This window comes from Nannobrachium achirus, assembly GCF_963921795.1.
Source record: "Nannobrachium achirus genome assembly, chromosome: 16".
In the NCBI taxonomy this organism is placed as follows: Eukaryota; Metazoa; Chordata; class Actinopteri; order Myctophiformes; family Myctophidae; genus Nannobrachium; species Nannobrachium achirus.
The window spans coordinates 59,642,875-59,714,963 of NC_137823.1; the positions used below are offsets into that span (position 1 = coordinate 59,642,875).

The 72,089-nt window shown below is 43.4% G+C and overlaps 1 protein-coding gene across 1 annotated transcript; it reads right to left on the reverse strand.

Annotated features, from left to right (window-relative positions):
* Nucleotides 1-4,272: 4,272 nt before the first annotated feature.
* On the reverse strand, nucleotides 4,273-23,074 carry LOC308300492 (kelch-like protein 23). The gene is made up of 11 exons (XM_080744339.1): nucleotides 22,983-23,074; nucleotides 21,611-21,802; nucleotides 18,649-18,792; nucleotides 17,148-17,289; nucleotides 13,252-13,389; nucleotides 11,256-11,384; nucleotides 10,901-11,125; nucleotides 10,647-10,769; nucleotides 10,363-10,552; nucleotides 7,381-7,501; nucleotides 4,273-4,804 (listed from the first exon to the last, which is right to left on the reverse strand). Exons 1-10 carry the CDS (start codon nucleotides 23,067-23,069, stop codon nucleotides 7,381-7,383), a joined length of 1,491 nt encoding a protein of 496 aa, XP_080600465.1. The 5' UTR covers nucleotides 23,070-23,074; the 3' UTR covers nucleotides 4,273-4,804.
* Between the last annotated feature and the right edge of the window lie 49,015 nt (nucleotides 23,075-72,089).

Genomic DNA, 72,089 nt, shown 5'->3' on the forward strand with positions numbered 1-72,089 from the left:
AATGAGTGGGGACCTCCCAGTCAAGTCAAGCAGAGAAAGTGGGTCAGACTGCAGCAGCCCCACAGAAAGCAGCAGCAGAAACGGCGGGTATGAAGTCAATTTCACACGACAGAAATAACTGATTTTTGAGCTAAAAAAAGGCAACACAGCCAACATACAGACCTGTCTTTCAGGGAACGTCGCTACATTTAGTGTCTCTTCATGACTGTATGTGTTGATTGTGTTCCATTGCAGCCTATACATCAGGCTGTAAAATATTATACCTTTAAATAGGTGTATTTATTATTATTCATCATACACAGACAAGAGTTTGCTGCATGCCACTGGCGGAACAATTCAGAACCGGGCCGGTATGCGAGCCACAATGCTCGGGCCCCGTCACCCGTTTATGCCCATATATGGAGTTCCTTGATTAAGCCCATACAGTATCTAACAGGACTTCATATGGGAATGCCCATATATGGAGGCCTCATCGGCCGCATACCACACTAATTCCGGGGAATGGGTATTCCCCAGAATCCTTTTTATGCCCATATAGGAAGATCCCTGATGTCATCGATATACATCACTGGCCAGATGGCCAAGACATGGCCCATATTTGTGTGGCTGGTTCAGATAGGGATCTCCATGTATGGGCATAAAAGGGATTGTATGTTGTGATGTCATGGGAACCACTCTAACAGAATCCCTTTATGCCCATATATGGAGATCCCTGATGTCATCAATATTAAGCCCATATCTAACCGCCAACTCAGCGTATGAGTAGCACGGCTTGGCAAGTCGTGCGGCAAGTACTGGGAGCTGATGGTAGGTGTGGCGCTCCACCTCAGCAGTCCATCTCCCAGGGATCTAGCGCATTATAACGGGGACAGACTCCCGCGTGTTACCGGCTGATACAGACAATAAGCCACTCCCGACCTACTTAACAGGAATTCATATGGGAACGCCCATATATGGAGGAAGACAGCCCATATCTGTGTGGCTGGTTCAGACGGGGATCTCCATTTATGGGCATGGGCATAAAAGGGATGTACCATATACAGTACATGGATCTCCATTATACAGTGTGGGTACCAGGGGTCTCCATATATGGGTAACTGGTCCGATATACATCACTGGCCAGATGGCTGGGAGAGGTCGCATGTCACCCTGAGGTGTCTTACTAGTATATGTATATATACTAGTCAAAGGAAAATAAAAAAAACATAAAACGTCCAACCCAAGCTACCAGAACACCTTCAATGCACCTTGGCATAGATTGTACAAGCCTCTGGAACTCTATTTGAGGGATGGAGCACATTTCTAACAAAACATATTCTCTCATTTGGTGTTTTGATGGTGATGGTGGTGAACATTGACCAAAATCAAGTTCATGATTTTGGTCAATCATGTTCAACTGCATGGGTTGACATCTGGTGATTGTGAAGGCCATAGCATAATCATTCACATAATGTTCATATTTATCAAACCATTCAGTGACACCTCATTCATTGCGGATGGGGGGCACATCATTATATAAATGTTTCATCATAGAAAGGTGATCACTCAGAATAAAATTGTATTGCTTTGCGGTGACCCTTCCCTTCTTTCTATAAGGGAGAGAAGGGAAAGCAAGCAAGTGTGGAAAGCGAGTACACCACTTAAAGTTTTTCACCATTGATAATGATAAGACACAAAAAGATAACATTTGGCACAATTTGCACACCCTTCACTTCATGTCCCTAATCGCTTGACCCAAGTTGCACTTCACACTCCCTGGTCTGCATTAGACTCTGACTTTCCTTCTTTACACTCTGATGTCTACACATCACCTTGTTGTTGACCTTGTTGTTTGACTATGAAAAAGGCCTTACTCTGAATCATTCCCCCCCGCCTCCCCCAAAGGGCAAGCTACAGTAGAGGCTCGTGCTTCCAATGTCTGTCGGAGGCCCAAGGGGAAAATGCCCCTTACAGCACAACAGAACACCCCACTCTAAGGGTCAAGCATTCAAGCCTATGCATTATCTTAGTGAAACACACATGATGCACTCGCACAAATTTTGGAGAATCACCTTTTTCCACATCTACTGTATGAGCCCAACGGTTTTTGCACCACTGAACTCTCGATGTGCATTTGTCTTTGTAATGAGGCGTTTATGCACTGCAACCCTACTATAAACTATCTTTACAGTAGGCCTACCCTACTACTGTTGGTAGTTTTCGACACACCGTTTCTTGCAGAGAGACTTTCTGCAGTCAGGAAGAGTTGCTCTTCTGTTTTTCCTTGTCACAGTAATGCATGAGCTTCACAGGCCTCAAATGTGAGCTTTCAACCACCATTTCCCACCCTACTTTTCCATAGATTGAAATGCCGATTTTCCTCACTGTTCCTATTAAAACACTGGCCGAGTTAAGCAATCTTCGTGACTGAAGCTGCCATCAAGAACCCTCTTTCACAGTCACTTTTTATCCTCTCATCTTGATTTATCCTCTCATCTTGATTCAAATCGAGGTAAACTGCATGGGCTTGTTCAGCCTTTTTATGCAGATTTGTGTGTGATAGGATGTCACATTTGTATTGTATCATGCAGTTGTGTATTGTATGTCAGGAAGCAGATGCTATAATGCATAAGGAAACTCGACATAGCCATGTATGTGTATTGTAAACACTAGTACTGTATATTGTCCTTAAAACAAAACGGCAAAGTATAATCCAACAGAATTTAGGCCTGCCGCCTGCTCTAGAAATCTGGAAACTTGTTCTTATTTGCAGAGATATTTGCAGTACAATGGTGTTTTAGAAGATATGATATTAATGTGGTGGGATTGACCCTCAATGAGACTTTAGTCAAATAAGTGCCCCTTTCTCTTCTACCGTTGAAAAGTTGGGGTTAATTTCAATAACTAAACATTGCATTATGTACATTAGCCATGTAGCCTACCACCCCTATGTCTAATGTCCTGTAAAATAGCATATCTACATCATCTACATTTAGCCTGATCTATTTAAGAGCTTGTAGTGAAACGGGCTAAATTCAGAGGAGCTTGCATTAGAGTTTTGCTCAGACAAGCCCGATTTCTACGCCATCGTATTCGTATGACGGTGTAACGCTGCTCAAGCACTGAAAAGGCAGATCTGCAAGCTCACAAGGAGCGTAGATCTGCTATTTTCGGTGCTCTGACTCCTTGGCAGAGCATAGGCCTACAGTATACGATACATTAGAGAGGACATCTTGGCTTTTGAATGGATTACGATCGTATTATGTACTTTCTAGACATGGCCCATGGTTGGTCTGGAAGGCTGAGGCTAGCAGATTTTTTGTTCTCGTTCGTGGTAGAGGGTCTTCTCTCTCCACATGATGTTTGAAATCTGTCTCCACTTACAGTATTACACAATTCCAGTCTGACATTCAGTCTCTCGGTGCCCCCTTGTGGATTATTTATGTACCATATATTACATCAGTTATTTATCTGCTCAGCAATTTCACAAAATACACTTTCATGAAAACCTTTTCCTGGTAAGCTTATATTGGCTTCTACAATATACCATTTGTGAGCGGTGCTAACTGCTCCTACTTCTGGCTTTGTGTGTATGTCCTGCAAAGAAAACTATTCAACCACAACAATTACATCAAACCGTAGTATTTATTCTCAAAGGCACCACTGACACCACTTTGATGCTTGAGACTCCACATGCCTCGATTGAGTTCGGAAAGTCAGCTTTCAAGTTCTGTGCCTCACATACATGGAATACCTTACAGGTTTCACTTAAGTATAAATCCCTTGTTCTACTAAGCCGCTTTAAATCAGACACATCAACTTTGGTCAATCTAAATTGTACCCGTTTTACTTGAGGTTGAAAATTTATGCCATGGAATTCTTTTGATCATGTTGTTTATTCAATTACATATTATGTATTCGTTGCATATTGTAGTGTTTTGTAAAACAGTTTTGTAAATTTGTTGTAATCTCGGCACCGCTGAAAAAGAGGGTACCAGCCCTCAGTGTGTTATTAAATAAAGGTTGAAATGAAATGAAAACTTCACACTGGGTGTGCTTTCTATGTAAGTAGGTGACACTTCCATAAACACTCAACAAAGTGGGGCGAAATGGCTGAAATCTAGGCCTATATTTTCTTTTAGGCACATGGAAGGTCCATTTCATAGATTTCCTACTTCCACATAAATTGAGAAATCACATCTTTCTTGCCCACAAACGTCACCCCGGGTTATGGCAAAAATAAGTCATTTTATACCCCTTAGCTATCAATACCATCACGTAGAAGAAAAAAAAAAAGTACAAAAGTATAAGTGGTCATTATGCAGAATGTCCCATCTCACAAGTTTTCAACTGTATAAAATGTATAAAAATATTTTGAAAATAGCAGACCTACAAGTTAATGTATGTTTTGCAAAAACCTACCAAGTAACTAGTAACAGTTAAGGACAAACTGGGGACAAACAGTTTGAGCTCTTGTTAAACACTCCAAATAATTCCAAGATATTCCAATCAAGGGTATTTAGACAGAAGAATGACGCTGCAAAATAAATGGAATGTCCAAACTAAGGTCTTCAGATGCAAAAACTAAGTAACAAATAAATTGAACATTCTCAAAGTTCGATATCGATACACACACTGTCTGTGTTCATCAAATGTCTATTAAACCGATCCCAACTGTATCATTCACCACTGACGTTGTCACGTCAGTGTGGTTGTATAGTGTGGACTCCGCACAATGTACAATATTAATTCCTTGTCATTCTCGGAGTGGATGATCCGTTCTAGTCTTCTAACCAATCCACAGGACTCAGGAACAGCCGGGTGTCTGTTGGTGTGAAAGGAAGCAGGGTCAAGACCAGCTTTGAGAAGGTAATACAAAAACAACATTACATAATCATATGCTCAGTGTTCATCTATGCATCTGCAGTGTACAAATGGAATCAAGGGCGTGCATTTGGTTCCATTTGTACACTGTCAGTCAAACCAGACACCCAGGGGACTTAATGAAGAACCTTTACTTAAAAGTTATACTGCGTAAGTTGCTCAACAACTGGTCAGTAGCGGTATTGCATGTATTTTACAGGTTAATTTAGTTAGATCAAATTTAAAATTTGTTTAATTGAAAAAGTTACACAGTATAATGTGATGCTTTAATCAAATTAATTCCAATTCTTGATTTTTTTCTTCTTTCTTTATAATTCTTGGCATTTGTAAAGCAAAACATTATCTGTGCTTTAAGCTTTTATATACGGAGGTGTTTTTGGGTGAATTGATGTGTATTAACTGTTGTATAAGCAGAATGACTGATGACATAACCCTTATTCAAATGGATCACCACCTGTTTGTTACGCCTCATCCCCATCAACGAGGGTTACTGTGATTGGTTGTTGTAGATCTCTGTGTATGTATTTATGGTGGTGCTACTCAGGGGCGTCACACCAAATTCTGGGCCCTGGGTACAAGGATTCACTGCGGGGCACCTCATGAATGTTAACTATTGAAAAATAGCAGATATTCAAGCTCACAGCGCGGCACCGAGTGCCGCGCAGCGAGCTTGTAGATCTGCTATTTTCGAAAAATCATGAAAATGTGTGCAAGAAACGTATGTTTCTATGTCAGTGGTGCTCAAACGTTTTCATGTGAAGGACACCCAAGATGATACGTATTTGGCCACAGCTAGGCCCCCATCTCAAAATATTTCGTTCCAGGGACCCCTCCCCGGAAGCAAAATTTGAGTTACAAATGTTCGCTTAAAAAAAATACATATTCAAAGATTTGCACACATTTTTACGACTTGGTGCCGCGCTGTGAGCTTGTATATCTGCTATTTTTCAATAGCTAAAGTTACTATAGGGCCCCTCCACCTTGGGCCCTGGTAACTCAGTCCCACTTTCCTACCCCTTGTGACGCCCCTGGTGCTACTAGCTGTCAGCAGACGCCTGAAGAAGGTCTATGTGACCGAAACGCAATTTGGGAACCCATCATCAAAGAAAGGGTGACGCCCACTCAGTCTGTCTCTCTTCCTTTTTGGCGAAGCCATCATTGACTCTGTCTCGAGAGATTGACCGAAACGTTGCTAAAAATAAAAGTGTTACTATTGTGCAAGTGCTGAAGGTGTGTGGGTCATCTTGTGTTATTCTGCGGCGCATTGTGAGCTTGTAGATCAGCTATTTTCAAATGGCCGACATACAGTACATGGGGCTGAAGTGGTTAATGCATGTTTTGTAATAATAATCCAAATCTAAGTATTATTATTATATATATTTTTATTTTTATATATCATTTTTATCCCACAATTTTGTAACCCATTTTTTCACCCAGTGCCAAATGCAATCCTGGGCTCTGCTCTCCCTCTGCCGCGCCTGGGGAGACAACGGACTGACCTCATGCTTCCTTCTATGCATGAGGAGTCCAAGTTGCTTCTTTTCACCTGACAGTGGGGATTTCCCTGGTTTGGACGTAGCGCGTGGAAGGAACACGTTATTCCAACCAGTTCCGTTCCCCTCCATCAGGCGCCCCGGCTGGCCAGGGGGAGGCATTATAGAGACCAGGATTACTGCATGTTTTTGTGAGGGCATCTACCCTAGGAGACACGGGGAGAACATGCAAACTCCACACAGAAAGGCCCTTTCACCAAACCCACCTAGGGTGTGGGCGCTGATGACGCGGAGGAGAGAACACGCCCCCCAGCGCCCACAGCGCCCCCCGGCGGGAATCGAACCCAGGACCTTCTAGCTGTGAGGTGAAAGCGCTAACCGTGCCCCTAAGTAATTAGTAACTAATGTTTTCAAATGTCATGTAGTGGAGTAAAAGTACAATATTGGATAAGGTGTAGTGGAGTAGAAGTAATCGTATTGGAATCTGGAAATACTCAAGTAATGTACAAAACTTTGTACTTAAAGGGGCACTCCACCACTTTTCAACCTGTCTTCATATAATAGGTCCTCACTATTGTTCATGATAAAATATCACAATTTTTTTCTACTCAGTTTGGGTCTCATAGGAGAGCTGTGGGTGGGTCAAATCCTTCTACCGGTGACATCATCAATGGGAAATGCAAGCTAATAGAAACTGCAGGCTTTCTATTCCTGAAAAAGTTGCAATGTTAAAGTGGAAGCCATTGTTCTCGTGATAATAAAAATCTAAATATTTTTTTTTTCAAAGATATTATTTATTTATTTTTTGTCTAAACGATGATGTCACAGCTCTCCTATGAGACCCAGACTGAATAGAAACAAATTGTGCTATTTTATTATGAACATTAGTGAGGACCCATTATATGAAGACAGGTTGAAAAGTGGTGAACTACTCCTTTAAGTACAGTACTTAATGTACTTAGTTACTTTACACAACTGATTAACACTCAGGATACTGTATGTATTGTGTAGTATTGTCCATTACCTATTCAGGAGGCATCCTGACGGACACACAGCTGAAAACCAAGCGACCAGTTTCCATCTCCCCCACGGCCTCCCATGAGTCCGTCTGGTCGCAGTACCTCTCCACGCAACGGAGATGTGTTCTACATGAAGAAAGAACAACATGAGTCAGTCTGGTCGCAGTACCTCTCCACGCAACGGAGATGCGTTCTACATGAAGAAAGAACAACATGAGTCAGTCTGGTCGCAGTACCTCTCCACGCAACGGAGATGCGGTCTACATGAAGAAAGAACAACATGAGTCAGACTGGTCGCAGTACCTCTCCACGCAACGGAGATGCGTTCTACATGAAGAAAGAACAACATGAGTCCGTCTGGTCGCAGTACCTCTCCACGCAACGGAGATGTGTTCTACATGAAGAAAGAACAACATGAGTCAGTCTGGTCGCAGTACCTCTCCACGCAACGGAGATGCGGTCTACATGAAGAAAGAACAACATGAGTCAGTCTGGTCGCAGTACCTCTCCACGCAACGGAGATGCGTTCTACATGAAGAAAGAACAACATGAGTCAGTCTGGTCGCAGTACCTCTCCACGCAACGGAGATGCGGTCTACATGAAGAAAGAACAACATGAGTCAGTCTGGTCGCAGTACCTCTCCACGCAACGGAGATGCGGTCTACATGAAGAAAGAACAACATGAGTCAGTCTGGTCGCAGTACCTCTCCACGCAACGGAGATGCGGTCTACATGAAGAAAGAACAACATGAGTCAGTCTGGTCGCAGTACCTCTCCACGCAACGGAGATGCGGTCTACATGAAGAAAGAACAACATGAGTCAGTCTGGTCGCAGTACCTCTCCACGCAACGGAGATGTGTTCTACATGAAGAAAGAACAACATGAGTCAGTCTGGTCGCAGTACCTCTCCACGCAACGGAGATGCGTTCTACATGAAGAAAGAACAACATGAGTCCGTCTGGTCGCAGTACCTCTCCACGCAACGGAGATGTGTTCTACATGAAGAAAGAACAACATGAGTCAGTCTGGTCGCAGTACCTCTCCACGCAACCGAGATGCGTTCTACATGAAGAAAGAACAACATGAGTCAGTCTGGTCGCAGTACCTCTCCACGCAACCGAGATGCGTTCTACATGAAGAAAGAACAACATGAGTCAGTCTGGTCGCAGTACCTCTCCACGCAACGGAGATGCGTTCTACATGAAGAAAGAACAACAGACATGAGATAAATGTCTAGCGTGATGAACTAGCCAGCTCTTATTTTCGTCTAGAGGGGGCAGATTCAAATTCCTGACTGAAAACAAGCCGGGAGATCCTATTGGTTCACCGATATGCACACCCGCCCCATGGCCTGCCCCCGCTGCCCATAGCACACAGCGTAGAGCAGGGGTCTGCAACGTTTTCAGGCCAAGGACCCCTTAGCTGAGAGAGAGATGAGGCAGGGACCCCCATAACCTTTTCGTAGATTCCATATAGTTTCATCGTTTGACAGCACAATAATCAGTGTATTTTGGATTCATGTCAATTTGTTTTCAGTTATTTAACCAATTGAACCGTCAATACTTAATAAACTTGACCTTTCACTCGGTACTTAGTCTGTTCTTTTTCCCCTCTACAACAAACCTCTTTGCCGAAAATAGTCTATCTACAAGCTCACAACGCCTCGCAGCGTGAGGCGTTGTGAGCTTGTAGATCTGCTATTTTTGGCTAAAATTATCATAATATGGACACTAGGGTTCAAGTGGTTCATATAAAAAAGGAGAAAACAAGTTTCTATCACACGATTTGGAGGACCCCATGTAGTAACTCTGGGGACCCCCTAGGGGTCCCGGACCCCCTGTTGAAGACCCCTGGCGTAGAGCCCTGACGCCACAACATTTGGAGCGACCCCCCCCCTGCATTCTGGTTGGTTGGGGGCTCCGTTGATGAAGAACTGAACATGTTCAGTCGTTTGCCATCCTTGCTAGCCGTCGGTAGAGATGAGGGGGGTGGGGGGGGTAAATACTCCACTGTAGAGGGGAGTATACTGTACAAGTACACAAGTGGATATACAGTACAAGCTCACAGCGCTGTGAGCTTGTAGTTAAAGCATACAATAATGGTTAAAGTGGTGAAAATCGAACATAACAAAGATGCGTTCCCGGTCTAAAGGTAGTTGCACACTGCTGCGTTTTTCGGGCCGAATATCGGAGTGTATTTCGGAGCGCGTAAATAAAAAAAATCAACCTCGCGTTATGTCAATCACGTTTACACGCTGCCGCCCGTTTCGTATTTGTTTTGGGTCCAGGGTTGATTTTTTTCAGATTTTCGCAACAGTCACCACTGGGTCCCTTCCCTCTTCTCTATCTCTCTCCTTGGCCTGAAAAATGCTTTCGAGGATTTCGGATTTCCAAAACGCAGTGCAGCGTGCAACCAGCTTTTTTTATTTTTATAATTTTTATCCCACGATTTTACAACCCCATTTTCACCCAGTGCCAATTGCCTATGTAATCCTGGGCTCTGCTCTCCCTCTGCCGCAACTGGGGAGACAACGGACTGACCTCATACTTCCTTCAATGCATGAGTTGTCCAAGTTGTTTCTTTTCACCTGACAGGGGGGGATTTCCCCGGGATGGACGTAGCGCGTGGAAGGAACACGTTATTCCAACCAGTTCCATTCCCCTCCATCAGGCGCCCCGGCTGGCCAGGGGGAGGCATTATTGAGACCAGGATTACTGCATGTTTTTGTGAGGGTATCAACCCTAGGAGACACGGGGAGAACATGCAAACTCCACACAGAAAGGCCCTATCGCCGACCCCACCTAGGGTGTGGGCGCTGATGACGCGGAGGGAGAAACACGCCCCCAGCACCCACAGCGTCCCCCAGCGGGAATCGAACCCAGGACCTTCTAGCTGTGAGGCGAAGTGCTAACCACTGCGCCACCATCCCCCCGTGCAACCAGCTTTAATGGGTTAATCAATCAATCAAAGCCATCAGTCTGTTACCTGTTCTTCCCCTCCGAGCCTCCTATAACGTAGATCTGTCCATGGACCACAGTCACGCCAGGCTGGAGGCGACGCTTGTTCATGGAGGAACACATGCTCCACCGATCGGTCTTAGGGTCGTAGCATTCCACCTGGTCCGAGTACACTGGTCCACCGCTCTCTGTGGCTGTGTGTGAATGCACCGCCCCTCCTATGAAAAGGAATTGACAAGATAGTGACCGTTCAATGGGCCCTATATGTGTACCCAAAATACAGTGAGGCTGAAGTAAGGACTGGTGTGGTACCTATAACATAGATCTTTCCTTTGAGCGCACAGGCGACTGAAAAAGACCGATGTAACAGCATGATAGCAGCTTGTGTCCAGGCAGATGTTTTAGGGTTGAAGTGGTACATGATCTGGTTCCGGCCTGTGATAGAACCATGAGAAGGATGTAATAATTACGTTTTCTTTTGACATTTTCATTCAATACTTTTTGTTTTACAATGTGTTACAACTTCATGAACTCCAGCAGGTATGAACTGTAGAACTGTTACATACCAATGACATAGATGAGTCCATCCAGTGCGACAACAGAAGAGCTGGCAAAAATGTCCGGCATTTGGTCAGACTCCATGAGCTGCCAGGTGTTGCTGTACAGGTCGTAGCGTTCAACCGACCTCACAAGAGGCGCGTCCCTCTTGTTGCTACGAGCCCCCACTGCAAACACACAGCTGTTGCTACGACCCCCCACTGCATACACACAGCCATCCAGCATCAGCAGGCCTGGTGACCATGTGGGTTGAACAAGGAAGAAAAACAAGAGCATTAGAACTGATGAACCTTGGCCATGCGTCTCATCTCATGAACTTCATCGAGTGAAGATGAATCGTATGCCATAGTTTGGCAGATTTACCGCAGTTACCGCGTCCCTCGTTCATGGGAGCCATCTTCAACCAGGAGTCACAGGAGGAGTCATAGCACCACATCTCTTTACTGGGTGTATAATCAGGTAACCATCCTCCAGCCAGATACACCGTGGAGCCTGTGGTAAGAGAATTATTGAATGCTTTAACCAGTGAAAAATAGCAGATATACAAGCTCACAGCGCGGCACCGAGTGCCGCGCTGCGAGCTTGTAGATCTGCTATTTTTGAAAAATCTGTGAAAATGTGTGCAAATCTTTGAATATATGTATTTTTAAAGCAAACATTTGTAACTCAAATTTTGCTTCTGGGGGATCCTTGGGAACTAGATATTTTGAGATGGGGGTCCGTGGCCAAATATTTATCATTCTGGGGGTCCTTCACATGAAAAAAATTGAGAACCACTGACATAGTAGTCTCTCAAGAACAGACTAACTGAGCTACAGATAAGTAAAAAGGACCTTTTCTTTGACAATGGCTGGCCAGATTGCTGACATAGAAAACATAGGTTTTTAAAAAAAAAACCTTAGAAGGATTCAAAAGACACTTATAGAATGGGATCAAAATTGGGTCAAAAATCAAATGTTCACGATTTTTCAAAAATAGCAGATCTACAAGCTCACAGCGCGGCACTCGGTGCCGCGCTGTGAGCTTGTATATCTGCTATTTTTGATATAATTCTAGGCCTAAATGGGTTAAAACAACTAGAAGTTCGGGCCGCTTTGTGGCCTCACATCTAGAGGTCGGTGCCGCTACACTGCCCTCTCAGTTACGCTGTACTGTAATTATGTACATGTAGAGAGTAAGGAAGGTGTTGGTTTGAGCAATGAGTATGAATGATACATGAGGACAATTGAGTATAAATGCATATGGGCAGTTGTTGATGGAAATGAGATAGCATTGTTGTTAGATGTCATTGTTTATTGTCATGTTGTAATATAGGACAGTATTTGTGGCAACATATTATATATATAAATGGTAAATGGTGCATTTATATGTAATGCACAATCTCTGTAAAGCGCCTTTATCCAAGGCGCTTTACAGAGATTGTGCATTACATTCACCGACACCCATTCACACACACATTCATTCTGGCAGAGGAAAGCGTGCAAGGCACCAACCTGCTAACTGGGAGCAACTAGGGGTTCAGTCTTGCTCAAAGAATCCTCGACACTACACTATCTCTTGGGAGCTTGTGGGAACCCTCCATGTTCTAATGCCGGTTTCTCTACCCCTGAGCCACTGCCACCCCAACCTATGATCACTGTTGCCAAGTACTGCCAAGCTGCCTACCGAAACTCACAAAAGATGGCTATAGTTTCAATGGCTTGATAAACAAACCGTCACAATAATACCCTTCAAAGAATTTAAACTGCCTTTCCAGCGCTATTGTTACGTCCTGGCCCTCACTTGGCACTGTGGCACCCTCTCGTGGCACAGTACGTCACAGCAGACCTCTGAGTTCCAGACATCTGCACAGCAGTCTCCCATTGGCAATCTCCTCACCTGGGCCGAGTCTGCAATCAGCTCCTGAGTCTACAAGATCCTGGCCAGCACACAGCTCTGCGTCAGATCCTCACCTTTCCACTCGTATGGTAAAGTACAACCTGCAGACTAGCTTTCCCAGTTTAGCAGAGCTTTAGACTGTTCTCTCTATTAGTGGCATTGCCCTTCAATTCTTGTGGATCTATTGCTGACCGTGCTTCTCCTCTCCTTCCAGTTCCTCAAGACCCCGGACCGAGTTGGAGCTGCAGCGGCGCCCACTACTCCCTTTTTGCCCCCCTCGTGCCTTTAACTCTGTGTTCCAGGCCCGTGGTGGGCTTTAACCTTCCTCTGCCTCCTCCTTGCTGTGCATTTGGGTCAAACACACACCAGTCGTAACAGCTATATTGTTAGAGCTCAATTCAGGAGCAAAACAGAGTAGGATCCATAACAGGTCTTAAATGTATTGTCCTCTCCTTCGATGGACTCAGATTGAACTCCTTACCTGAAACGACTAGACTAGGATCTTGTACAGCGAAGGGTGGATACGCCAGAGTCCTTGATCGTTTGCTCTGGGGATCAAAGGTCTCCACACAGTATTTTCTATTCACCGACTTTATATTGAAATCCACCATCAGGATCACTGCATAAAACACAGAGGAATAGAAGATGAACACAGACCTGTCTGTAGAGTAATGTGTGAGCACATGAAATGTTATGTTATGATAGCACAGGGGTCTTCCAACAGGGGGTCCGGGACCCCCAGGGGGTCCTCAGAGTTACTACAGGGGGTCCTCCTTTTTCTCTCTTTTTTTTATATTAAACACTAGCGTCCATTCTTAGAATTCTTTACTGCGAGGCGTTGTGAGCTTGTAGATCTGCTTGTAGATCGGCTATTTTTGGCAAAGAGCTTTGGTGTAGAGGGGGGAAAAAGCAGACTCAGTACAGAGTGAAAGAGTTTTAAGTATTGATGGTGAAAAACTAAAATAGCAAAGTCAATTGCAATATTATACAAGGTTAAAGATTATTTCAATAAAACTGCATTATATCTGTTATATTGTTCCTTTATACTACCATACATAACTTACTGTATGGAGGTGTGGGGAAACACATACATAACAAATACTTACTCAATATTTATACTTCAAAAAAGAGCTATACGAATTATAAATAAAACTAATTATAGAGAACCAACTAATAAACTCTTTATCCAATTAAAAACTCTAAAATTCAAAGATCTGGTTGACCTGAAAACAGCTCATATAATGTACAAAGCAGAAAATAAAACATTGCCGCACAACATCCAAAAGTTGTTCCAAGGGAGGGAGTGTCATTATGATTTGAGAGGTATATGTATGTTTGAACATCCATTTGTGAGGATCAATGCAAAACAACACTGTATATCTGCAAAAGGGGTTATTCTATGGAATAATCTTAGAGACGAACTGAAACAAAGTGTATCATGGAACAGGTTTAAGAAAATGTATAAAATGGACATAATAAATAGATATCAGTTAGAATAGCTATGTACAGCAGATCTGGTTCAGATCTGGATTGTTTTGAATAGTAAGCCTGATTGATTGTTTATTGCTTATTTTTGCTTTATTTTTTCTAATTCAAGTGTATAAACACTGGGGCGGAAAACCATAATACTAACAACTACGTAAGATATTTATGTTAGAAAATGCAGGGGTAGGACTAGATAAGTTGAGCAAACTTCTTCCTACTCCTTTTTCGAATATGGATTATAATTTAAGGATGATATAAAATTTTGGGCGTTATTCTTTTTTATTTTTTTTTTAAATCGAATTCTTTGTCTTTTTGAATATTTTAATTTGTTCGCAATAAATGAATAAATGAAATGAAAATGAAATGGTTCAAGTGGTTAAATATCTGTAAACAAATTGACATGAATCCAAAATACACTGATGATTGTGCTGTCAAACAATGAAAGTATGGAATCTATGAAAATGTGGGGGTCCCAGCTGGTCAAAAGCTGTTTTGACCAGCTTTCGGGAGTCTTTACTGACATTTTCAATATGTCCCTGTCATTGTGTGTGGTACCGTTGTGTTTCAAGGAAACCATAATTGTACCCATAGCAAAGAAAAAACCTGTCACCTGTCTTAATGATTATCGCCCTGTGGCTTTGACCTCTGTTCTTATGAAGTGTCTGGAAAAAATGGTTATATCACATATAACGCACATTATCCCTGCCAATACTGATCCATTACAGTTTGCATACTGTGCTAATAGATCAGTCGATGATGCTATTTCTCTCGCACTACACATTGCCTTGAAACATCTGGAGAATAAGAACTCTTATGTCAGACTACTCTTCATAGATTATAGCTCTGCCTTTAACACGATTGTACCATCTAAGCTTGTGTTGAAACTCAGGGGTCTTGGTCTGGGCAGTAGTATCTGCAACTGGCTGTTTGACTTTTTGACAGGCAGGCCACAATCTGTACGAATAGGGAACAAGCATTCATCTAAGATATTGACCAGGACTGGAGCGCCCCAGGGCTGTTGCCTCAGTCCCTTGTTGTATAGTCTGTTCACCTATGACTGTGTTGCCAGGTGTGGAAATAATTCTATTCTCAAATTTGCAGATGACACCACGGTTATAGGACTAATATCCAACGATGATGAGAGGGCCTATAGGAGGGAAATTGAAGAGCTAACCCTATGGTGCCAGAATAACAATCTCTCTCTAAATGTTAGTAAAACAAAAGAGATCATCGTTGACTTTAGGAAATCTGAAGTCAATCACAGTCCCGTAACCATAAATGGTTCACCTGTAGACATAGTGGACAGTTTCAAATTCCTGGGTGTTCACATAACAAACTCACTCACATGGTCTCAAAACAGCGAAGGTATCCTTAAGAAAGCGCAGCAGCGATTGTACTTTCTGCGGCGCCTCAGGAGATTTGGCCTAAGCACCAAGGCTCTTGTTAATTTCTATCGCTGTACCATAGAAAGTGTATTGACAGGATGCATAACAGTGTGGTTTGGTAACGTGACTGCTCAAGACAGTAAACAGTTACAGAGAATTGTGAAGAGAGCTGCCAAAATCATTGGCACAGAATTACCACAGCTACACACAATCTATAACACACGCTGTAAGAAAAAGACAGAGAACATCTTAAAGGACAGCTGTCATCCCGCCCATTCCCTGTTCTATCTCCTCCCTTCAAAAAAACGTTACCAGAGCATCAAATCTCACACCACCCGTTTCAGTAATAGTTTTTATGCTCAAGCAATCAGGTTGCTTAACGAAGAGATGGAAGCGAGACGTAGGTAGTCATGTGCAATATACGCAGTTTTTAAACTGTACACTGTCACACTGTATGGTTGTTTTGTTGTTTTTTGGGTTGTCCTGGGTGACCTGTTGTTGTCGTATTGTTTTGTGTGCAATAAGGCTGAGAGTGCTCTTGGCACAAGCATTTCATTGTTTGTCTGTACTTGTATGGATGTGCATTTGACTAATAAACCGAACCTGAACCTGAACCTTCATCTCTCTCTCAACTAAGGGGTCCTTGGCCTGAAAACATTGAAGACCCCTGTGATAGCACAATGTCGCAGTCATTTTAATTAATACAGGAGAACAAATGTGTTTGGTACACATGTGTACACCGCTTGAAAGTTATAAGTCCTAAAAGTATCGAAGTCACAGCTTGAAATGTAACATATAAAAAGAATGATACAATTACACCCTTTGTCAGCCTTCTGATTGGTCCCTGACTGGCCAACCAGACAAATCATTCACTTTTGCTACCGGGGGTGGAGTTACGCAGTGGGACAAAGTCCTTTCATTCTTTCACCGCGGTGCGGTGATGCGCGGCACGGCCGCGGCGCAGTACGGCGCTGCGCGGTCATAGCGATTTTGATCATTATAAAGAATAAGCTTCAACAAACTAGTTCACATGAACGATATCGATGTAACTAAGATATTCGATTGGGTACATAATATATTTAAAATGGGCAGAATTACAATTAAAATAAATTTTATGTTGAGAGCGAGGCTATAGTTCCTCAATTTCCTGGTCAGTGCGAGTCACCCAAGATGCACTGCTCTCTCTCTCTCTCTCTGTCCTCTGCCTGTTTCAGAGGATTAAACGAATTAAAACATGTATTTTCGGGGGGAAAACCCCTGTTTCGCAATGTAACTACTGTACTTTCTTGTTCCTTTTTTATTAATATCATGTAGAAGTTGGTACTTTAAATAGCAACAACGAGGCTATGAAAAATCTTGTTTTTATAATGGAATTTAAGGGGGGAAAAAAAGTCTTCCCTGGCTTTTTTGTCCCACCTAGTAACAGAGAGACATGGGGTGGGACTTGACAAAGGGTAATTCCAACTATCTGTCCAGTAGCAGGCAGCGTGTGATGTGAGGCAGGTACCTGTAGACCAGCGCAGTGGAGCCTCTCTGGCCTCAGAGATGATCCTCTGGCAGGCCTGGGATTCCTTCACCACATCCAGAGACTCCATCACATGGTGGAGGTAAGATGGACTGATGAGAGCCAGACGGATATGAGGCAACACCTTGGAGAACAAAATGGAACAGTGATGATTTACCAGTCCAACTGGATGTGTTGGGTGAATTACATTCAACATTGCTCTTTAAGTCTCTACAGGTGAGGAATCAAACATAGTCTCGCGTAGCCAGACAACTATTCCACAATCTCCGAATGCTATATAAGAGTCTGGAACGGCAGCTCCCGAACGGCGAGTATCGGAAGTAGCCACTGCTGCACTGAACTGTAGTCCCATTGGAAACATAACAGAAACACAATAGCTCAGACAAAGTCATTCGAGCAGCCTATTCTTGTTATGGGTGTATAGTTTAAGAAAACGTTTGAAAACATCATGGAGGTAACACCAATAACACCAGAGAAAGACGAAATAATGCCCCAAAAAATGTTGAAAGGAGACATAACGCTTCCAGTAGGACATGTTATTGCTACTGCACCAAGGGAGCGGTTGCGTCACATCTGCTTTATCTCACACTCATCGTTTCTATTTCCGTTTGCCAGACTGTATGCCGGGAGCATTTGCCCAAATCGCAGAGGCAACAGTCTGGCCTCGCGAGACTAAATACAACATGGCCCCGTAGCTTTAGGTTGTAGAAACAGTTATTGCGACCGTAGGGCGCAGTTTACTATCATAACCGTCACATCTTGACCGTATCTGTCTGTATGGGTAACGCTTGTCTTTTTTGCTGATTGACTCTCACGCTCTGACATCGCTGTGATGCCAGGGGAACCAAATCCCTTTTATTGCCATATAATATGGAGATCCCTGTGATGCCAGGGGAACCAAATCCCTTTGGTCAGATGGCCAAGACATGGCGCGACCTCGCCCTTAGGCGTCTTACTGGTATATTTGTCCATAAGTCCATTCACAGCTGCATGAAGCAAGCTGCTCCAGAGCCCGTGCCCATCAAGTATTGTATTGTGTAAAACAGGCAAACTTGAGCCCCTGCCCTTTTATCCGTCTGTAAAAAGTGCCCTCTCCAGACCATGAATGCAGTTTTTACTATGGTGAAAGAAATGCAAATTCCCCCTTTCCATGCCATACCCGAAGGCAGCATTCAAGAGAATTGCCTTGTCCAAACTCTCCTGAACTTGAATGCAGCATCTTATGTTGAAAGAACTGCCCTCACTGTGTAGACATCTATGCCGTAATGCCACATCTCCAGTAGTGAGTAGTCGCGCTGCGACGCGTTGTGAGCTTGGAGGTCGTCTATTTTCGATATTTTCACCAAAAGGCCCTTTTAGAAATGTCAGCCCCTGCCTCTCTAACATTCTCTGCAAGATAGCGTCCCTTTAAGCTTGTCTTCAGTCACACTGCTTGGACTTCTCCGTTGTCTTTCATCAGGTGAAACACTGAGGAGGGACTGACCTTTTCAAAGCTCTGCCTGTGGGAAGGACACTTGTTTAACCACAACATGGCAGCGTCAAACACCGTCTCCTCCTTGTTCACGTTGAGTTTGTCACAGGCAAGAATCTCTGTCAGTTTGTCCACAGGGAGAGACTGGAACTCTTCCTAGGAGCACAAGAAACACAGCAGATTAGCTTATAAAGTACCACAGTTTCTATACTAGGTGAGCAGGGACGTGCTGGGCCCCTGATTCAGCCCGGGAAAAAGAGTTGGAGAGGCCCTCATTGTGCGCTATAGAGAGATCTCTCTATAGCGCTGCTGCTACTCAAAGATTTGCCATTTCAGATCATGACAAGTGACAAGCCAGTGGGCCAATTACTGTACATGAGTTATATTTCGTCGTTGCCGGGTGGAAACCTTGTATGTCCAAAACCGTTTGTTTTGTATTTATCATTTTAAAAATGATTTAAACTAGTGAAAACAGCTGATCTACAAGCACACAACGCCTCGCGGTGCGAGGCGTTGTGTGCTTGTAGATCGGCTGTTTTCACTACTTTTGTGCAACGGCCTTATATGATGAAGCAGGGCTTTGCTTTGCGAAAAAAAATATAAATTTGAAACTTGGAGATACGAGGTTTCTGCCCGACAGTGACGATTTACTTTGTTGGCCGCCCAGCCCCCAAAATGGAACGAAGGCCGACATTTTATTTTTATTTTTTCCTAATGGCCAGCCTGGACCGGCCGGGAAAGAACCAGCCGTTCGGGAGCTGTCCCGCTTTTCCCAATGGCCAGCATGCCCCTGTAGGTGTGAGGTCTAGTAGTAGTCTGATTAGTTTGTTTTCAGATGTCTGTAGGGGTCCATGCTCAAGCTACCTCAACCCTATGTTCCCTCAGCCTTATGTTCCCTCAGCCTTATGTTCCCTCAGCCCTATGTTCCCTCAGCCCTATGTTCCCTCAGCCCTATGTTCCCTCATCCCAAAATAGGCCCCTGTGTTCCCTCAGCCCTATGTTCCCTCAGACCAAAAATAGACTCTATGTTCCCTCAGCCCTATGTTCCCTCAGCCCTATTTGGGCTGGAACCTGGAACCTCCAGAGTTCCCTGGAACCTCCAGAGCTCCAGGGACCACCCTCCGCACCTCTAGCCCGACTTAGGACACCTTCCCGGGCCGGGCGCCACCCAGCGCCGGCCTCTATACCTCCGTGATGGAGGGTGTTCCCATTTACTGCAGGAGAGTTTTTCAAAGGAAGGAGGAGGGAGAGGAGCCCTGGCTCCTAAACCACCTCCAGGCTCCGTCGGGAGCGGCGGCACCGTGCCGGCCTGCCCCACCGAGAGCCACTCTCTTTCCCATACACGAGATGGCACTGGTGCCTCCCAAATCCTGGTTCTTTTTCCCCCCTCAGAGGGGAGATGGGGGAGAGCTCCGTTCTGTTAGGTGTTTGCTTTTACCGCCCGATAGAATTTCAAAGGAGGACACAGGGAGGATTCCCCAGGGACCGGCGGGGGTCCACGGACCACCAGAGAACCAGGGCTGACGTGCCGGACCCTCAGCCCGACTTGGGACACCCTTCTGGGCAGAGCGCCACCCAGCGCCGGCCTCTATACCTCCGTGATGGAGGGGAGTGCCCACTTTAGGCACTGGCTAACATTATAAGGCAGGGACAGGGAGAACCAGCCCAGGGGGTCCCTGGAACCTCCGGAGCTCCAGGGACCACCCTCCGCGACTCAAGCCCGACTAGAGACACCCTCCTGGGCAGGGCGCCGCTCGGCGCCGGCCTCTAGACCTCCGTGATGGAGGGAGTGCCCACTTTAGGCACTGGCTAACATTATAAGGCAGGGGCAGGGAGAACCAGCCCAGGGGGTCCCTGGAACCTCCGGAGCTCCAGGGACCACCCTCCGCGACTCAAGCCCGACTAGAGACACCATCCTGGGCAGGCTGAGGGAACATAGAGCTGAGGGAACATAGGGTCTATTTTTGGGTTGAGGGAACATAGGGCTGAGGGAACATAGGGTCTATTTTGGAATTGAGGGAACATAGGGCTGGGGGAAACAGGGTTGAGGGAACATAGGGTATAATAAATTGTTAGGGAGTGAGGGAACATAGGGCTGAGGGAACATAGGGCTGAGGGAACATAAGGCTGAGGGAACATAGGGTTGAGGTAGCTTGAGCATGACCCCGTCTGGGGTCGCTGGTGGCCTCCTACCCGAACCAACATGAAGGAGATCCTTCTCACTGCTGACAGGTGTTAAATGTGTTGACAAAAACAAGTGACGGTATCTTGTTAACATTTATGTCCAAATCACTGATTGAACGCTTCTACACAAATGGTTGCTCAGTTGGTGGTGACAGGTCGAGTAAAGCTCTTTGCACACAGGCCAGGCGCGTTTATCCGCACGGATAAGAAAACAATGATTCTCTACGACCTCATGCACACCGGATCCGAATTAGCCGTGCGACGAGTGGCTGCGGCCGTGCGTTTTTTTCTCGATCGAACCCAGTTCGATTTGTGCGTCTTGTCGCATGCGGTAAAAAAATCATCACTCCTTTTATCCAATGCGTTTTATTCATGCAGCAAACGAGAAAAAAAACGCAACTGTCCTGTGTGCAAAGGGCTTAATGGGGCTTTTAAGCCGTGACATCATTTTGTAGTCAGACCTCCAAGCAGATTTATTGTCAATATCTGTCCCTCGCTATTTCAACAGATCCGAGACAAAAATAACAACTTAAGTATAATTCTACCACTTTCCATTCAACAACAAAGAGAAGAAAAAAAGAAGGAAAAAAAATAGTAAAAAGATTCGCTTTTTTGGGGGGCAAAAGTTCTCCTCTGCCTACGAAATGATGTCAGACTTGACAGCCCCATGGTAACAAATAAAATGTTGAAAGTTGTCCAGCTTTGGTGGGCCTGTCTGTCTTGTCTGTCATAAAAGCCAACAACAGAAAGACTTGGTAAATGTATGTACTGTATGTAGTAAATGTCTGACCTGCTGGTAGACCACACTGAAGTGTTCCAGAATGTAATCCATGCTGTGTTTCTCCAGCCTCGTACAGGAGTGAGCCTCAGCGAAGAAGTGAATCCCTACACAGTTCTTCTCATCCATGTGACGACTCATGTAATGGCAGCAGACCTCCAGAAGAGCTGTGAGGCCCAGCAGGTTGGATGCGGCTAGCAGGGCCTGGACCACAGAAACAACATAGAGTATGTTATTAATATTTATGGCCTAGAATTATTGACTGCTTTAACACATGGGCTGCTCAGGTTTATAACATTTCTAGCTGTTGCTGCTGCCGCCGCTCACTCACGCTTTATTTTGAAGAGCCTCGGAAGCTTTGTGCGTGTGCACGTGGGTGTCCGCTGACGATTGAGGAAGATAATCCCTTTGTTTACAAAAGCTCGCGAAACTATAATCCAAACGGGAGCCGACCATCGCGTTATAGTGTCGCCGTGAAAACAATCAGATCTCTGCTTCCCTGGCGTTCTTTTCACCTCATTCATAGATAAAGCCCTTCTTATGTTTCAGAGCAGAATGGAAAGTAATGTAAGCTGCCTCAGCCATTTTCTCCCTCTCTCTCTCTCTCTCTCTCTCTCTCTCTCTCTGCTTGCTGCGGGGTGACGTAATGGACTCGGGTCATTCAGAGGGCAGGCTGCAGCAAGTACAGTTGTAACCCTATGTTGCCTCGTCTCTCAACGAGATAACTCCTTTTGGCAGGGTGACACCTAGTGGCCTTAACTCGTCCCTGAACGAGTTTGGCTCCCCAAATGTTAACCAGTGAAAAATAGCAGATATACAAGCTCACAGCGCGCTGCGAGCTTGTAGATCTGCTATTTTTAAAAGAAGTCGTGAAAATGTGTGCAAATCTTTTAATATATCTATTTTCAAAGCGAACGGTTGTAACTCAAATTCTGCTTCTAGGTGGTCCCTGGAACAAAATATTTTGAGATGGGGGTCCGTGGACAAATGTATATAATTTTGGGGGTCCTTCACATGAAAACCACTGACATAGTAGTCTCTCAAGAACAGACTAACTGAGCTCCAGTTAAGTGAAAAGGACCTTTTCTTTGACGATGGCTGGCCAGATTGCTGACATAGAAACATAGGTTTTTCAAAAAAAACCTTACAATGATTCAAAAGACACTTAAACAGTAGAATCGGGGTCAAAATTATATTTTCTAAAATAGCAGATCTACAAGCTCGCAGAGTGCCGCGCTGTGAGCTTGTATATCTGCTATTTTTCAATAGTTAAAGCATAAAATAATGATACACAATAACGTGTACCCGTTCTAAATGGGTTGTTTAAAGCACATGTGCAGGTCAAACATGGAGACGATGGCGGTTTAAGATAATCTTACGTTACCTGCACATTTTGCGTGGAGATGACCAGCTCTGAAGTGTAGGCGTAGCTCACCAACAACTCCATCGCCTGAGGTTCCACGTTGACCATGTCAACCTTCTCCTGTCTGGACTCCAACATGCCAGTTGTAAACATCGCCTTTGCAGGTTGGAAAAAAATGTAGATTTTAGAGATTTAGGCCTTTCTTATATCGTCACTGTCTGGCCAAAAACCTCTTAACTCCATTTTTTAAAATAATATTGAACCAATGGAAAGTAGTAGCCTAAAACGTGCTTGGGACAAAACTCCACACTTTCTGTCAAACCAGCTAACTCCACCCGAATGGCCCTCTCTTTTTGAAGCGGTGAAAGCCACTTCCAAGGAGTGGCTTTGTGTGTCCCCCCATGTCCATACTCCATATATGGTCATTTCAGTCCAGAATGAACAGGTTTTATCTGTCCGTAAATCTGTGTCCCATGTGTGTCCCCCCATGTCCATATATGGTCATTTCAGTCCAGAATGAACAGGTTTTATCTGTATATATGTGTGTAGTGTCCGTCCCGGTCTGATGATTGGATGATTAAAAATGTCCAATGAGACCATACTTTGAGGATTGGTCAAGCTTCACATGACAATCCGGCCCTCCAGATAAAATCATTCATTCATTCAGAATTCAGAATTATGAAGCTCTAGAACGGTCAGGGTACTAAAGTATCGTTCGATTTTCAATAGGAATTCAATTTTAAAAAATCATTTTTCTCTCAATTTTTTAATTTTCCAGCTCCCCATAAAATCAAATATTGGTTCATTTTTCCAATTTTCTAGCTTGCAAAAAAATCAGGAAAATGCTTCAATTTTGCTTCAATTTTTTAAATGTGTGATTCGTCTTTGTCATTATTTGATTTGGAACCGACAAAGGAAAAACATCTTTAAAAAAGGTATTTTTCATTTTTTACCACATTACGAATATCAAAAAATTGACCAATTTTTTCAATTTTCTAGCTTGCAAAAAAATCAGGAAAATGCTTCAATTTTTTAAATGTGTGATTCATATTTGTCATTATTTGATTTGGAACCGACAAAGGAAAAACATCTTTAAAAAAGGTATTTTTCATTTTTTTACCACATTACGAATATCAAAAAATGGACCAATTTTTCAAATGTTCTAGCTTGCAAAGAAATCAGGAAAATGCTTCAATTTTTTAAATGTGTGATTCGTCTTTGTCATTATTTGATTTGGAACCAACAAAGGAAAAACATCTTGAAAAAGGTATTTCTTAATTTCTTACCCCATTACAACAATCAAAAAATGGGCCCATTTTTCCAATTTTCTAGCCCACAAAAAAGTCAGGAAAATGCTTAAAATTTGCTCAATTTTTTGAATGTGTGATTCATATTTTGGCATTATTTGATTTGGAACCGACAAACAAAAAATAGGCCCATTATTCAATTTTCAAGTCCAGGAAAGAAATCGTCATCATGAATGTCACGTGACCACGTGTCAAGTCACATGGTACACAACTTCAAAATAAAAGCTGTAGGCTAGTCTAACATCCAACAAGTAATAGGATCAACATGCAGGCAGGCAGGGGGTCCATGAGGGGTTTACAAGGGGGTCCATGGCTGGTTCCCAAAGTGTGGTTTGGGGACCCCCAGGGTTTCTATGGCTGGTTCACAACAGCCTGGTACACGTACAGCCATGGCTGGTTCCCAAAGTGTGGTTCGGGGACCTCTGGAGGTCCATGACGGATTTCCAAGGGGGTCCATGGCTGGTTCTCAAAGTGTGGTTCGGGGACCTCTGGGGGTCCCTGAGGGGTTTCCAAGGGGGTCCATGGCTGGTTAGCAATAAGTGTGTTTAATTGCGACCGTAGTAGGTCGCAGTTACTTTTACACTCTCTACTATCCAAACCTCCACCAGCCGTCAGCCTGTCCTTCCCTCCGTCACGTCACTCGTCACACGTCACACTTTCCCCCTACTCATATCTCCGCCACCGTTGCCCCGATCCATGCCAAAATTTCCATACAAACTCCTTGCCTGCCAAACTACAACCTCGAAGGACCCCCGGAGCTCCAGGGACCCCCAGGTCCCTGGGGGACCCCCAGGTGTAAAAAATGACCAAATGTGCAAAAAAGACCACCCCAAAGGGGCTGCTCACGGGGAATTCCCGGGGACCACCGACTCCTGGTGCTCCAGAACGGATGCAAAAGTGGTGGCGCCCCCAGTGGAGGACCCCCTCCACTGCAGCTCACATAAAATGCCTTAACTCGGGCTAGGAGCGACCGGGAGAGCCGGGGCCGGTACCTATTCGTCCGCCTCGGCAGCGCGGAGACCCCACCTCTCATTTCTCATATGGCCCTCTTCTAGCGCCACCATGAGGCCGATTCTGCAAAACACATTTTTGGACACTGCTCCTAAAATTTTTGCCCTAAAATCACACAAATCGGTACACAGTATGTCTACACTCATGTCATCAACTTGGATCTGTCCCATATAGCGCCACCTTCAGGCCGATTTTTTAAAACACATTTTTGGACACTGCTCCTACAATCTTTGCCCTAAAATCACGCAAATCGCTACACAGTATGTCTACACTCATCTCATCAACATGGATCTGTCCCATTTAGCGCCACCTTCAGGCCGATTTTTTTAAACACATTTTTGGACACTGCTCCTACAGATTTTGCCCTAAAATCACACAAATCGCACAGTATCTCTACAGTCATGTAATCAAAACGCATCTGTCCCATCCAGCGCCACCATCAGGACGATTTTGGTAAAACAAACTTTTGGCCTTTTTGTGGAGATAAGCGACCAACGGTCGCTTATCTCCCGATTAGGGAGTCTTACTGGTAGTGTAATAGGTGAAATAGTGTAATAGTGCATTCTTATCAAAACCTCCACCAGCTGTCAGTCTGTCAGTCAGTCTGTCAGTCAGACTTTCAGTCACACTTTTGCCCTTCTCATAGTGGTTTTGGCTGCCAAACCACTACCCCATTTCTCCCTCTTCTAGCGCCACCATGAGGCCGCTTCTTGCAAAACACATACTTTTTTGGACACTGCTCCTACAAATTCTGCCCTAAAATCACGTAAAGCGGTACACATTATGTCTACACTCATGTCATCAGCATGGATCTGTCCGAGATAGCGCCACCATCAGGGCATCCTAAAATCACGCTTTGCTGTGATTTTACGCTTTGCGTGATTTTACGGCAAAATCTGTAAAAGCAGAGTCCAAAAATGTCTTTGAAAAATCGCCCTGATGGTGGCGCTATCTTGGACAGTGTCAACCCAGTGTAGACATACTGTGTACCGCTTTGCGTGATTTTAGGGCAAAATTTGTAGGAGCAGTGTCCAAAAATGTGTTTTGCAAGAAGCGGCCTCATGGTGGCGCTAGAAGAGGGAGAAATGGGGGTAGTGGTTTGGCAGCCAAAATCACTATGAGAAGGGAAAAAGTGTGACTGAAAGTCTGACTGACAGACTGACTGACAGACTGACAGCTGGTGGAGGTTTTGATAGTAACTGCAACCTGACGGTCGCAATGATATTATTACACTTATTACAATATTACACTATTACCCTTATTGCGCTATTACACTACCAGTAAGACTCCCTAATAGGGTGATTTTAGGGCAGTGTCCAAAAATGTGTTTTCAAAAATCGGCCTGAAGGTGGCGCTATATGGGACAGATCCATGTTGATGACACGAGTGTAGACATACTGTGTACCGATTTGCGTGATTTTAGGACAAAAAATTTAGGAGCTGTGTCCAAAAATTTGTTTTGCAAGAATCGGTCTCATGGTGGCGCTAGAAGAGGGTCATGTGTGAATTGATGGGTGGAGGTTGTGGTTTGGCAGGCAAGGAGTATGTGTGCAAAATTTGGCATGGATCTGGGCAACGGTTGCGGAGATATGAGCAGGGCAAAAGTGTGACGTGTGACAGACAGACAGACTGACTGACTGACGGACGGACGGACGGACGGACGGACGGACGGACGGACGGACGGACGGACTCACAGCTGGTCGAGGTTTTGATAGTAACTGCGACATAACGGTCGCAATAACATTTATGCTATTTCAATATTACAAGTAATGCACTATTACACTATTTCACCTATTACACTACCAGTAAGACTCCCTAATCGGGAGATAAGCGACCGTAGGTCACATGTATACACAAAGAGGGCTGTAACTGCCATTGGTTCCTAGTTGTGTGGGCAATGTGTAGACATACTGTGTACCGATGTGCGTGATTTTAGGGCAAAATCTGTAGGAGCAGTGTCCAAAAATGTGTTTAGCAAGAATCGGCCTCATGGTGGCGCTAGAAGAGGGCCATGTGAGAAATGAGGGGTGGGGTCTCCGCGTTGCCTTGGCGGACGAATAGGTACCGGCCCCGGCTCTCCCGGACGCTCCTAGCCCGAGTTACGGCATTTTATGTGAGCTGCAGTGGAGGGGGTCCTCCACCACTGGGGGCGCCACCACTTTGGCATCCGTTCTGGAGCAGCAGGAGTCGGTGGTCCCCAGGAATTCCCCGTGAGCAGCCCCGTTGGGGTGGTCATTTGGTCATTTTTGCATATTTGGTCATTTTTTACATCTGGGGGTCCCCCAGGGACCTGGGGGTCCCTGGAGGTCGGGGGTCCATGGAGGTTGTAGTTTGGCAGGCAAGGAGCGTGTGTGCAAAATTTGGCATGGATCGGGCCAACGGTTGCGGAGATATGAGCAGGGCAATAGTGTGACGTGTGAGGTGTGACAGACAGAGGGACAGACAGACAGACAGACAGACAGACGGACAGTTTGTGCAGGCTGTGATAGTAAGTAGCGACCTACGGTCGCAATTACACTTATTGCTAACCAGCCATGGACCCCTTTGGAAACCCCTCAGGGACCCCCAGAGGTCCCCGAACCACATTTATTGCTAACCAGCCATGGACCCCCTTGGAAATCCGTCATGGACCTCAAGAGGTCCCCGAACTACACTTTGGGAACCAGCCATGGCTGTACGTGTACCAGGCTGTTGTGAACCAGCCATAGAAACCCTGGGGGTCCGCAAACCACACTTTGGGAACCAGCCATGGACCCCCTTGTAAACCCCTCATGGACCCCCTGCCTGCCTGCATGTTGATCCTATTACTTGGATGTTAGACTAGCCTACAGCTTTTATTTTGAAGTTGTGTACCATGTGACTTGACACGTGGTCACGTGACATTCATGATGACGATTTCTTTCCTGGACTTGAAAATTGAATAATGGGCCTATTTTTTGTTTGTCGGTTCCAAATCAAATAATGCCAAAATATGAATCACACATTCAAAAAATTGAGCAAATTTTAAGCATTTTCCTGATTTTTTTGTGGGCTAGAAAATTGGAAAAATGGGCCCATTTTTTGATTGTTGTAATGGGGTAAGAAATTAAGAAATACCTTTTTCAAGATGTTTTTCCTTTGTCGGTTCCAAATCAAATAATGACAAAGACGAATCACACATTTAAAAAATTTAAGCATTTTCCTGATGTTTTTGCAAGCTAGAAAATTGGAAAAATTGGTCCATTTTTTGATATTCGTAATGTGGTAAAAAAATGAAAAATACCTTTTTTAAAGATGTTTTTCCTTTGTCGGTTCCAAATCAAATAATGACAAATATGAATCACACATTTAAAAAATTGAAGCATTTTCCTGATTTTTTTGCAAGCTAGAAAATTTAAAAAATTGGTCAATTTTTTGATATTCGTAATGTGGTAAAAAATGAAAAATACCTTTTTTAAAGATGTTTTTCCTTTGTCGGTTCCAAATCAAATAATGACAAAGACGAATCACACATTTAAAAAATTGAAGCAAAATTGAAGCATTTTCCTGATTTTTTTGCAAGCTAGAAAATTGGAAAAATGAACCAATATTTGATTTTATGGGGAGCTGGAAAATTAGAAAATTGAGAGAAAAATGATTTTTTTAAATTGAATTCCTATTGAAAATCGAACGATACTTTAGTACCCTGACCTAGAACACAGTTCACCACAGTTCACCGCTTCACTTCGAACCAAAATGAAAAATTGAACATTGGTCAAGCTTCACATGATAATTTGGCTCTCCAGAACAATTTTATACTCAGATTCACCGCTTCACTTGGAACCGAGGTTTGATTTTCTTTTTCATAAATATGTGCTATCGAACACCTTTTACGTTTTCATTTTCCCGAAAATGAACATTTTGGAGTTAGGAGGTTTTGGCCCGACAGCAGAGATATACTGTATATACTGTATGAAAGCCAAAAGAGAATTGAATGTCGTGCCCTTAAAAGATCAAGTTTACCTCAAAGTAGGCGCTGAAGGAGGCCAGCACATTACGATGACAGGGCAGCTCCGTTCCTCCACAGCACAGAACAACATCACACAGAGTGTTGTTCAGACGAAGTCTGTTCAGGCCTTCCAACATCTTGTTGGGATGAGAGTTCTTCTCTGAGAACACAAAGCTGTCACTCTCCAGTGAGGATGGAGGCACACTGGTGACATCCTCACTCTCCAGTGAGGATGGAGGCACACTGGTGACATCCATATGGCAGCCAGGAGGGTGAAGAACTGGCATCAACTGGAATCCTCTACTAGTCCAGCCTGAACGACAGTAGGAGGGGATGGGATAAATGCTCAGTGATTGGTTACGTGTTATTGTGTAGCATTATTTTATGCTTTAACTATTGAAAAATAGCAGATATACAAGCTCACAGCGCGGCACCGAGTGCCTCGCTGCGAGCTTGTAGATCTGCTAATTTTGAGAAAATCGTGAAAATTAGAATTTTTACCCGATTCTATAAGTGTCTTTTGAGATTTTTTTTTGTTTTTTTGAAAAACCTATGTTTCTGTCTCAGCAATCTGGCCAGCCATCGTCAAAGAAAAGGTCCTTTTCACTTCAAAGGAGCTCAGTTAGTCTGTTCTTTGAGAGACTACTATGTCAGTGGTTCTCAACTGAAGGACCCCCAAACTGATATGTATTTGGCCACGGACCCCCATCTCAAAATATCTAGTTCCAGGAACCCCCCAGAAGCATAATTTGAGTTACAAACGTTCGCTTTGAAAATGCATATATTCAAAGATTTGCACACATTTTCACAACTTTTTCAAAAATAGCAGATCTACAAGCTCGCAGCGCAGCACTCGGTGCCGCGCTGTGAGCTTGTATTATTTAGTATTTTCCCTGTTTAAAGCATTCAATAATCTCAGGGCCTAAATGGGTTAATGAACAGAATACTCATGGAGAGAAATGAGTGTCAGCATCGCATGAATACAATCACATTTATGTTAAATAACTATGGAACCAGGTAATACAAGCTGACACTGAATGCTTCTTTAACCACATTAACCCTAACATCCCTATTCTGAACATGTCATTATAGGCCAACATTTGGCAAGAATACATGATCATTCGACAGAAAATAGCAGATTGCGAACACACACACACTCACACACACACACACACACACACACACACACACACACACACACACACACACACACACACACACACACACACACACACACACGTTAGAGTCATGCAGGTGCTACTAAGTTTTAAAGATATTTCTCAGCATACCAGCAAGACTCCCTAATCGGGAGATAAGTTACAGTCACGTCGCATACACAAACTTTAGAAGGCAGTCGTAGCCAATCAGGAGGAAATATGGGAAATCGGACATATCCATGTTGATTTTAGGCCAAAATCTGTCCAAAAAATGTGTTTTGCAAAAATCGGCCTGATGGTGGCGCTAAAAGAGGGCCATGTGAGAACGGGTGGAGATTGTGATTTGCCTTCCAAGGAGTGTGTGTGCTAAGTTTAGCATGGATAGGGCCAACGGTAGCGGAGATGGGAGTAGGGCAAAAGTGTGACGTGACGTGACAGACAGCCGGTGGAGCTTTTCATAGTAACTGCGACATGACGGTCGCAATTAAATGGCAACTAGATTATGACTCCCTCCAAGTAAAAACACAACAGTTGTTCTGTGTTGATGAACTGAGCTCAAACATCATTCATCAGCCTCAACGTCCAATTAACTAGTCTTCACATTAGACATACTAATGATGATAAACCGGTAAACATAGAACTAAACTCTACAACAATTTACAATTCAAGCATTTAGCAGCTGGCTATGAATCTGACAACAAAATACACTTAATAAACAAACCTCAATGTAATGAGTCCACAGACAGCTGCAACTTGTAATGGCAGTGTAAATCAGAGGTGATTTTTACTTCATTTCAGACTCAAACTACAAGAAATAAACAAACTAAACAAACCAAACGTGTATCCAGTGTGTAACCACTAACTGTGTCCTCTCGACTCTGGTGGTCCTCCCCTCTGTGGGTCCTCCTGAAAACGCACTTACCTGACGGGTTCCGGGCAGAAAAGTAATTTCACGTGCCGCACACACAGGGCTCTATGATCCAGGTCTTATGCCGGGTTGGATAGGCTATTTGTAAAACCGACACACAGACAAAGAAAGGGTGTTCAATATAAACTGACTTATTCAAGAAAGTAAAACAAATGGAGATCGCTTGTTTCTGCCTCTTTGGGGGGAGGTGTAAATTGTTTTTTATTTGCAGTGAGGGGACATTTTCAAGCCTTCATTTCATAGTTACAGTGCAGAGATAGATCATAGATGACACAAGAGAGTGATGGGAAAAATATAGACCTTTATTTGGGGATAATATGCTTAAAATGTGGGCAAAAATACATCAGATGTGGAAAAAGATATAAAGCATAAAAAGTGGATTGATATGTATATCAATCCACTTTTTATGCTTTATATCTTTTTCCACATCTGGCAGGTTCATTAGCGCTAGGTGATTCAGTCCACCGTTTGAGGGGATCCACGTGTCCGGATATCACGGCGACGCAATCCGTGTCTCTAGTTCGCTCCGTTCCTGTCACGGCGACGCAGGTCCAGTGTTACCAGATGGGAAATGTTGAATTATCGTACCGGAGGCTCAGAATTATCGTATTTGACATGAAACTATCGTACACGGCCAAAAAAGAGAAATCACTCGCGTAAAAACGTAATTTCACCAAAAAATGCGCCTTTAGTGTAAGAAACGACCTCGTTTTAGACTCCTGCGTGACAAAAACGCATCAGATTTGCTGTGTGGAGGCAGGCAACTTCTTGGAGCTTACACAAATAAAAGCCTGAAACTGGTCTGGAAAGATGCAACCAGTGTTTTTAATGCCTCCAAGTACAGATCTAGGGTCAGATTTACTGATTTCCTGGCTTATTTTGAGAAGCCAAACCAGATCCCAGATCAGCAGCCAGGGAAAATAGTGAATTCACGCTCTTTTTGATGATATGCCGAAATTATCGTACATTTGGGCATTTTTGGAATTATTGATCGTACATCGTACAGAGGGTCAAATTATCGTACAAATACGATAATTATCGTACGTCTGGCAACACTGCGCAGGTCCGTATCTACTTCGCCCCGGGGCACCGCACCGTTCCTATCACGGATCGGCGACGTAAGTCCGTGATCCAGATCCTGGCGCGCACCGCCAGTATTTGATCCCACGACCGGGATCCTGGCGGATGACGACACGTCAGGATTCGATCCCACGGCTCAACCGACTGCATGCTCACCATCACGCCAACGACCTTGACACATCAACCAACCACTCGCCCACGCTTCTCACAAACGTTTTGGCGTGTTTAAACATTTTAGGAAAGAAAGTCAATGGCTGCCCAAATATGGATTCATTCACACCATAGATGTCTGACGTCACATGACTGCTCAAAATGGGATCAGACCATATCTGCCCATATATGGAGTTCAACCCGGCCTCTTGTGGAGTCCACCGAGCGAGAATCGGACATAAAGGGCTTAGGATCTCAAATAAACACTGGTTCTCGCTCGCTCACTCACTCACTCACGACACTCACTCTCTCTCACACACACACACACACACACACACACACACACACACACACACACACACACACACACACACACACACACACACAGAAGAGGAGGAATAGATAAACTGTGGGGTTTAACACTTAGAGTACCAACATGTATCATGATGGTTTAGGACCATTGTCTCATTTGTCTGACAAAAAGTGCAACGTTAATAACAGTGACACGGTCACGCAGTGGCTCAAGCTCTGGGGCCCCTCAGCTCAGGGGCCCCTCAGCTCAGGGGCCCCTGGTCCAGGGCAGGCTGAGGAACAGCTTTTTCCCCACAGGCCATCAGACTTTTAAATGCAAAGTGAGGAATGTGCAATAACTCTTGCACTATGCACTTTATTGGACTGATTATTATTGCCATACATAGGCCTACCTTGTGTTTGTTTATTAGCCTATGTATTTTTTTACTGTAGGTCTTTTATATGCTTTTATTCATGTTTTTATTGTACTGGAGCCTGCGAGCATACGATTTTCACATGTATGTAGGCCTACCCAGTGCATTAAAGTGACAAATAAAGTGAATCTGAATCATTTGAAAATAGCCGATCGATAAGCGCACAATGCGTCGCAAACTAAAATGAGTCTTTTGAGAACGGCTCTTTGAAAGGAACGGATCCCAGAGATCCGGCTCACTTCAAAGAACCATAAATCCCATCTTGAGCTCTCTCTCTGTGTGTGTGTGTGTGTGTGTGTGTGTGTGTGTGTGTGTGTGTGTGTGTGTGTGTGTGTGTGTGTGTCTTATGCCTTAACTTCTTTGCCTTTTTTTTTTTTTACTATATAGACATATTGTTTTTAATATTTCAAATAGCTGATCTGCAAGCTCACAACGTGCAGATGTAGATCAGCATTTGAAGTATTTAAAAATGTTTTTCAAAATAGTAAAAAAAAAAGGCAAAGAAGTTAAGGCATAAGGCATAAGACCTGGATCATAATAGGGCCCACAGTGTGGCAACGCAAACTAACAATGAAATGAATCACATGAACAAAGATACATATAGCCTACCTCAAAATTGTACTTAACACTTACAGTGGGCTTTTTGATTGATTGATTGAAGGCTTTATTAGAAGTTTGCATAGGAAAATGTACAGATTCATGACGGTACAGTTCACTGGTACAAGGTCTACTAAAAGGAGATCCATGAAAAGACTAAGCTTATTTCAACAGGAAACCATTAAAGTATCTCATATAACATTGAATGACAGACAAATAGAACACAGTACTATGCAGTAGATATGTAAAGAAAAAAAGAAAACAGTAGGTCTATACAATCAGTAAGTACAGTATATACAATATATACAAGGAAGGGGCAGGTAACAGTAAGTCTAAACAATCAGTATGTACAGTATATACAAGGAAGGGGCAGGGAGGGTAGGGTTGGGCTAGGTTTTTACCAGTTGTGAACGGCTGCTGCCTGTAAGTGGTTTTTTAGGGCAATTTTAAAGGATGCTAGTGATCCACACTCCTTTATGGCCTTCGGTAAGGCATTCCACATTTTTGTGGTGTAGCAGTCAAGTAAATCAGTTACTTTACACCACTGAGTGAAAACAAACAACTACACAGCATTACTAATTTATTTATGAACACTGCTGTTAGCTCAGCTTAAAGCTAAGTCACCTTGTTTATGTTTCGTTCTGTTAATGAATGATAAATTATCACACATAATAAACAGACACGTTTTGTTTACATTCAAATGTCATAACGTTACACAATTTGCCAATGTTGCCATCTAGTGGTTACTGTTGGTATTGCTACGTGACGTCACCTGGGGGGAGAATGAGTTCAAACAATGCATTGTATAAAATGATTTGCTCAATCATTGATAGTTATGAACCAAATGGACCCTTACAGGCCTATAACTCTGAGAGTTGAGTTCCTTGGCCTTATTTATTACACACCAAACTGAGGGAGGGTCAGTGAAATTAAAACGCTTGAGAACCACAGCTGTCCAGGGTCCCATTATCTCATAATCCACCTGTGATCTCAGACAATCTGGGTGGCACTTGATATTCTTTCATAATGTTGTGAACTCTTCCCATGTTCTTTTTTAATCTATTAGTTTTAATGTTCTTGTGTAATGTTCTTGATGTACTTAGTCCAGGAATACAGTTTAGAGTTTACATTTTAGGCATTTAGCAGACGCTTTTAACCCAAAGCGACTTACAATAAGCAGATAATACGTCACTATAATAAACAAGATAACATGTGATGTCAGAACATCAACAACAATATAACAAATGCATATGAATATCAATCTAAAAAAAACAATATAATCAGGAAAAAGGATTCTAAAAAACCTAAAAACAAATGCTAACTAGCTTCATGTATGGTCATTGAGTGTTTCAGTAGTGCTATGGGTTTAGGCAGGATACTATCCTGGTGTCAGTATCGGTCTGGGTATCCTGGGTTAGTATTTTACTCAGTATTTTTAACTGTGTCCACTCTGGTCCTCCCCTCTGTGGGTCCTTACTACATAACGAGTTCTGTCCAGGACAATGACACTGGTATAATCAAAAGTCCAAGTCAATGTCCCTCTCTGGTATATAATCCACAGCCAGCCGCAAATTGCAACACTAGATTATTTTATTATGGGGGGGGGGGGGGGGGGGGGTGGGTCGGCTAGTGATTCTTTTTGCTCTGGACCGTTCTCATCTTTGACAGTTTGTTCATGTGCCTGATTGTTTCATTGTTTGTGGAAAGAAGCTTTTTTGCAGTCTGTTGCTAGTAGCTTTGAGACTTCGTAGCCGCTTTCCATGCGGCAACATCTTGAACAGGCTGTGGTTGGGATGGTGTGGATCTTTGATGATTCCTTGGGCCTTTTTGACACTTCGTCGTTCGTCGTACAGGGCTTGGATTGGTGGGAGATCGCATCCGCTGATCCGTTCGGCTGTCCGCACAACCCTCTGCAGGGCCTTGCGGTTGAGGTCAGTGCAGCTGCCGTACCATGCAGTGAAGCAGCCAGTCAGGATGCTCTCTGTGGTGCCTCTGTAGAAAGCTCTTAGGACTTTGGGGCCCATCCCAGCCTTCTTCAGCTTTCTGATAAAGTAGAGGCGTTGTTGTGCTTTCTTGACAACCCGCTCTGTCTGCACTGCCCAGGTAAGATCCTCAGAGATGTGCACCCAAGTAGCCTACCTGTCAAAATACTTTATAAACATTAAGGATGTCCATGATAATTACAACACCAGAGGCAGCGCCACAGATCACTTTCAACCCAGAGTCAAAACCAACAAAAGGTCAAACTCCTTTTTCTGCTATACCACCAAAATGTGGAAAGCCTTACCGAAGGCCATAAAGGAGTGTGGATCACTAGCATCCTTTAAAATTGCCCTGAAAAAACACTTACAGGCAGGAGCCGTTCGCAACTGGTAAAAAAAAAAAAAAAAAAACTAACCTAGCCCAACCCTACCCTCCCCTGCCCCTTCTTTGTATATACTTACTGTTTGTTTAGACTTACTGTTTTCTTTTTTTTGTTCTCCCATTTTATTTTATTTACATATCTACTGCATAGTACTGTGTTCTATTTGTCTGTCATTCAATGTTATATGAGATACTTAAATGGATTCCTGTGGAAATAAGCTTAGTCTTTTCATGGATCTCCTTTTAGTAGACCTTGTACCAGTGAACTGTACCGTCATGAAACTGTACCTTTTCCTATGCAAACCTCTAATAAAGTCTTCAATCAAATCAATCACTCCCAGGAATTTGAATTATTTTACCCTGTCCACTGCAGCGCCCCCGATTTGGAGGGGTGAGTGAGTGGTCTCTATGAGGCCTTCTGTAGTCAAAGATGATCTCTTTTGTCTTGTTCACATTGAGAGCGAGGTTGTTCTCCTGGCACCATGATTCCAGGTTATCCACCTCTCTCCTGTAGGCTGTTTCATCGTCGTTCGTGATCAGGCCAATGACTGTGGTGTCGTCCGCAAACTTGATCACTTGGTTCGAGCTGAACAGGGCCACACAGTCGTGGGTGTACAGGGAGTAGAGAAGGGGGCTCAAGACGCATTCCGAAGAAGACGAGCGCTTCCGAAGTTCAACACTTAGAAAAAAACATGTCTAGCAAACAACTGTTTTGATGCATTGGCTGCCTATGGGAGGTATTGCAACCCTAGATTCAACCGATTAAAAAAAACTAGTGTTCCAATTTGCGGCTAATCCACAGCTAGGTCCAAGAGGCAGAGCAAAAGTCTCAAACTACTGAGTCAGTTTTCAAACAGTTGCTGAGTCAGTTTTCAGTCCTGCCACATGCCTCTACTGCTTGGGACGGCCTGCACATGAACACCTGGAATGGCACCATGGTTCATAGTCTGCAGTAGTGGTCCCTGGGAGACGAGAACCACGTTCTGCCCGTGTGCAGACGGCTCAGTCATAGGCAGGGGCGTCACACCAAATTCTGGGCCCTGGGTACAAGGATTCACTGCGGGCCCCCCATGAATGTTAACTAGAAAAGAAAATTTCTAAGAAATTTTAAGTGTGCCTGCAGCTCGCTAAGTGTGTGCAACCTTGTATGTGTTAACATTAGCATATTTGTTAGCATTAGCATTTGTTAGCATTAGCATGTGTTAGCATTAGCATTTGTTAGCATTAGCATTTGTTAGCATTAGCATTAGCGGTTACGTTTTGCGCGTTTGTGGTGCCCCCTATGGGTCGAAGTGGAAATGCTTTTGGGTATATGTTCAGTATAGCGCCCTCCACTTGTGGTTAAAATGTGGTGTTGACTGGATGTTTCGTTTGTGATTTATGGCTAGACCTACTTCTTACAAAACGGGCTCCTCCCGCTAATTTTGGAACCCTGTTACGGAAGAACGGTATGGACTATCAAAATATCGTTTAAATATGTTTATCGCATGAGTCCATAGATCGTGTGTATCGATTTTTGTGACATTTGGAGAAAATATGTAGGAAAAGGAGCAAAAAGTGTGTTTTGAAGAAAATTCAAAATGGCGGAAAATCTATCCTGACGCAAATGGGCGTGGCCTATATGAGGAGATGCGTCATGACCCAAGGAATCCAGGGAAAAAGGAATTTTAATTTTCCGACACACGGTTCAAGAGTTACAGGCCGAAAGGTAAAGTGGACTGTTATAGCGCCACCATGAGGCCAACTGACGAAATTATTTTTTATTTAATCCTTGATATCATTATAAATCTCCTCTCCAAGTTTTGAAACTGTAGCCCCTATGGTTTGCGAAAAAATATTGAATGTGAGTTTTTGCGATTCCCATTATAAGTCAATGGGTAAAATTAATTCACTAATAAATTAATATCAATTAAACGATACAACTTTTCTCTTAGAAAAGTAATAGCACACCATTCCCGGCCGAGCCGCACGTTTTGATGTATATATTGCGGCGGTGGCGTAAATTGTGCGGCAGTTATTACCGCACCAAATTTGCAAGAACGTTACTTACCTAATTAATTAATTAAGTATGGCGGATTACAATAAGTGTTTTGCCATTGCATGGCAGGCACACTTAACTATTGAAAAATAGCAGATCTACAAGCTCACAGCGCGGCACAGAGTGCCGCGCTGCGAGCTTGTAGATCTGCTATTTTAGAAAAATCGTGAAAATGTGTGCCAAGAAACCTATGTTTCCATGTCAGTGATGCTCAAACTTTTTCATGTGAAGGACCCCCCCCCCCCATCTCAAAATATTTAGTTCCAGGGACCCCCCAGAAGCAAAATTTGAGTTACAAATGTTCACTTAAAAAATACATATATTCAAAGATTTGTGCACATTTTCACGACTTTTCAAAAATAGCAGATCTACAAGCTCGCAGCGCAGCACTCGGTGCCGCGCTGTGAGCTTGTATATCTGCTATTTTTCTAGGGCCCCTCCACCTTGGGCCCTGGTAACTAAGTCCCACTTTCCTACCCCTTGTGACGCCCCTGGTCATAGGGGTGCGCCTGGACTTCTTGTGAGTGCTGTGAGTGCTCGACTTTGCTTTTCGTTCGTTTAATTCCATGACCTGTATTGAGGGTACAGAAACAACAGCAACAGGGTATCACTGAATTGGCCACTAGATGTCACCCTGGTGTCTTTTTCAGTTTATTTTTGGAGCTGTGTGGAACAGAGCTCCCCATAGGCAGCAATGTGTGTCCAGTCTCACAAGTGAGAACTGTCCCGTTGAGTTTGGAACTGTCCCGTTGAGTTTGAACAGGATCTGCGCATGCGCGACCGCACGCACGCACGCACAACACACACACACACACACACACACACACACACACACACACACACACACACACACACACACACACACACACACACACACACACACACACACACACACACAGCTCCACTTCGAACCGAGGTTTGATTTTTATGATTAAGCTATGTGTAATTTGTAATCCGGAGTGTTTCACACCTGAGAATATACAACATGGAATCAAATGGATGAATCTTTTTTACCTGTCAGTTTTGTAAAGATACACTTCGTGTTCATTTCCCTCAAATTGTCAGATTTGATTAGATTTTGTTTGTTTTGTTCTTTGTTTAGCTATGACTAATTATCTTATGAAATGTCATGTCAGTAAATGAGCAGTGGTGGCTGAGTGGTTAGTGTCCACACCTAGGACTCCGGAGGCCCCAGAAGTCGCAGGTACGATTCCCCACTCCAGCTACCACTGCTCCCCTTCCCCCTTGCGCTCCTTGTGGGCATCATTGGGTTGAGTTCGGCTGGGTCAAAACTGATAATAAAAGCAGCTGAGTTGAGCTGTGATATCTGAATTTCCCCTGCGGGAGGAGTAGGTGTTCATTATTATTATCATCATTAAATCAGTGTCATAAATACCAAATATTCTGAAGAAAACTTGGAGACTGACATTCAGTCATAGTTTCTTGATCAAATGAAAAAGAAAAAAAAAATAGAAGCAGTGCTCTTCCGAGCACAGGTCTCCACCAGGTCAGGTAGGTGCTGGTGGCGCTAAATGTTAAAAGGGTGCCATGTCCTCTTTGGCCTTTAACGGCAATGTGACCCTGCGTGCATGACTTGAGGCATTTTGTTCCAAAAATGTGTTTGGAAAAAGTCGACCTGCTGGTGGCGCTATAACAGGCCAATATGAAAGGAGTGTATTTTGTTCCTTGACCTAGTGGGAATGTGCGTGCAGAATGTAGCCACTGCTGCACTGAACTGTAGTCCCATTAAAAACATAACAGAAACACAATAGCTCAGACAAAGTCATTCGAGCAGCCTATTCTTGTTATGGGTGTATAGTTTAAGAAAACGTTTGAAAACATCATGGAGGTTACACCAATAACACCAGAGAAAGACGAAATAATGCCCCAAAAAATGTTGAAAGGAGACATAACGCTTCCAGTAGGACATGTTATTGCTACTGCACCAAGGGAGCGGTTGCGTCACATCTGCTTTATCTCACACTCATCGTTTCTATTTCCGTTTGCCAGACTGTATGCCGGGAGCATTTGCCCAAATCGCAGAGGCAACAGTCTGGCCTCGCGAGACTAAATCAAACATGGCCCCGTAGCTTTAGGTTGTAGAAACAATTATTGCGACCGTAGGGCGCAGTTTACTATCATAACCGTCACATCTTGACCGTACCTGTCTGTATGGGCAACGCTTGTCTTTTTTGCTGATTGACTCTCACGCTCTGACATCGCTGTGATGCCAGGGGAACCAAATCCCTTTTATTGCTATATAATATGGAGATCCCTGTGATGCCAGGGGAACCAAATCCCTTTGGTCAGATGGCCAAGACATGGCGCGACCTCGCCCTTAGGTGTCTTACTGGTATATTTGTCCATAAGTCCATTCACAGCTGCATGAAGCAAGCTGCTCCAGAGCCCGTGCCCATCAAGTATTGTATTGTGTAAAACAGGCAAACTTGAGCCCCTGCCCTTTTATCCGTCTGTAAAAAGTGCCCTCTCCAGACCATGAATGCAGTTTTTACTAGGGATGTCCCGATACCACTTTTTTGCTGACCGAGTACAAGTACGAGTACTTCATTTTGAGTACTCGCCGATACCGAGTACCGATATGAGTACAATTAATAATACAAAATGTCTTTAAATTACGTTTTTTTTTTATCAGATGTTCCTCACTTTCTGGCTGTATATAACACATTAAATTGCATTGCTTTCCCAGAACATGGCACAACTGCCACACATTTCACTTTTTTTTTCAGGTTTAGCCCATGGAAATTCCTGTACTGTGCATGATCTTCTAGATCTGCTATGCTCAAACATTTTGTATTTTTACTTTTGATACTTTAAGAGAGAGAAAGGCGAAGTGGCGGAACACACAGGGTACTCGGGCGCTTTGTGAGCAGTATCGGACGAGTACCGATACCGCAAAATAGGCCGGTATCGGGGCGAGTACCACTACCGATACCACGAGTACCGATACCGCATCCCTAGTTTTTACTATGGTGAAAGAAATGCAAATTCCCCCTTTCCATGCCATACCCGAAGGCAGCATTCAAGAGAATTGCCTTGTCCAAACTCTCCTGAACTTGAATGCAGCATCTTATGTTGAAAGAATTGCCCTCACTGTGTAGAAATCTATGCCGTAATGCCACATCTCCAGTAGTGAGTAGTCGCGCTGCGACGCGTTGTGAGCTTGGAGGTCGTCTATTTTCGTATTTTCGATATTTTCACCAAAAGGCCCTTTTAGAAATGTCAGCCCCTGCCTCTCTAACATTCTCTGCAAGTCCCTGGTGTAAAATGACGATCAACGGTTGCAGTGAAATGCACATTAATATCACGATAGCGTCCCTTTAACTCATTGATTGCCAAGGCCCGAGTTTCCCGAGTTATTACAGTAGTCCCAGGCTGCCACAGCCCGAGTTTCCCGAGTTGGCAGCCATTTTGAAAAAAAAGTTTGTATTAGGCATGATCGCAATCGCGAAATTGCATGTTTAGCCCCATAACAAACACATCTTTCAAAATGGCAAAATGTTTGTTTTGTCTGACTTTGAAGGCTTCCATCTCATGAATGCCTGAACGGATTTCCAAGAGGATTTTTTTGTTTGAAAGCTGTTAAAAAGTACTACACATAATGGTGCATGATCTAGGCATGGGCGTGCACGATCCGTGCACTAAACATTGATCCGTGCACTAGAAATTTAGGAAGGTGGCAGTGTTTGTTTTGTCTGACTTTGAAGGCTTGTATCTCATGAACGCCTGAACGGATTTCCAAGCGGATTCTTTTGTTTGAAAGCTGTTAAAAAGTACTACACATATGATCTAGGCATGGGCGTGCACTGAAAATGTATCCGTGCACTAGAAATTTAGGAACGTGGCATCCTGGTACTTGGCGGCCATCTTGAAAAGGGCAATCAATTGTCTTCAGTCACACTGCTTGGACTTCTCCGTTGTCTTTCCTCAGGTGAAACACTGAGAAGGGACTGACCTTTTCAAAGCTCTGCCTGTGGGAAGGACACTTGTTTAACCACAACATGGCAGCGTCAAACACCGTCTCCTCCTTGTTCACGTTGAGTTTGTCACAGGCAAGAATCTCTGTCAGTTTGTCCACAGGGAGAGACTGGAACTCTTCCTAGGAGCACAAGAAACACAGCAGATTATCTTATAAAGTACCACAGTTTCTATACTAGGTGAGCAGGGACGTGCTGGGCCCCTGATTCAGCCCGGGAAAAAGAGTTGGAGAGGCCCTCATTGCGCGCTATAGAGAGATCTCTCTCTATAGCGCTGCTGCTACTCAAAGATTTGCCATTTCAGATCATGACAAGTGACAAGCCAGTGGGCCAATTACTGTACATGAGTTATATTTCGTCGTTGTCGGGTGGAAACCTTATATGTCCAAAACTGTTTGTTTTGTATTTATCATTTTAAAAATGATTTAAACTAGTGAAAACAGCTGATCTACAAGCACACAACGTGCGAGGCGTTGTGTGCTTGTAGATCGGCTGTTTTCACTACTTTTGTGCAACGGCCTTATATGATGAAGCAGGGCTTTGCTTTGTGAAAAAAAATATAAATTTGAAACTTGGAGATACGAGGTTTCTGCCCGACAGTGACGATTTACTTTGTTGGCCGCCCAGCCCCCAAAATGGAACGAAGGCCGAAAATTTTATTTTTATTTTTTCCTAATGGCCAGCCTGGACCGGCCGGGAATGAACCAGCCGTTCGGGAGCTGTCCCGCTTTTCCCAATGGCCAGCATGTCCCTGCAGGTGAGTCCTAGGTGTGAGGTCTAGTAGTAGTCTGATTAGTTTGTTTTCAGATGTCTGTAGTGTCGACACTGGATCAGTGCTCCAGCTAGTGGCCTCCTACCCAAACCAACAAGAAGGAGATCCTTCTCACTGCTGACAGGTGTTAAATATGTTGACAAAAACAAGTGACGGTATCTTGTTAACATTTATATCCAAATCACTGATTGAACGCTTCTACACAAATGGTTGCTCAGTTGGTGGTGACAGGTCGAGTAAAGCTCTTTGCACACAGGCCAGGCGCGTTTATCCGCACGGATAAGAAAACAATGATTCTCTACGACCTCATGCACACCGGATCCGAATTAGCCGTGCGACGAGTGGCTGCGGCCGTGCGTTTTTTTCTCGATCGAACCCAGTTCGATTTGTGCGTCTTGTCTCCTTTTATGACTCCTTTTGGGATCCGCAGCGCCGATTCCGCACAGCATTGCACACCAAATCCAATGCGTTTTATTCATGCAGCAAACGAAAAAAAAAAAAGAAAAAAAAAAACGCAACTGTCTTGTGTGCAAAGGGCTTAACTCTTTTACTGCCACAGAATTGAACAAAAAGCTCCATCCACTGCCAGCTAAATTGAGAATTGTCGCTCATCTTTGAAGGCCTACTGGAGAAATTTGGTTTCGACTATAAAGACAACAATTATATGGCAACGTAGAATAGAATGTCTACTTTGCAACAGAAAAAGATTTCGAGCTTTTATCTTGTTCTGTTCATTAGCTAGAAGCTGCAGAATGTGGCCTAAAAACAGCTCTTTGAGAACATAAAGCTGAGAAAAATGCATTTTTGTGAAGAATACATTTTCAGGCAGAAATCTCTCTTTAGCCTTTTATTGTTGGCTTCAGTAACATCACACCTATGATCAGTGGTTGTTTACAAACAAATTCAAAAAAATAAAAACAAGAAAAAGTGTCTTTTTACACACTTTTAGTGTGTAAGAGAAGTAAGAGCAGTAGTAAGAGCAGTGCAGAACATTGACACAGTGACATGAGCTTCAGCCTGAATCCTGCTTCAGCTTTCAGGGTTCTCTTTATCTCACTGTGACACTACATGTCTACAGAGTGTATATGTGTGTGTGTGTGCGTGCGTGCGTGCGTGCGTGCGTGCGTGCGTGCGTGTGTGTCATTCAGCCTGCACAGGGCCTGGGGCTCCATTCTGTTTCACTCCAGCCAGGCTCCTCCGGAAGGGCTCCACCGGGTCTGCTGAACTCGTACACGAGCCCATGGTCGATCTGTAAATTATACAAATACATAATTACTATAAAATACATGAAAAATAGTACACCTTCAAGCTCACAACGCGTCACAGCAGAATGCGTGACGCCCTCTCTCTCACACACACACACACACACACACACACACACACACACACACACACACACATCCTTGTGTGACTCGTACACGAGCCCATGGTCGATCTGTAAATTATACAAATACATAATTACTATAAAATACATGAAAAATAGTACACCTTCAAGCTCACAACGCGTCACAGCAGAATGCGTGGAGGTTGGGGGCCTACTATTTTCATCAAAAGGCCGTTTTAGAAATGTCAACCCCTGCCTCTCTAACATTCTATGCACTTCCTGCTTACCACACAAATATATATATATATATATATATATATATATATATAGTAATTATGTAAAAACAGCATTCATGGTCTGGAGAGGGCACTTTTTACAGATGGATAAAAGGGCAGGGGCTCAAGCCCCCTTTGATGTCTATGTGAGCATGTGCATGGTGCTAAGTCTGATTTACAGAAAAAAGTTTGTTTTTTCTTTACCTATCCTTGTCCTTGGACGACCACGATGTGGAAATGAAGAAGTAGGCTCATCATCATCGTCGACTCATCATCTAAAATCATAGCCAGGAAAATATCAAATAGTTTATATCTAAACAAATCAATTTACAATTTTGACATTTAGCAAATGACTTACAATAAGTTCATATATAACATAAAATGCAGTTATAGTAAATAGTTACCATGCATTTACTGTCACAGTGAAATTCCCTTTATACCCTGTATACCTATATAAAATGTCACAATGCAACATAGCTCTGTTTACACAAAGCTGTACTCCCTCCAACTATGTTCCCCATTTTCAACAGTTTTTATTTGTAACACTTGCTTTGGCAATGTAAACGTATGTTTTCTCATGCCAATAAAGCTCCTTTGAATTGAACTGAAAAGCTACATCATCAGCTACTGATGATGATGATGATGATGACGATAAAAAGAAACCTCTCCCTCTCTCTCACACACACACGCATCGTACGCACGCACACACAAACTAAGCCAATAAATCCTAAATTCCCATCAAATAATCTTAGTAGGCTGTGCAGTGCACGTACACTACACGCGGTACGTGCACGCGCGTGATAGGAACTCCACGTGTGTCCTGAGTAGCGACAAAAACAAACAAAGCACGTGGATCCTAACTGCTTGGATCAAGTTACTGATCCGGTCCGGATACGGAAACATTTCTTGCATGTATGTGTACGTGTAAATAGCCGGATGCAGTAGGCGGGCTCTAGACCGGATCCCAATGTCGGAGTGGCAACACGTCGCAATGGAAAACCGTTACCCACTGACCATCCCCCCATCCCAGGCTTCCAGTTCCACACGGATGCTCTGTTATCACACAGTATACAACTATATACAGTATACAACTATACAATACATACATGCACTGGATTGGAAGTCTTACTTTGGACAGTAGAATCGTGGCCTCTGTTCTCCGAGGGGTCTCTACGCGGAAGCCATTCTTCATTGGCCAAATCGCCCAGTTTGTCCGTCTTTTCGCGGCGGTACATGGGTCTCTGCTGCTGCGGCGATGTGAGCCCCCGGGCGGGGGGATCCATCCTACACGGGGGTCGAGCTCCGTCGGGATCGGTTTCCACAATATCACGAGGCTCTTGATCCATTTTTGGACCCCGGTTCTTCGCGACTGGCACCATCTTAGTCTGGGATCGCTTCCAATTTCGGGCTTTTGATCCGGTCGGGAGCGGATGACGTCCTACGTTCTTCAATCTTTTTATCTTCAATAACAATGGCTACAGTGATCTTTTTCTCTTCTTCATCATCATTATCATCATCATCATCGTCATCATCACGACCACCACCACCATGGGCGCTGGTCCTGGGTCACCAACACGGGTAGGTTGTGTAATCCTAATTCGAACAAAGTTTATTTCTATCGGTCAGGGGGGGTTGGGTCGCACTTCGGCGGAATGATACCAGCAAGTTGAGGCTGAGTTGGCCTAATACATCTCAATATTCTAGTACTGCTAAATACTACTACCTACTACAATTACTATACTACTAATACTATAAAACAACTGATTTCCGACAAAATGATCGCTTTTACCAACGTTTCTCTCTCTCTTTCTCTACTAACAGCCCGATGCATAAAACAATATAGTCCCTCAATGCTGCTAGCAGCTAGCAGTGGCGTCAGTTCAGAACAAGCTAAGGTATGGCAACATGACTGGTGTCTGGTGAAGACACCAGTCATGTTGCCATACCTTAGCAACAGGCACGATGAAAAGTACATTTTTATTATTTCCCCCTGTCAAGGTATGGCAGCTGCATACCCCTGCCATACCCAATTGACGCCCCTGGCAGCTAGTCGCTCTGGGCAGGCGGAGCCAGGACAGTCTGTTTACTTTTTTTTTTATGAAAGGTTTCCGGCTGTCCTCAAAATGACACAGACGACCAATTATGCATTCAAAAGTTGCGCAAGGACGACTTTTATCATAATCCATAAAAAACATCAAACGAACGAACGGGCGTATTGGCACAGACGTCCCTGGAGGATTGGGGCGAACAGGAACGTTCAAAGCAGTATAAGAGTTAATGGGGCTTTTAAGCCGTGACATCATTTTGTAGTCAGACCTCCAAGCAGATTTATTGTCAATATCTGTCCCTCGCTATTTCAACAGATCCGAGACAAAAATAACAACTAAATAATTAGTACCACTTTCTACCACTTTCCATTCAACAACAAAGAGAAGAAAAAAAGAAGGGAAAAAAAATAGTAAAAAGATTCGCTTTTTTGGGGGGCAAAAGTTCTCCTCTGCCTACGAAATGATGTCAGACTTGACAGCCCCATGGTAACAAATAAAATGTTGAAAGTTGTCCAGCTTTGGTGGGCCTGTCTGTCTTGTCTGTCATAAAAGCCAACAACAGAAAGACTTGGTAAATGTATGTACTGTATGTAGTAAATGTCTGACCTGCTGGTAGACCACACTGAAGTGTTCCAGAATGTAATCCATGCTGTGTTTCTCCAGCCTCGTACAGGAGTGAGCCTCAGCGAAGAAGTGAATCCCTACACAGTTCTTCTCATCCATGTGACGACTCATGTAATGGCAGCAGACCTCCAGAAGAGCTGTGAGGCCCAGCAGGTTGGATGCGGCTAGCAGGGCCTGGACCACAGAAACAACATAGAGTATGTTATTAATATTTATGGCCTAGAATTATTGACTGCTTTAACACATGGGCTGCTCAGGTTTATAACATTTCTAGCTGTTGCTGCTGCCGCCGCTCACTCACGCTTTATTTTGAAGAGCCTCGGAAGCTTTGTGCGTGTGCACGTGGGTGTCCGCTGACGATTGAGGAAGATAATCCCTTTGTTTACAAAAGCTCGCGAAACTATAATCCAAACGGGAGCCGACCATCGCGTTATAGTGTCGCCGTGAAAACAATCAGATCTCTGCTTCCCTGGCGTTCTTTTCACCTCATTCATAGATAAAGCCCTTCTTATGTTTCAGAGCAGAATGGAAAGTAATGTAAGCTGCCTCAGCCATTTTCTCCCTCTCTCTCTCTCTCTCTCTCTCTGCTTGCTGCGGGGTGACGTAATGGACTCGGGTCATTCAGAGGGCAGGCTGCAGCGAGTACAGTTGTAACCCTATGTTGCCTCGTCTCTCAACGAGATAACTCCTTTTGGCAGGGTGACACCTAGTGGCCTTAACTCGTCCCTGAACGAGTTTGGCTCCCCAAATGTTAACCAGTGAAAAATAGCAGATATACAAGCTCACAGCGCGCTGCGAGCTTGTAGATCTGCTATTTTTAAAAGAAGTCGTGAAAATGTGTGCAAATCTTTTAATATATCTATTTTCAAAGCGAACGGTTGTAACTCAAATTCTGCTTCTAGGTGGTCCCTGGAACAAAATATTTTGAGATGGGGGTCCGTGGACAAATGTATATAATTTTGGGGGTCCTTCACATGAAAACCACTGACATAGTAGTCTCTCAAGAACAGACTAACTGAGCTCCAGTTAAAGGAGTAGTTCACCACTTTTCAACCTGTCTTCATATAATAGGTCCTCACTAATGTTCATGATAAAATATAAAAAAAAAATTCTACTCAGTCCAAGTCTCCTAGGAGAGCTGAAGGAAGTTCAGAATCCATCGTCTTGTGACATCATCATTTTCCCCAAAAAAAAAATGTAATCAATATTTTTGAAAAAAATATTTAGATTTTTAATATCGCGAGAACAATGGCTTCCACTTTAAAATTGCAACTTTTCAGGAATAGAAAGCCTGCAGTTTCTATAAGCTGGATTGGTAATCGATGATGTCACAAGACTATGGGTTTTTGACCAGCCCACAGCCCGCCTCTGAGAAAGAAAAAAAAAAAAGAAAAAGAAAAGCTATTTTTGAGTGAGGACCAATTATATGAACATAGGTTGAAAAGTGGTGGAGTGCCCCTTTAAGTGAAAAGGACCTTTTCTTTGACGATGGCTGGCCAGATTGCTGACATAGAAACATAGGTTTTTCAAAAAAACCTTACAATGATTCAAAAGACACTTAAACAGTAGAATCGGGGTCAAAATTATATTTTCTAAAATAGCAGATCTACAAGCTCGCAGAGTGCCGCGCTGTGAGCTTGTATATCTGCTATTTTTCAATAGTTAAAGCATAAAATAATGATACACAATAACGTGTACCCGTTCTAAATGGGTTGTTTAAAGCACATGTGCAGGTCAAACATGGAGACAATGGCGGTTTAAGATAATCTTACGTTACCTGCACATTTTGCGTGGAGATGACCAGCTCTGAAGTGTAGGCGTAGCTCACCAACAACTCCATCGCCTGAGGTTCCACGTTGACCATGTCAACCTTCTCCTGTCTGGACTCCAACATGCCAGTTGTAAACATCGCCTTTGCAGGTTGGAAAAAAATGTAGATTTTAGAGATTTAGGCCTTTCTTATATCGTCACTGTCTGGCCAAAAACCTCTTAACTCCATTTTTTAAAATAATATTGAACCAATGGAAAGTAGTAGCCTAAAACGTGCTTGGGACAAAACTCCACACTTTCTGTCAAACCAGCTAACTCCACCCGAATGGCCCTCTCTTTTTGAAGCGGTGAAAGCCACTTCCAAGGAGTGGCTTTGTGTGTCCCCCCATGTCCATACTCCATATATGGTCATTTCAGTCCAGAATGAACAGGTTTTATCTGTCCGTAAATCTGTGTCCCATGTGTGTCCCCCCATGTCCATATATGGTCATTTCAGTCCAGAATGAACAGGTTTATCTGTATATATGTGTGTAGTGTCCGTCCCGGTCTGATGATTGGATGATTAAAAATGTCCAATGAGACCATACTTTGAGGATTGGTCAAGCTTCACATGACAATCCGGCCCTCCAGATAAAATCATTCATTCATTCAGAATTCAGAATTATGAAGCTCTAGAACACAGTTCACCACAGTTCACCACTTCACTTCGAACCAAAATGAAAAATCGAACATTGGTCAAGCTTCACATGATAATTTGGCTCTCCAGAACAATTTTATACTCAGATTCACCGCTTCACTTGGAACCGAGGTTTGATTTTTTTTCATAAATATGTGCTATCGAACACCTTTTACGTTTTCATTTTCCCGAAATGAACATTTTGGAGTTAGGAGGTTTTGGCCCGACAGCAGAGATATACTGTATATACTGTATGAAAGCCAAAAGAGAATTGAATGTCGTGCCCTTAAAAGATCACCAGGTCAATAAAAGGTTTACCTCAAAGTAGGCGCTGAAGGAGGCCAGCACATTACGATGACAGGGCAGCTCCGTTCCTCCACAACACAGAACAACATCACACAGAGTGTTGTTCAGACGCAGTCTGTTCAGGCCTTCCAACATCTTGTTGGGATGAGAGTTCTTCTCTGAGAACACAAAGCTGTCACTCTCCAGTGAGGATGGAGGCACACCGGTGACATCCTCACTCTCCAGTGAGGATGGAGGCACACTGGTGACATCCATATGGCAGCCAGGAGGGTGAAGAACTGGCATCAACTGGAATCCTCTACTAGTCCAGCCTGAACGACAGTAGGAGGGGATGGAATAAATGCTCAGTGATTGGTTACATGTTATTGTGTAGCATTATTTTATGCTTTAACTATTTAAAAATAGCAGATATACAAGCTCACAGTGCGGCACCGAGTGCCGCGCTGCGAGCTTGTAGATCTGCTATTTTTGAAAAGTCGTGAAAATTCGAATTTTGACCCGATTCTATAAGTGTCTTTTGAGATTTTTTTTTTTTAAAACCTATGTTTCTGTCTCAGCAATCTGGCCTGCCATCGTCACAGAAAAGGTCCTTTTCACTTAAATGGAGCTCAGTTAGTCTGTTCTTTGAGAGACTACCATGTCAGTGGTTCTAAAACCTTTTCATGTGAAGGACCCCCAAACTGTGTATATGTATTTGGCCACGGACCCCCATCTCAAAATATTTAGTTCGCTTTGAAAATACATATATTCAAAGATTTGCACACATTTTCACGACTTTTTCAAAAATAGCAGATACCGTATACAAGCTCGCAGCGCGGCACTCGGTGCCGCGCTGTGAGCTTGTATATCTGCTGTGTTTCCCTGTTTAAAGCATTCAATAATCTCAGGCCTAAATGGGTTAATGAACAGAATACTCGTGGAGAGAAATGAGTGTGTCAGCATCCCATGAATACAATCACATTATGAGACAGTATTAACAAGTTAAATAACTATGGAACCAGGTAACACAAGCTGACACTGAATGCTTTAACCACATTAACCCTAACATCCCTATAGACAACATTCCTGGCCGATTGCAGGAGGGACGCCCCGCCCCCAAGTCGAAAGGGAACTTCCGGGTTCTCTCTGTCAGGCATGCATATAAACGTGTTGCCAAGTCAATTTATTTACCTAAACTATCTTGTTTTTTTTGCTTATTTATATTGCAAGAGTTGGCTTGTTTGGCTTATTTCTCTCACAAATTTTGGCAACACTGCCCAGCGCTGCAGTAAAAGATTATGACAATGAACTGAAAGGGTTAAACCAACGGAGTTTTTTTTTCCAGCTGTCAGATGGTGCGGTGACTGCGGTCATGGTCTCTTGATATGCAAGCGCACCGCTATCTTCGATGTTTTTATTCTATCTACACCAGTTAATAGTATTGATGACATCCTTAACATATCCTAAACTCAGCAAACTCCCCAGAGAAGCAGCACGACTCACAACAACAACAACAACAACAACAAGGTAAAACTCTCATGCTAGCTAATTAGCCTTGTTAGCTACGATCTTTTACTGTATGGGGACTACTCTTGTTACAACTAAGTACAAGTTATTTTCACTTGTGACAACACAACATTGATTATAATTGAAATACAAGCTCTTCGCTGTTGTGTTGTATCTGTGAATGCAATTGTTTTCTGTCTTTCAGACCTGTACTGTACGTCCAGGACCAATGAAGCCAGATGTGAGGGTCTCCTCATCATATTTATTGCAATAAAATATTTATACACACTTTTCTTTGACTTGTCCATGCCTTTTTTTTTAACTGTTGAGGGTTTCAAATGTTGTACTGTATATTGTGTTATTGAGATAAGGAATGTTCCCAATGATGCTTTGAAGGAATGCTTTTAAACACTTGTCATTTTCAATTAATCCAGTTTGTTTTTGTATCTATTAAAGCCAAATGTATTCATTGTTTTGACGTGACAGTTTAGGATTTAATGATTAAATGAGCATTAAATATGAATGGATATTTATATTGCCTTGATTAGGATTAAATCGATGATTTACAGTGATATAGTGAAATGAACACAGCATAGGATGCACATAATAGGTGGGCTAATGTGTATTATGTCTATTCTGGAGTGGGTTGAGTTGTTGACAGGCCTATTTGTAAAAACATTAATGCATATCACACAACACAAGCCAACTGTGACTTCATCCCAGAACAGAGGAGAATGGAGATGACAACGTTTGACATGATCAACCAGCGTTCTGAAGGGAAAAGGTTTGCTAGCTAGAAATCATACAACATTCGCTTCCATGAAATACTGATTAGGTTCAATGCTTGCTTTCAAATACACAAATCTGTTTATTTGTAGGCCTATATCTATGGCAGTAAAACAGGGCCACAAGTTTTCATAATTTATCAAAAAAAAATTATTGTAAAAATAAAAAATTAAGTGAAAAAAAAGTTTTGAACCCGAAAAAATAAGTTTTGAACCTGCAAAAAAAAAAAATTGAACCTGAAAGTCTTGAATTTCGATTTTGAACTCGAAAAAAATAATACTTTTGAATACTTTTTTTTTTTTTTTCATATCACTTTAATATATATTTCGATCTTGGAGTCCTTTTTTTTCAGTTGTTTTTTATTTATTTATTTCAGATTCAGATCTTATTTTTACGGATTCGTTTTTTTTTTTTCGGTTTCAGTTTTCTTTTTTTCAGTTTCAGATCTTATTTTTACGAGTTCAACTTCAAAAGTTTCAGGTGCACTTTTGGCCCTGTTTTCCCATGGGGGCGGGGCTACGCTTGTTGCCATGGAGACATGGCTTGTTGCCATGTCCGCTTATTATAAGCGACTTTATTATTACCATTATTATTAATAATATTAATAGTAATTCTTCATCTCCAGAGGCAAGGGGCCGGCGGCCGACCGAGGGGCCTCTGGAGTCGGGGTCCGACCACCCGGGGACCCCCTGGAGCCCCGGGGACCCCCCGCGGACCCCTTGCTATCTAGTCCCATGTATTTTAAAAATGTTCAGCTCTACAATGGTTTCAATGGGAGGGCCGAAATTTTTTGGGGAAATCCGGGACTTTGACCGCACGGACACCCTCCAGGGGGCCCAGGGACCCCCGCAAAATTATAGCGCCGCCTAGCGGCGGCGCGCCGTCACTGCAGCGCACATAAACCTCCATAACTCGGGCTAGGAGCGACCGTTCGAGACAGGACCGGTACCCACGCGTCCGGCTCGGGGCCCCGGAGCCGGCCGTGCCACTGCCCCGCCTAGCGGCCGACACCAAACAGGAAGTGCCTCTATATCTCATGAACCGTTTGTCGTACAGACGCGTGTGTGGCGTCATATGACTTGATTAAGAGTCCTTGACCTTAATTGGTGCAACAGGAAGTGCCCTTCGCCAAACAGGAAGTGCCTCTATATCTCATGAACCGTTTGTCGTACAGACGCGTGGGTTGCGTCATATGACTTGATTAGGAGTCCTTGACCTTGGTTGGTGCAACAGGAAGTGCCCTTCGCCAAACAGGAAGTGCCTCTATATCTCATGAACCGTTTGTCGTACAGACGCGTGGGTGGCCTCATGTTACTTGATTTGGAGTCCTTGACCTTAATGGTGCAACAGGAAGTGCCCTTCGCCAAACAGGAAGTGCCTCTATATCTCATGAACCGTTTGTCGTACAGATGCGTGGGTGGCCTCATATTACTTGATTAGGAGTCCTTGACCTTAATTGGTGCAGCAGGAAGTGCCCTTCGCCAAACAGGAAGTGCCTCTATATCTCATGAACCGTTTGTCGTACAGACGCGTGGGTGGCGTCATATCACATGATTAAGAATCCTTGACCTTAATTGGTGCAACAGGAAGTGCCCTTCGCCAAACAGGAAGTGCCTCTATATCTCATGAACCGTTTGTTGTGCAGATTCGTGGGTTGTGTCATAAGACTTGATTAAGAGTCCTTAACCTTAATTGGTGCTTCCTTCGCCACACAGGAAGTGCCCTTTGCAAAACAGGAAGTACCTTTATATCTCATTAACCGTTTGTCATACACGTTTGGGTGGTGTCATATGACTTGATTAAGAGTCCTTCAGCTTAATTGGTTTAACTAGCCCTGCATCCTCTTCTGATTGGCTGCTGCCCCTTGTGACGTGGGTAGAGCTGCGAGGGCCCGGTCATCACTGCTGAAGGACTCTTAATCAAGTCATATAACACAACCCCCGCGTCTGTACGACAAACGGTTCATGAGATATAGAGGCACTTCCTGTTTGGCGAGGGTACTTCCTGTTTGGCGAAGGAAGCACCAATTAAGGTTAAAGGAGTAGTTCACCCCCAAAATGAGTTCAATAATATATTTTGTTTTTTGTCACATTCCTAAGACAAAATTTTGATTCAAGTAAATTTACCCCCATTGATTCCGGATGGTGACCTGTTTCGAAACGGGTCACCATCCGGAATCAATGTGGGTAAATTTATTGTTATCACATTTTTGTCTTAGGAATGTGACGAAAACCAAAAAATATTATTGAACTCTACTCTCCATGGCCTGAGTAATCAATAGAAAAAAAGTCATTTTGGGGGTGAACTACTCCTTTAAGGATTCTTAATCATGTGATATGACGCCACCCAAGCATCTGTACGACAAAAGGTGCATGAGATATAGAGGCACTTCCTGTTTGGCGAAGGGCACTTCCTGTTGCACCATTAAGGTCAAGGACTCCAAATCAAGTAACATGAGGCCACCCACGCGTCTGTACGACAAACGGTTCATGAGATATAGAGGCACTTCCTGTTTGGCGAAGGGCACTTCCTGTTGCACCAACCAAGGTCAAGGACTCCTAATCAAGTCATATGACGCAACCCACGCGTCTGTACGACAAACGGTTCATGAGATATAGAGGCACTTCCTGTTTGGCGAAGGGCACTTCCTGTTGCACCAATTAAGGTCAAGAACTCTTAATCAAGTCATATGACGCCACACACGCGTCTGTACGACAAACGGTTCATGAGATATAGAGGCACTTCCTGTTTGGTGTCGGCCGCTAGGCGGCGCAGTGGCACGGCCGGCTCCGGGGCCCCGAGCCGGACGCGTGGGTACCGGTCCTGTCTCGAACGGTCGCTCCTAGCCCGAGTTATGGAGGTTTATGTGCGCTGCAGTGACGGCGCGCCGCCGCTAGGCGGCGCTATAATTTTGCGGGGGTCCCTGGGCCCCCTGGAGGGTGTCCGTGCGGTCAAAGTCCCGGATTTCCCCAAAAAATGTCGGCCCTCCCATTGAAACCATTGTAGAGCTGAACATTTTTAAAATACATGGGACTAGATAGCAAGGGGTCCGCGGGGGGTCCCCGGGGCTCCAGGGGGTCCCCGGGTGGTCGGACCCCGACTCCAGAGGCCCCTCGGTCGGCCGCCGGCCCCTTGCCTCTGGAGATGAAGAATTACTATTAATATTATTAATAATAATGGTAATAATAAAGTCGCTTATAATAAGCGGACATGGCAACAAGCCATGTCAACATGGCAACAAGCGTAGCCCCGCCCCCATGGGAAAACAGGGCCAAAAGTGCACCTGAAACTTTTGAAGTTGAACTCGTAAAAATAAGATCTGAAACTGAAAAAAAGAAAACTGAAACCGAAAAAAAAAAAAAACGAATCCGTAAAAATAAGATCTGAATCTGAAATAAATAAATAAAAAACAACTGAAAAAAAAGGACTCCAAGATCGAAATATATATTAAAGTGATATGAAAAAAAAAAAAAAAGTTTTCAAAAGTATTATTTTTTTCGAGTTCAAAATCGAAATTCAAGACTTTCAGGTTCAATTTTTTTTTTTTCGGGTTCAAAACTTATTTTTTCGGGTTCAAAACTTTTTTTTTCAGTTAATTTTTTATTTTTACAATATTTTTTTTTTGATAAATTATGAAAACTTGTGGCCCGTTTTACTGCCATATATATCAATTCAATTCAAAGGAGCTTTATTGGCATGAGAAGACATGTTTATATTGCCAAAGCAAGTGTCAAATAAAATAAAAACAGTTTAAAATGGCGAACATATAATATGACATGCAGTTGGAGGGAGTACAGCATTGTGTAAAAAGCTATGTCGCATTGTGACATTTTATATATATATATACAGGGTATAAAGCTTTTGAAACAATTTAAATAGCGTTATTTTTTAAGAAGTTTGCATATGAAAAAAGGTAGTTTCATGACAGTACACTAGTACAAGGTCAACTAAAAGCATACGCCCAAGAAAGCCTATGGCAATTGTTTCAATTGAGATCTCTTTTTTTTTTCCTCCAACTCATAACATTGAATGATGGCAGAACAGGTGTGTATCGTCACAACTCATTTATTTATCAGCAGAGTGGATGAGTGTTGCCATTAAGTGACATTGTTAACTCATTAAAAGCCAACCCCGCGATGTCGCGGGAAAAGTAATAGAGTATCTATAGTGCCATCCACGCGATGTCGCGGGAAAAGTAATAGATTACTGTAACGGCGAGTAAAAATACCTAGTACAATGGCCGACGCTCCGGAGACGAAATCCGCGCTGATTTGTCATCATCACGGCTCCACGAGCACACAATAGTCATCCCATAACATTGAGGTGGACGGGCCGCCTCATCTTTAATGTCCATTATCTCAAAACTACACTTTAGAAGCGAAGATGGAGGCAGATGCTCGCTTATAAAACACATGTATAAACGCTACGAGCCGATCCAGCATGGCTCCACATAAACAATGATCGGTTCAGTCGAAGGATCCGATGACGTCAGACCGGAAGTACTTCCGGTGGCCTTCAAAATAAGACAAAATAAGAGAACGGCCGTGAATGGGGGGGGGTGGGAGGCACTCTGGACTTTATAATCCGTTAATGTGTGGGGCTCAGAATGAGTTAACATAAGTTACAAAGTAAAATTACAAAGTAAAACAATCCCGTCTCATTAGTTAAGAGGAGAATCAGATCAGATGAACGTAAACAGGAAATCGCGCTACGATCAAGCCCAAAAAAGGGCTTCCGGTCGGAAGTAGGGGGCGTGGCCAGGCATGTTGTCTATAGAGCATCGCAGTTGAAGCCCCACCCGGTCCTCACACTGGTGTCGGAAGCGTTTTCCGCATTCATTTCTACAATAGACATTTCAGAAAGTATTTATTTAAACGTGTTTAAGCCTTGGACAAGGCCACCTCGGCTGGAGAGGGATCATGTCAATATTCAAATTTTTTTGAATGCAAAGATTAATTAGAAAGCTGAAAAAAAGGGCAGGGTACAAGACTGTGTACATCATTATTTTTAAAATTGCGGAAACTACACTCCCAGAATGCATTGCGAATGTTGTTGTTGTTTCCTGAAATAAAGCCCTTAAATCACGCTCAGTTTAGTTATCCAGGCCAAATGTAGTGATTGTCATCTCCGTGGACGGTCTTATCGTCACCCTTAACATAGTGCATCATATTTGTAAAAGAAAGACGATCGCTCACAGAGTTCACATATCTTGCGGTAACCGCAAGATATGTGAAAGAAGAAGAAGCTAGACCAATCACAGATGTCTATTTCACAGGATGTACATGTTTAGCAGAATGGGAAATGCAGTTCTTCTCCGTGCGATCTTGATTAAAACGTGTTTTTACTAAAACTAGAGTGATTGCATACATACTCGGGGGTTCTACAGGAGCATATACTGTAGAACCATTTTACAACCACCAGCCTAGTGGTAAGTGTACATTGAATTGCTACGACTTTGTGGCTGATAATGAAAAACCCTATGGTGAAAATGAATGGAAAATGGACTTCCGACACCTCACTGCGATGCTCTATTCTGAACATGTCATTATAGGCCAACATTTGGCAAGAATACATGATCATTTGACAAAAAATAGCAGATTGCGAACACACACACACACACACACACACACACACACACACACACACACACACACACACACACACACACACACACACACACACAGACTTTAGAGTCATGCAGGTGCTACTAAGTTTTAAAGATATTTCTCAGCGTACCAGCAAGACTCCCTAATCGGGAGATAAGCGACCGTCACTCAAGTCGCATACACAAACTTTAGAAGGCAGTCATAGTCAATCAGGAGGGAATATGGGAAATGGGACAGATCCATGTTGATTTTAGGCCAAAATCTGTCCAAAAAATGTGTTTTGCAAAAATCGGCCTGATGGTGGCGCTAAAAGAGGTCCATGTGAGAACGGGTGGAGGTTGTGATTTGCCCTCCAAGGAGTGTGTGTGTGTGCGCAAAGTTTGGCATTGATAGGGCCAACGGTGGCGGAGATAAGAGTAGGGCAAAAGTGTGACGTGACGTGACAGACTTTTCATAGTAACTGCGACCTGACGGTCGCAATTAAATGGCAACTAGATTATGACTCCCTCCGGCTCCAAGTAAAAACACAACACAGTTGTTCTGTGTTGATGAACTGAGCTCAAACATCATCATCAGCCTCAACGTCCAATTAACTAGTCTTCACATTAGACATATGATACTATTGATAAACCGGGTAAACATAGAACTAAACTCTACAACAATTTACAATTCAAGCATTTAGCAGCTGGCTAAGAATCTGACAACAAAATACACTTAATAAACAAACCTCAATGTAATGAGTCCACAGACAGCTGCAACTTGTAATGGCAGTGTAAATCAGAGGTGATTTTTACTTCATTTCAGACTCAAACTACAAGAAATAAACAAACTAAACAAACCAAACGTGTATCCAGTGTGTAACCACTAACTGTGTCCTCTCTGGTGGTCCTCCCCTCTGTGGGACCTCCGTGAAGTTGGCACCCCATATAATGAAAATGTTAATAAAAATGGTGTCATTATTTAGTGCTGGATTTGTGCTGAATTGTGCCGTAAATTTCATAATTTGTGCTGGTATCATTTTTTAGATATTTCGAGGTATAGGTCAAAAGCTTTGCTCAGATTGCACCCCCCAATTTTTTGGGTCCAAATCAAACCAAAATGGTGTCATATTTAGTGCTGGCTGTGCTCTAATTTGTGCCGTTTCAATCAATATTTGTGCCATTTTAATTGATGTTATAGAAATATTTATATGGCTATGAGCTTTGCTAAGCCTTGCACCCCCTATTTTCTGGGTCCAAATTGAACCAAAATGGTCTCATATTTAGTGCTGGACGTGCTCTAATTTGTGCCGTTGAAATCAACAATTGTGCAATTTTTCTTTTTTTTATAGCAATATTTATATGGTTATGAGCTTTATGAGCATTGCACCCCCTATTTTCTGGGTCCAAATCGAACCAAAATGGTCTCATATTTAGTGCTAGACAAGCTCTAATTTGTGCCGTTGAAATCAACAATTGTGCCATTTTTCTTTTTTTTTATAGCAATATTTATATGGTATTTATATGGTTTTGAGCTTTATGAGCCTTGTTGCACCCCACATTTTTTGGGTCCAAATTTAACTAAAATGGTCTCATATTTAGTGCTGGATGCAGGCCTGGAATTTCATCATTTTAGGGGCAAGGCCACTTGGCCTTTGGTGTTGTCCATTTTTGAGGGCACAAAGGCCAAATGCCAGGGCAGGAAGGCCATCAAATAAAATAAGATTTTAGTCCATTGAAACAATTAATTGAATTTGAGGGTTAAGGATTATTTTAAATGTAATATGTAGACTATCTGCTGTGAAATAAATACGTTGATATTTACAATCTGATGCTCAGCCCTGCACAAATCAAAGTTACTGAATTGGTTTATAAACGGGGACTCAAAAGACACTGGTGTCTACATGACAAGAAAGAGACACTGGTGTCTACATATTGACAATACATGCAGAGACAGAGGAGACAGAGGAGTACTGTCAGCAGCTGGGGCATTAAGGCCACTGTGGCCTCAGGGCATGCCATTTTTGGAGGGGCACAAGGCCAATCTGAGGGGCAACAGAGGCCATGGCCTTCATGGCCTCCCTGAAATTCCTGCCCTGGCTGGATGTGCTCTAATTTGTGCCGTTGAAATCAACAATTGCGCTATTAAGTGAATAATAACTCCAACATAAAGATTTAGATATAGGCTAGTGCTGTGGATGGGACATTTAAACAAACTTGAAATAGTGACCTCTACAGGCACAATAAACCATTGGAATCCTCCACAATGCACTTTGCACTAGCGACACCTACAGGAACAATAATCATTGGACCAACTCACCTGTTGACATGACATGACATGATATTTCTGGACATAGCATCTTGGAATTAGCAAGAAACTCTGCATTCATACTATCGGTAAGTAAGCCTATTATTGAGTTGAATTACAAATAAAAACGTATGTTTAGCAATATATTTTAAGTTTTCATTAAAGAAATTTAAGTTGAAGGCAGTTCTGTCCCATAATTACATTAAAGGGATAGTTCAAACGTTTCGCGAAACGATTATCCTCACAACCTAATCAGAATGGGGTAGTGTGTGTATGTATGTGCATCTGCAACTCCATGTTCAGCAGTTGTTCAATTGTCTAAAAAACATAATACAAAAATCAATAACGCATATTCCTTGCTGACCATCAACTTTTCCACCTTCAAATGCGTCTCTACTTTTCATAATCACAGAATGTTTGTTTGTATGCTTATTTCGCAATACCTATTGCGCAATCCTCTGTAGAGTGAGTTTGTCATTATCATCACGAAAGTATCGGGTTTCAAGAGGGAAGGGGGGGTCAGATGGAGAGAGAGAGAGAGAGAGAGAGAGAGAGAGAGAGAGAGAGAGAGAGAGATGTACAGTAGGGTAAGTACAGTACAGTAAGTGGATGGATGGATAGATGGATGTGGATGGATGGATGGATGGATGGATGGATGTGGATGGATGGATGTGGATGGATGGATGGATGGATGGATGGATGGATGTGGATGGATGGATGGATGTGGATGGATGTGGATGGATGGATGGATGCATGGATGTATGGATGGATGGATGGATGGATGGATGGATGGATGGATGGATGTGGATGGATGGATGCATGGATGGATGGATGCATGGATGTGGATGGATGGATGGATGCATGGATGTGGATGGATGGATGGATGGGTGGGTGGGTGGATGCCATGGATGGATGGATGTGGATGGATGGATGTGGATGGATGGATGGATGGATGGATGGACGGATGGATGGATGGATGTGGATGGATGGATGGATGGATGTTGCCTGACTGCTAGCGTCCGACTATCACACTACGTTTCACTTCGGGATGATAGTCTGAAATTGAGGGCAGACATTCTATTTCGGCGGGGGGGGGGGGGGGGGGGGGGGGGGGGGGCTAACCCTATTGACGTCACACACACACACACATACACACACACATACACGACGGCGACGTGGCGTGACATTGCAAAAATACGCTATTTCTCATAACATATTATATGTCTGCATGTTTACGTTAGTGCAAAATGGTATTAAAACGTGAAGAAACGGCACTATTGTATAGTTTATTAAAATAATACGAGTCGAGTCTTGACTCCGCCATGACAGTTTTCACGGACCAATCAGAGTCCACTAGACTCTCACGTGGGCAGAGGACACCAATCAGAGTCCACGAGCGTGTCTCACGTGAGCTCAAGAGCTCTGTTTGGAGGGGGCTGAGACCGGAGCAGCCACACCATGTGCCCCAAGCATACAACCCTGATTGGCCCATTCAATTCGCCCGCTCCTCGAGCGAGGTCGAAATAGATTCAAATATGTGCAGCTTCAGTCCACACTACAAACCACCCACCAGCAGGGGGTGGTGATGTGAGGACTGAAGTGTGAGGCTAGGATGGATGTGGATGAATGGATGGATGTGGATGGATGGATGTGGATGGATGGATGGATGGATGGATGTGGATGGATGTGGAAGGATGGATGGATGCATGGATGGATGTGGATGGATGCATGGATGGATGGATGTGGATGATGTGGATATGGATGTGGATGGATGGATGTGGATGGATGGATGTGGATGGATGGATGGATGTGGACGTGGATGGATGGATGGATGCGTGGATGGATGGATGGATGGATGGATGTGGATGGATGGATGGATGTGGATGGATGGATGGATGTGGGTGGATCACTGCTGCAACGTAGCTGTGAGCACCTGTGAAGCTGTGAGCGCCTGCGAAGCTGTGAGCGCCTGCGAAGCAGGCGCGATCTCTAGATGTGAGCGGCCCGAAGGGCCGCGAACCTCTATTATTAATTAAAAGGGAAGAAAAATGTACAGTAATTACATAGCAAAACAGTAGTTTTCCCCCGAAAATATATGTTTTAATTAGTTTAATCCTCTGGATCAGAGAGAGAATAGAAATAGAAAGAGAAAGCGCAGTGCATCTTGGGTAGGAAGATGACAGCCAGATTATAGTTCTCCTCACATAATAGGCTGTCTTTCGTAATTCTGCCCATTTAAAATATATGTACCCAATCGTAACTCTTAGTTACATTGATAAGGTCCATGTGAACTAGTTTGTTGAAGCTTATTCATTATATTGAGCGAAATCGCGATCACCTTGCGTGGCCGTACTAGACGCACGCTGTGTCGTGCAGTGCAGACTGTTGTTGAAAGCCTGAAGCAACATTCTCCTTCTTCATTCTTCACATTCTTCTTCTTCATTCTTCACATTAGATTTCTTCAACTTTCAGCACATACTGTATTTGAATTATTTGATATAGCCTATATATTCTTCCCATACTAAACTTTAAAGGGATAGTTTACCCCCAAAATCGATTACTCTCCCCATGGAGACTTGATTGTTTTGTTTAATTCATAAGCTAATTTGATGACCAGTAGTAGTGTTGTTTGAACTATCCCTTTAATGTAATTATGGGAAACAGAACTGCCTTCAACTTAAATTTCTTTAATGAAAACAATATATTGCTAAACATAAGTTTTTATTTGTAATTCAACTCAATAATAGGCTTACTTACCGATAGTATGAATGCAGAGTTTCTTGCTAATTCCAAGATGCTATGTCCAGAAATATCATGTCATGTCATGTCAACAGGTGAGTTGGTCCAATGATTATTGTTCCTGTAGGTGTCGCTAGTGCAAAGTGCATTGTGGAGGATTCCAATGGTTTATTGTGCCTGTAGAGGTCACTATTTCAAGTTTGTTTAAATGTCCCATCCACAGCACTAGCCTATATCTAAATCTTTATGTTGGAGTTATTATTCACTTAATAGCGCAATTGTTGATTTCAATGGCACAAATTAGAGCACATCCAGCACTAAATATGAGACAATTTTAGTTAAATTTGGACCCAAAAAATGTGGGGTGCAAGGCTCATAAAGCTCAAAACCATATAAATATTGCTATAAAAGAAAAGAAAAGTGGCACAATTGTTGATTTCAACGGCACAAATTAGAGCACGTCTAGCACTAAATATGAGACCATTTTGGTTCAATTTGGACCCAGAAAATAGGGGGTGCAATGCTCATAAAGCTCATAACCATATAAATATTGCTATAAAAAAAAGAAAAATGGCACAATTGTTGATTTCAACGGCACAAATTAGAGCACGTCCAGCACTAAATATGAGACCATTTTGGTTCAATTTGGACCCAGAAAATAGGGGGTGCAAGGCTTAGCAAAGCTTATAGCCATATAAATATTTCTATAAAATGGATTATAATGGCACAAATATTGATTTCAACGGCACAAATTAGAGCACAGCCAGCACTAAATATGACACCATTTTGGTTTGATTTGGACCCAAAGAATTGGGGGGTGCAATCTGAGCAAAGCTTTTGACCTATACCTCGAAATATCTCAAAAATGATACCAGCACAAATTATGAAATTTACGGCACAATTCAGCACAAATCCAGCACTAAATAATTACACCATTTTTATTAACATTTTCATTATATGGGGTGCCAACTTCACGGAGGTCTCTGTGGGTCCTCCTGAAAACGCACTTACCTGACGGGTTCCGGGCAGAAAAGTAATTTCACGTGCCGCACACAGGGCTCTATGATCCAGGTCTTATGCCGGGTTGGATAGGCTATTTGTAAAACCGACACACAGACAAAGAAAGGGTGTTCAATATAAACTGACTTATTCAAGAAAGTAAAACAAATGGAGATCGCTTGTTTCTGCCTCTTTGGGGGAGGTATAAATTGTTTTTTGTTTTTTATTTGCAGTGAGGGGACATTTTCAAGCCTTCATTTCATAGTTACAGTGCAGAGATAGATCATAGATGAGAGAAGAGAGTGATGGAAAAACCTTTATTTGGGGATAATATGCTTAAAATGTGGGCAAGAATACATCAGATGTGGAAAGATATAAAGCATAAAAAGTGGAATGATATACACTCCTCCTGTATATCATTCCGTGGGCTCACAGGTTGGTGACCTGGCAGGTTCATTAGCGCTAGGTGATACAGCCGTTTGAGGGGATCCACGTGTCCGGATATCACGGCGACGCAATCCGTGCAGTGTCTCTAATTCGCTCCGTTCCTATCACGGCGACGCAGGTCCGTGTCTAATTCGCCCCGGGGCACCGCACCGTTCCTATCATCACGGATCGGCGACGTAAGTCCGTGATCCAGATCCTGGCGCGCACCGCCAGTATTTGATCCCACGACCGGGATCCTGGCGGATGACGACACGTCAGGATTCGATCCCACGGCGCTCAACCGACTGCATGCTCACTAGGGCGGGTCATACTTTTTTTATTTTGGAAATCCAAACGTGTTGGGTGTCCATTTAATGTGTTTTTTGATGGAGAATTCAAATATTGACATTATTTTTGTGATAGGACAACTCTAACCTACATTAATTTGCATTTTTAAATTGTTAATTGTACCCGTTCTATCTCATTTATAAGATAGTAAAATCCAAATGAAATCTTAACATGTGGGGTGTCTAAATTATGTGTTTCTTTATGGGGAATTCAAATATGGAATTATTTTTTGGATAGAATAACTCTAACCTACATAATTTTGTACTTTAAAAAGGGAGAAATGTGCGATTTTTACCGCTTTTTAGGATATTATTATAAGACACAAGGGAAATGTTTTATAATGACAAAGCCAAATCAAATGTACATATTTATTAACCATTTAAGTGCATAACAGTGAATACACTTATGGATATCAAATATCACTTCCAGAATGTTGCTAAGTTGAACAAGTCCTGCTTTGACTCAGCCTTGGACATCAGCCTCCTGCTGGTATCCTGATCCCTGATACCTCCATCCCTCTTTTCCTGGGAGAAGTAAAGTATTGGAGGAAGCTTCAGTCACCATTTTGACAACCCTCTCAATACTTTGGATGTGGCATGGCCAGTGGGGTACCTCCATGGGGTTATCCGGTGTTGATAACGTTCTTCAACTCTGAGGTGTTTATTGTACAGGTGCGAGGTGGCTCTGCACATCTTCTGACTAGCTAATCATTTCAGCAATGCTGGAAGCATCATCATTGATCTCAGGTGTCTTTCTGCTTCTTACTGAGGAGTAGTTGCTGCCAGTGGCTCACTGGCATCACTACAGTATTGCCAGTGAGCCTGGCAGCAACTATCTGTTCCAATACTCCAGAAAAAGGGACTAAAGAGGAGCCACATGCAGAGCAAATTGCCAAGCTTTTTGCATGGCTGAGAGAGAGGGGTTTTGATTAGACCTTAAGGGCCATTGGAGGGGACTCAACAAATCTTAACACTGGTGTCAAAGCTGGAGTAATGCAGAAGCTGGAGCTGCACCTATAGACAGAAAGCTGGTCTGGTTGGTGAGGAGCCTACACACTGGTGAACTTCCCCTCCGCCAGGTGGTCATTGTTGAACTCGATGGTCCTAATCTGTCAGACAACACATTGTCTGGACCGATAAGAAAGCTACAGAGCTGCCTGCCAAAGTCATTGAAGATCTCTCGACTGATCAACACTATGGCTATCATATTGTTTCTGCAGTCAGGGATGGAGTGGTTCCTGCAAGGCTGGCTCTGCTGGAGATTGGGCCAGCAAACCACAGCTGCTGGCTCACCACAGCAAACAGACTTCTCAGGCTCTGGGTGTCAAAGCATGGATTGAGAGGAAAGAATCAGAAAAAAACTGCAATCTATTGTGGAATACATTGTTGGAGTGTATTATCCGTGGATCCGTGGACGGATAATACACTAACCAACCAGACCAGTCTATAGGTGCAGCTCCAGCTTCTGCATTACTCCAGCTTTGACACCAGTGTTAAGATTTGTTGAGTCCCCTCCAATGGCCCTTAAGGTCTAATCAAAACCCCTCTCTCTCAGCCATGCAAAAAGCGTGGCAATTTGCTCTGCATGTGGCTCCTCTTTAGTCCCTTTTTCTGGGGTATTGGAACAGATAGTTGCTGCCAGGCTCACTGGCAATACTGTAGTGATGCCAGTGAGCCTGGAAGCAACTACTCCTCAATAAGAAGCAGAAAGACACCTGAGACCAATGATGATGCTTCCAGCATTGCTGAAATGATTAGCTAGTCAGAAGATGTGCAGAGCCACCTCGCACCTGTACAATAAACACCTCAGAGTTGAAGAACGTTATCAACACCGGATAACCCCATGGAGGTACCCCACTGGCCATGCCACATCCAAAGTATTGAGAGGGTTGTCAAAATGGTGACTGAAGCTTCCTCCAATACTTTACTTCTCCCAGGAAAAGAGGGATGGAGGTATCAGGGATCAGGATACCAGCAGGAGGCTGATGTCCAAGGCTGACCAAAGCAGGACTTGTTCAACTTGGCAACATTCTGGAAGTGATATTTGATATCCATAAGTGTATTCACTGTTATGCACTTAAATGGTTAATAAATATGTACATTTGATTTGGCTTTGTCATTATAAAACATTTCCCTTGTGTCTTATAATAATATCCTAAAAAGCGGTAAAAATCGCACATTTCTCCCTTTTTAAAGTACAAAATTATGTAGGTTAGAGTTATTCTATCCAAAAAATAATTCCATATTTGAATTCCCCATAAAGAAACACATAATTTAGACACCCCACATGTTAAGATTTCATTTGGATTTTACTATCTTATAAATGAGATAGAACGGGTACAATTAACAATTTAAAAATGCAAATTAATGTAGGTTAGAGTTGTCCTATCACAGAAATAATGTCATATTTGAATTCTCCATCAAAAAACACATTAAATGGACACCCAACACGTTTGGATTTCCAAAATAAAAAAAGTATGACCCGCCCTAATGCTCACCATCACGCCAACGACCTTGACACATCAACCAACCGCTCGCCCACGCTTCTCACAAACGTTTTGGCGTGTTTAAACCTTAGGAAAGAAAGTCAATGGCTGCCCAAATATGGATTCATTCACACCATAGATGTCTGACGTCACATGGCTGCTCAAAATGGGATCAGACCATATCATATCTGCCCATATATGGAGTTCAACCCGGCCTCTTGTGGAGTCCACCGAGCGAGAATCGGACATAAAGGGCTTAGGATCTCAAATAAACACTGGTTCTCGCATCTCGCTCGCTCGCTCGCTCGCTCGCTCGCTCACTCACTCACTCACTCACTCACTCACTCACTCACTCACTCACTCACTCACGACACTCACTCACACACACACACACACACACACACACACACACACACACACACACACACACACACACACACACACACACACACACACACAGGAAAGGAGGAATAGATAAACTGTGGGGTTTAACTCTAGAGTAACATGGTAACAGGTAGAGTCGCCGAAATGAAGCTCGCCGAGAAACGGGGGGTGCGTTCGGAAATGTACACCGGGTGTGGCAACGGTGCACCTTTTCAGCCTGAACTCTGAAGGTAAACTTTCTGAAAATCAGCAGTTGCTAACCTAATGTTGCTATTGATGTTCATAAACTAGCGTAAATGATGGTTATAGTCTTAATCTCACAGTATCATAAATGTTAATGCTAGCAACAACAAATATGTAAAGTAGCACACACAATCACAGTATGCCTTCTTCAGTACAACATGAATTAATATTCTATTATAATTTACCCTAGTTTATAAACATCAATAGCAACGTTAGGTTAGCAACTACTGCTTTTCAGAAAGTTTACCTTCAGAGTTCAGACTGAAAAAGCGCACCGTTGCCCCACCCGGTGTGCATTTCCGAACGCACCCCCCGGTTCTCGGCGAGCTTCATTTCGGCGACTCTGCGGGTATTCGAGTAACATGTATCATGATGGTTTAGGACCATTGTCTCATTTGTCTGACAAAAAGTGCAACGTTAATAACAGTGACACGGTCACGCAGTGGCTCAAGCTCAGGGGCCCCTCAGCTCAGGGGCCCCTCAGCTCAGGGGCCCCTCAGCTCTGGGGCCCCTCAGCTCAGGGGCCCCTCAGCTCAGGGGCCCCTGGTCCAGGGCAGGCTGAGGAACAGCTTTTTCCCCACAGGCCATCAGACTTTTAAATGCAAAGTGAGGAATGTGCAATAACTCTTGCACTATGCACTTTATTGGACTGATTATTATTGCCATACATAGGCCTACCTTGTGTTTGTTTATTAGCCTATGTATTTTTTTACTGTAGGTCTTTTATATGCTTTTATTCATGTTTTTATTGTACTGGAGCCTGCGAGCATACGATTTTCTCATGTATGTAGGCCTACCCAGTGCATTAAAGTGACAAATAAAGTGAATCTGAATCATTTGAAAATAGCCGATCGATAAGCGCACAATGCGTCGCAAACTAAAATGAGTCTTTTGAAAACGGCTCTTTGAAAGGAACGGACATATTGTTTTTAATATTTCAAATAGCTGATCTGCAAGCTCACAACGTGCAGATGTAGATCAGCATTTGAAGTATTTAAAAATGTTTTTCAAAATAGTAAAAAAAAAAAAGGCAAAGAAGTTAAGGCATAAGGCATAAGACCTGGATCATAATAGGGCCCACAGTGTGGCAACGCAAACTAACAATGAAATGAATCACATGAACAAAGATACATATAGCCTACCTCAAAATTGTACAACACTTACAGTGTGCTACTTCAAGTAAATCAGTTACTTTACACCACTGAGTGAAAACAAACAACTACACAGCATTACTAATTTATTTATGAACACTGCTGTTAGCTCAGCTTAAAGCTAAGTCACCTTGTTTATGTTTCGTTCTGTTAATGAATGATGAATTATCACACATAATAAACAGACACGTTTTGTTTACATTCAAATGTCATAACGTTACACAATTTGCCAATGTTGCCATCTAGTGGTTACTGTTGGTATTGCTACGTGAGGTCACCGGGGGGAGAATGAGTTCAAACAATGCATAATATGCATTGTATAAAATTATTTGCTAAATCATTGATAGTTATGAACCAAATTGACCCTTAAGCCGACATCATAGTCGCCTGGGCGGTGGAAGGCTTTACACCGCGGTGTAGTCTTTTCGAGTCTTTTTGAGTCATGAAACTACAACCTTACGTCATTCCTCGCGGTGGAGAGCTTTACACCGCAAGTCCCAACACATCTATCTGTTTTTACTATCAGACAGAAGGCTCTACACCCCGTTCACTGATTGGTCGATCTAGACCAGTCAGTCAGTGACAGTCACAGTGTACAGGACTCCACCGTGAGTGACTATGATGTCCTACACTTATTTTCTGACTTGAGGTGGAAAGCTCTCCACCGGTGGATAGCTCTCCACCGTACACTCTGATACCGCTTTACAGGCCTATAACTCTGAGAGTTGAGTTCCGTGGCCTTATTTATTACATACCAAACTGAGGGAGGGTCAGTGAAATTAAAACGCTTGAGAACCACTGCTGTCCAGGGTCCCATTATCTCATAATCTCACCTGTGATCTCAGCCAATCTGGGTGGCACTTTATATTCTTTCATATGTTGTAAACTGTTCCCATGTTCTTTTTTAATCTGTTAGTTTTAATGTTCTTAATGTAATGTTCTTGATGTTTGCTGAGTCCAGGATACTATCCTGGTGTCAGTATCCTGGGTTAGTGTTTTACTCAGTATTTTTAACCACTGTGTCCTCCCCTCTGTGGGTCCTGCTGGAAAGTCCAGGAAAATGACACTGGTATAATCTAAAATCCAAGTCACTGTCCCTCTCATAAAAACCCAGTTTATACATGTTATGAGCTATGTGTGTGTGTGTGTGTGTGTGTGTGTGTGTGTGTGTGTGTGTGTGTGTGTGTGTGTGTGCGTGCGTGCGTGCGTGCGTGCGTGCGTGCGTGCGTGCGTGCGTGCGTGCGTGTGCGCGCGCATGTCGTGCAGCCTATGTTTTGGCCGACCCCCCGCAGTGTTTTCCACAGTGAGAGAGTGGAATGGACCCCTTACGGGTCCATTTGGTTTCATTTTAGGCCTACCCGCACAAGAATTAAAATGTCCATAAGGGTCCATTATATTCCAGGCGATCGTCTGACCTGGGCCCTGGCCAAAACACTGACATGTCTGCTGGGTAGGATTGGGACATGATGCTGACTGGATCTATCTATCTATTTCTTATTCTTTTTTAGCGCCTCTGTGTTTTTTGGAGCTGTGTGCAGCTCCCTATACGTGGCTGTGTGGGTCTGTCTGTGTGTCTGTGTGTCTGTATGTAGCCTGACGTAGCCTGACTTCGGCGCGTAACTAGTGCCGCACCATTTACGCCACTCACGCAATATATACATCAAAATGTGCGGCTCGGCGGGGAATGGTGTTCTATTACCTCGTTCCGATCCGCCTTACCATGCCGACGTAATCGGCAAAAAACTACGCTTAATTGTCCCCATTGACTTATAATGGGACAATGCAAGAAATCACTTTCAAGTATTTTTCTCTCGTAAATCATAGGAGCTACAGTTTCAAACCTCGGAGAGGAGATTCATAATGATTTTAAGAATGAATCGAAAAATAATTACATCACTCGGCCTCATGGTGGCGCTATAACGGCCCACTTTACGTTTTGCCCCGTAATTCTTGAACCGTAGATCGGAAAATTAAAATTATTTTTCCCTGGATTCCTTGGGTCAAGACGCATCTCCCCATATAGGCCACGCCCATTTGCGCCAGGATAGATTTTCCTCCATCTTTAATTTTCTCCTAAACACACTTTTTGCTCCTTCTCCTACATATTACGTCATTCCTCGCGGTGGAGAGCTTTACACCGCAAGTCCCAACACATCTATCTGTTTTTACTATCAGACAGAAGGCTCTACACCCCGTTCACTGATTGGTCGATCTAGACCAGTCAGTCAGTGACAGTCACAGTGTACAGGACTCCACCGTGAGTGACTATGATGTCCTACACTTATTTTCTGACTTGAGGTGGAAAGCTCTCCACCGGTGGATAGCTCTCCACCGTACACTCTGATACCGCTTTACAGGCCTATAACTCTGAGAGTTGAGTTCCGTGGCCTTATTTATTACATACCAAACTGAGGGAGGGTCAGTGAAATTAAAACGCTTGAGAACCACTGCTGTCCAGGGTCCCATTATCTCATAATCTCACCTGTGATCTCAGCCAATCTGGGTGGCACTTTATATTCTTTCATATGTTGTAAACTGTTCCCATGTTCTTTTTTAATCTGTTAGTTTTAATGTTCTTAATGTAATGTTCTTGATGTTTGCTGAGTCCAGGATACTATCCTGGTGTCAGTATCCTGGGTTAGTGTTTTACTCAGTATTTTTAACCACTGTGTCCTCCCCTCTGTGGGTCCTGCTGGAAAGTCCAGGAAAATGACACTGGTATAATCTAAAATCCAAGTCACTGTCCCTCTCATAAAAACCCAGTTTATACATGTTATGAGCTATGTGTGTGTGTGTGTGTGTGTGTGTGTGTGTGTGTGTGTGTGTGTGTGTGCGTGCGTGCGTGCGTGCGTGCGTGCGTGCGTGCGTGCGTGCGTGCGTGCGTGCGTGTGCGCGCGCATGTCGTGCAGCCTATGTTTTGGCCGACCCCCCGCAGTGTTTTCCACAGTGAGAGAGTGGAATGGACCCCTTACGGGTCCATTTGGTTTCATTTTAGGCCTACCCGCACAAGAATTAAAATGTCCATAAGGGTCCATTATATTCCAGGCGATCGTCTGACCTGGGCCCTGGCCAAAAC

Coding starts and splice junctions, on each gene's coding strand:
- LOC308300492 (XM_080744339.1), bottom strand. CDS start 23,069: ATGGTCAACGTGGAACCTCAGGCGATGGAGTTGTTGGTGAGCTACGCC. Junction 17,290..18,648: donor ACAGGCAGAGCTTTGAAAAG/GTCAGTCCCTCC, acceptor TTGTTCTCCAAG/GTGTTGCCTCATATCCGTCT. Junction 10,553..10,646: donor AGGAAAGATCTATGTTATAG/GTACCACACCAG, acceptor TCCTTTTCATAG/GAGGGGCGGTGCATTCACAC.